The sequence below is a fragment of the Eucalyptus grandis genome, chromosome 9 (assembly GCF_016545825.1).
Source record: "Eucalyptus grandis isolate ANBG69807.140 chromosome 9, ASM1654582v1, whole genome shotgun sequence".
Classification (NCBI taxonomy): domain Eukaryota; kingdom Viridiplantae; phylum Streptophyta; class Magnoliopsida; order Myrtales; family Myrtaceae; genus Eucalyptus; species Eucalyptus grandis.
The window spans coordinates 20,739,412-20,811,500 of NC_052620.1; the positions used below are offsets into that span (position 1 = coordinate 20,739,412).

The window sequence follows — 72,089 nt, forward strand, 5'->3', positions numbered from 1 at the left end:
CACAACCGGGCTAATGTGGATCATTTTTAATATTATTTAATATTTTCTCAATTTTTTATCTTTTTTTTTTCTTCTCTTTTTCTTCTTCACTTTTTCTTTTACTATGGCTGGCGAGGGCCATGGTGGGGGTCGTGATCTTGGGCTAGGAAGGATTGGAACTACAGGGTGAGGCAGGGGTAGATATAGGAGCCGTAACGGGTGAGGAGCTTGTGGAGAAGGATGGCGAACATGGAGCTAAGTGGGGGCAATTGTGGAGGAGGTGGGCGAGCTTAAGGGAGAGGGAGTTGGGATCGGTCTGCTTGGCGAGGTTGAATAGGGACTCGGCTTGGGATCGGAGCTCATTGTAGGAGGACATGGGGTGGGAGATTAGGGTTTCGAAGTTGGACGGGTTGGGGCCAAGGACCACTGCGAGTTGTGCTTGCTGGAGCTAGGTGGATTGGGGATCCAGGGCGAGGGTGAATTAGGGTTTCCCTTGGTTGTGATGGCGGATGATGAAGGATGAAGAAAAAGGAGGAGGAGAAGGAGGGTTTTGAAGCAGGTTGATCCCAACTCACTCTGCCTCAAGCTCGCCCACCTCTTACACAGCCACCCCCACTTTGAGCTCCGGACCATGTCTGCCATCCTCTTCGCAAGCTCCTCACCTCCGACGACTCCTACATCTACCCCTGCCTCACCCCCCACAGACCTAGTTTTCCCTTGCCTACGGCTGATGACGGCATCCTAACCCTCATCCGTGACTAGCAAGGGCTCAGTGACCAAAAAAACGAAAAAATACAAAAAATATTAAAACATTAATAAAATTGTTAACGTCAGTGATTTTTAACTAAAATTGGGCAAATAAACTCAATTGACAGAATATGAAAAAGTTAATAACTCAATTGGTAAAATTAAAAGGTTTATAATTAAATTGATAAAAATATAATAAGTTTAAAACTTTTTGGACAAATTTTCCCATTTTACATTGGACAAAGTGATGATTGACATTTCAATGCTTTTCGTATGATAAGTGTGTTGCATTAGATTGCCATTTTCAAGAAATTTTATAGCTGGATAACCTGCTGTAAGTTGGAAATTTCTTATTTGGTTCACTTTTTGATTAATGTTGATAGAGTTGACATTGGAATATTTATGCAATGCACAATGTTATATTGTAAAAGATACTTGTATTCATGTTATTATCTATATCCCAAAAAGATTGCTCGAACTATGTAGAGAAGAAACTCAACCTTCCTCGCACGATTTTAAGTCCAACAAGCTCCCATGCCATGGAAAACATGAACATGAAAGCCTAAGAGGAATGGATTTTTGCAACCTTCTTATGCTCAAGTCAGTGTGAATTTTGGACGAAATTGGTAGAATAATAGCTCATGAGCGGAAAAGGTCTCATACCTCAAATGATCACTTCCGATATACTTATACTTCCTTTAGTAGCCTAAGGTTCCTTAATTTTTGTAACAAGGGGATTGCCGGATGATCCTTCCTAAATGTGGGTGAAACTCCATTTAGGGCTTGTTCGGTAACATATCAAACGATACCAGATTTTATTCTAGGGAAAATTCCAAAAATGGACTCAAAGTGCCATTATTTTTTCAAATAAAGACTTGAAATGGACCTTGTTTCAAATAAGGACCTAAAGTAACATCACTTTCTCAAATAAGGATTTGAAGTGTATGTTGTTTCAAATGAGGATCTGAAGTGATTATGTCCATTTCAAATAAGGACCTGACTTTCCGACGATCAATGATATTTTCGTCATTTCTCATTTTCTTTATATATATATATATATATATATATATATATATATATATTTTTTATGGTTCTTCTTCTTCCTCTTTGCCGGTGGCTAGCCAACCACCAAAGATGTCCACAGAGGGTTGGGCGAGGGCCGCCCACACTAGCCATAGGTGAAGGACAGCCTCGCTTGGGTGAGGCGACCCTCACCAGACCGACCGCTAGTAAGGGCCGGTGAGGGTCGTCGCCTGCTTGCAAGGGTGGCCTTGCCCGCGGTTGGCAAGGGCTAGACGACCTTGCTAGTCGCTAGCTAGAGTGGTCGAGCCTTCATCTGGGGCAGGTGAGGCCGACCCTTACCAGATCTAGCAAGGGTGGCCTCGCCTACGGTCTATAAGGTCGCCTAGTCCTTGCCGACCACGAGTGAGCCCACCCTCGCCAAATTTGGCGAGGGTTGGCCTCGCCTAGGGCCAACAAGGGCTGACCTCGTGGATGGCCCTAGGCAAGGGTTGTCTCGCTTGTGGCCAACGTGGGTGGCCCTTGTCGGTGAGGGCAACCCTTTCCTAGCCCTTTATGGGCATTGCCAATGGCCGGCCGACCGGCGAAGAGGAAGAAGAAGAACCAAAAAAAAAAAAAAAAGGAAGAAAATAAGAGAAAATGGCAAATAATGAAAATACCTAGACCGATTGGAAAATTTAATCAACCAACGAGATCAGGTCCTTATTTGAAACAACTAAAGTCACTTCAAGTCCTTATTTGAAACAACCAAGGCCAGTTCAAATCCTTATTTAAAACAAAATCCACTTCGGGTCTTTATTTGAGAAAATAAGAGCACTTTGGGTCCTTTTTTTGAAATTTTCCCTTTATTCTTTTATTCCTTGGAATAATAATAAATAAATAAACAAAAATTTGTTTGGTAACTTTTTTATTCTCAAGAATAAGTTTGGAACATAATCAAAAAGGACAAAAAAATGCTTTTTTGTTGTTAGGAACAATTCTAGAATCAAGGTTTTTTTTTTTCCTTTCCTTTTGCTGGCAATCGGCTAAAGGGAGAAGAAGACAAAAAAAAAAAAAAAATGAATAAATAAAAAAGAAGAAGAAAAAGAGAAAAATGTAATAAAATTATTTAAAAAATTAAAAAATTCGAAGTCACAAAAAAATTTGAGGTCATACCAAACGTATTTATATTCCAAAAATAGATATTTTGAATAGGAAACAAACATTTTCAAATCTCAGAAACTTATATAGGGAACATAATTAGAATAAATTATTTCTGAACATAAATTGTTTATAGGAATAGAATGATTACCAAACACGCTTTTATTATCCATTTTCCATCTCTCTTTGTGAAGAAATTGAGGACGTGATGGTCAAATCCAATCACTGGCATCTAATCTGACTTCTCTCCTATGTTTCCCTTCCAAGTAGGATTGAGCCTTTGATTTATGAACTAGCTTTCCTCATTTCCTCAGCTCGTGGATCATCTTCGACCATCATTGGGTTTTGTGCAAAATTGATGTCTTCGTTTGCACTCTAATAATGAGGGAAACGCTTTGTCATAAATTTATTCTTTATTAGTCTCCATTAAATTTTATTATTGAATTATTGAGTTAAATTACACGCGGCGGTTGAGGAATATATTAGTTTGAGATTTTACCATTCATTTATCAAAAGTATACAGGTTTGTGATTTTTTATTATATTAATCCAATTTAACAAAAATTAATGTTGGACAAATTTATAACAAATATACTAATTTAGAACTTCTCGTGATAAAAAAATAATTTATGATAAATTTATTGGAAGTGTATTAATTTGAAATTTTCCATGATCAAAAAAATTAATTTTTTACCGTCACGAGATATACTAATTTTGAGTTTTCAAGATATTAACTCTATTTTTAACCTGATGAGTTCATTCGTGTTTTTTCATATCGACGGAATGTGAATCTCTTATATTAATTTGGAGTTTTCAAGATATTAACTCTATTTTTAACCTAATGAGTTCCTTCGTATTTTTTCATATCGATGGAATGTGAATCTCTTACACTTATTCGACACAGGTCTCTTCTCATTATCACATTTTTTATTCATTCCTCCTCTTTCCGCCATTTGGTTCAGTCTTCCTCCTCGAGTTCTCCCACGAAGCATCCCTTCGTCCCGTTTTCTTCGAGCTCAATCTCGTCCCCTTCCTCGAAATTCCTTCCCGACCTCTTCCTCGTTTGGTAGGATTCCTTCTTTTTCTCCCTTTTAACTTTTGGAATCATCACTCGACCTCCTGCTTTTCCTGGGGGCATGATCACTTCATGTACCTTCTAAGGATCAATCTTCATACGAGTAGTAAAACTTCTTTTCACACCGCCGCCCCTTGTTTTTATTCGCATATTCGCCCTTCTTTCTGCATCTTCGGGTCTTTTATGGATTTTATTTTTCCATCTGAATACCTTAATGCGATATTCTCTTATCCGAAAAGACTTAAAACCTTTCGTCAACCTTTGTCGAAGACCCTAATTACTCCGATTGAGCAATCGAGGTCATTGATAGTAGCCACGATTCTATCTGGAAAGCTTATATCAAAGTTACCACTTTCTTAATCGAGAAGATCTCAATCCCAAGGAAATTGGTTTTGTTGTCAACCAATTGTTGCCTTTGAGTCAAGTCGACGTACTTTTAAAATTTTTCCAATCAAATCGTCCAACTTAAACTTCATGAAACAGTCATTTTTATTTCAAAGATTTTCCTGGGGAAATCGAACAAATGCCATTATTAATATCGAAATCGAACTTAAAAAAGTTTGTCCTTATTGCGATAGGCGTGGGTTCCTTGGAGGAACGCCCAGAGAGATTAGCGAAGTTAATTCCGTGAGTGATTTCTCGACTTCGATCACGTCCTAAAGAAATTAAACTAAAAAAAATAACTCAACCCTTTGTAGAGAAAAAGAAATATCCTAAAATTTAATGGACCCCACTCCGATTAGCGGTGCACACCACGCATAGGACGATTGCACATGCTTCTTCTTCTTCTTCTTCTTCCATGTTTTGTGCCTAGTGTTCAGGTTTCTACTTTGCTTCCTTGGATCCTGAGGCACGAGACAATAAGAATTAAAGTAAATCAGCAGGTCAACTTAGAGAATTGTAAACCATGGAAATTTTAGTCATGGCAATTCTTTGTTCTTCCTCCTTGGGGTTCAACTTCTTTTGTCGATATTACGGGTGGTGTAGTACTGCATAGAGAGCGATTTTGCAAAAAAAAATTCATGAAATTTTATGAATTATAGCATCTACTTCTTGAAATTACACGAAACACTAGACGGTCGGGGAAGAGCGACGGTCCCTACCAGCCCCTCTTCATTGCATTATTGGCCTAGGACGAGTCTGTCGTTGAGAGGGAGATACCCCAGTACACGTGTACGGCGAATTAGCGAAAGAAACTATCTTAAAAAATTCAAATAATTAGGTGGCGGGTCAATTGAAGTGCTTTAATCGTGCTTAATGGACCGCATTCCTGAAATAATCCTTCAATAATTAGCTCATAAAAAAGAGCTCTGATATCTTCATTTCATCTTCCTACGATATGGTCAGACCGTGCCCGGTTCATCTCCATTGCAATCTGTTGACTTATTCTCCCCTTGAGGCCGCGGATATCTTCTCCTAACAAAGGGTTGAAGTGGCGTAGGAACAACTAAACGCATGATTGCCAAATGATTAGCCTTTTTCCACGTTTCGGTGCAGGCATCGAATCGCGTTGACCTTGTTCACCCACCACAGAAGAATTGGAAAGAAAGGAAAAATGATGATAGCATGATTAAAGCCCCAAAAAATTTACAATACGAAATTTCTTTTGACGAGGGATTACAATTCGTGTAGGATGAAAGGTTTCGTTATTCCCAAACTCCACAAGTGGAAAAGGCAAAAAGAAAAAAATGAAGGAAGGAAAGAAAAAGAAGAGGATAGAAAAAAAAAACCCCCAAAATGCCTAAGTTTTCTTACAATCGAATGAGGATAAATAGCCAGCTTTGCCTTCGCATCTGCTCTCTCTTGAGTGGACTGCACCAAACAAATGACTGTTGTCTGTGGCTATGCTTCATGAATGATGATGGCAATGAAAGACTATGATGACGAACTTACTTTTTTTTTTTTTTTTTTTTTGTTCTTTTGCCCTTTTTTGACAAAATTCAGGACGATGATGTAGTCTTATGAAGCTGTCCGATTGTGGCCGCAGAACCGGAAGCTGTTGGCGTCCACCCTCTCCAGCACGAAATGGCCGATCATGTCCGTTGACTCGACCCTGTTCCCTCTGCACAAGAACTCGTCCCCGCAGATCTTCTCCACGTTCCTGTAGTAGTCGTGCAGGATCACGTGGGTCTTCGGGTTCCCGCCCTTCTTGCTCCGGGCGAGCACCCCCGCCGTGAATATCGCCGACATCCTCCCGGGTGCGTCTGGCCCGTCCCCGCGTGGCCCATCGACCAGGATCACGTCCCAGCTGACCTCATACACGTGGTTTGGGAGATCATTGATCCCGAGCCGGCACTCCGAGAAGAGAAGGTTCTGCACGGGCCGGCACTCGCCCCGGACCTGCTCCTTGGCCGACGCGATCAGCTCCATCATCTCGCTCATCTTCGTCGTGTACTGCACATCGTACGCATCGATCTCTGGGTGCCGCTCCTCGACATAGGCCGCATAGTACCGGTTCTCGTCAACGAATACGGTGCGACCACCGTGGTTCAGGGCCTTCCACAGGAGGGTCTCGTGGGTGAGCCCAAAGACAAGGAGGTTGCATGGGGTGGCACACTTCCGGAGCACATCCGATATGAGCTTGATGTCCTTGTGGGACATGTGGTAGGAGTCGTTTGATCTTGAGGCGTAGTGGATGAGGGCATTGATGACCGTGGTCGGCAAGGGCTCGTTGGTGGCGGCGGTGGTGGAGGAGCTGGCTGGGTTGTTAACCGAGGCGACCCGCGAGGCCGCACCAGCGACGATGGATTCCCGGGAGTAGATTAGTGTTCCAAGGAAGGCGAGCGTGAAGAAGGAGACGAGGGCGAGGAGCCATAGCCGGTTCGAGCTGCCTTGCTTCTGGATGTAAGGATGGAGGAGGATGAGCTTCGTGTTGTTGCTGTTGCTCTTCATTCTTACAGACAGACAGAGAGAAAGATGCGACAAGGTTGGTCGAGCTAGTTGATCCCTCTCGAGGACTTAGGATGGAGGAGAATCTTGAATCCTGGAGAGGTAAAGGCTCGAGAAAGCTGGGGTTTGATTTAAAGAATAAGGTGGAAAGCTAGGAACCAGAGAAAGTGTGGAAGCAATGTGGAAATGAAAAAACATTTGTGAAGGTGACACCACAATCACCTTCCATATTATATTATTCATGAATGATCATGCGCCATTTAATATGATTTCTTTTGATACGATTTAAATTTCCCCGGAATAATCAAGATTAGCTTGGCAAGGGGCGGATTTTACTTTATTTATTATTTTTTTGTATTTATGTTTGGAACAGGGGGGAATCAATGATCTTGCCCTAGAAAAATTGAGAAAGTGAAAAAGAAAATTTTGGCAGGTGGGGCCAAAAGGGTGGGTTGGGAGAAGACCACAAAGGGGTGGTTGGACCGGAGCTGGTGGTGGCATATGTGTTCGAGCGACCCAATAACTAATTACAGGCCACGGGTCGCTTTTCCTTGTTCATTTGAGCTTCATTACACGCGAAAACCAAATGGAACACATTTTTATATGCTCGAAAAAATTTATAAATAAAAAAATAAAGGAAACGGACGAGAAGGTTTCCCATCTTTTTTTTTTTTTTTCAGTTTTATTTTGGGTGGTTGCATTCGGAGAGGGACGAGCCACCTACAGCTGATTCCAATTGGCAGCACCCGGATTGACTAGTGTCAATCATTACAGCGATAACTTAGCATCATTGCATGGACTTGGTTTTCCGGAAAGAACAAATTGGTGAGGTCTGCTTTTGGGAGCCGAAGGAGTCCGACCAAGTCTCCAGATCAAGACCTGCGAAATAATTTATTTCGTTTGTCGTCGGCCGTGGTAATAATTGGCGATGTGTCGGCTTGATTTTTGCTCTCTTTTTCTTTTTCTTTTTCTTTTCCCCCCACCGTTGAAGGCGAGACCTTTTCCTATGACACCTTTTTACACAGTTCGTGTGAAATCTGATGGCGCAGATTCATTCATTGGAGATTAAATCAGCAGAATTGTAACAGTGTCGAGGTGACTTTTGATTACTTAAATTCTTTTTAGATCCGGAAGCATCTTGCGTAAGTTCTTGCATTGACACCCTTAAAGTTTAAGTAACCCTTTTCAAGCTTCATACACTTATCCTTAGAGGACCAATTGCTTGTTTTAGCGTCTTTTAGGTAGGGCATATAGCTCAAGCCCCTCCAAAAAATTATTTATTGGGTTTCTTTTAAAATCATTTTAGTACTTTTTGTTTTCTATTTTACTTATTTTTAACTCAATTCATTAGTTATTTTTTTTTCCTTTTATATGCAAGCTGATAAAATAGTTAATTACTTTTTGTGATGAGGATTAGAGAGAGAACAATTGTAATAATTGGCACCAAGAAGAAGTCGAAGCATGTAATGAATTACTTTCTTGTTTTTGAGCTAATTATTACTATCAAAACTATCTCTTGAGGTCTTAAAAGGATTAAAATTAGCAAAACTGCTTAGTTGATCTCACCTACTAGATTATGTGAGCCCCATGAGGCCTACATGATCCAACTGGTCGATATAGTTCAACCTCAAATGCATTGGGCACATATGTGTGCTTCTCATTAGATTGTCTTATTTGTGCAAGATTTATGATCATGTGAAAAGTAAATGTAAAGTCCCAAATTACATAATAGTTTTATCCATTATTAGGAAGATTGAGGATTGACACAGGGTGTTTTTAAGGAAACATAAGGAATGGACATCCAATCCCTCAATGGCCATAGGATAAAAGGATAAGTAAATCTTGCCTGGATCACAAAAGCAAGTTTGTGGGCGTTACGACATTTTGTAAAAAAAATTATAAGAAGTTGTGACATGTTACAATTGAAGGACCCTAGAAATGCCCATTGAAAAATAAAAGACATTTGAGTGTGTGATCTAGAGTTCAGTCGGTCTATAGATTTTGGAGAAGGAAAGAGAAGGCTTATAAAGAGATGAAATCACTTGGACTAGAGCATCACTTAGGAATGCTCTGAACCCCCTCGGAAGTGAGTGAATCAAAGAGAAGAAAACAATTTTTTTCTTTTTTTTTTGGTGTCAAATTTTGTCATTACTCGAACGAGAAAAGGTCTTGGAACTAATGACCACAAGACAGAGCGAAACATGGAAGGTAAGAAGGACGAATACGACACAACCTCATTCACCATAGACTATTCGGACTAGGGTTGCACCGACGGGGGATGAAAGAGAAGTAGAGAAGTTAATCCTCGTTACTAGTCAAAGCACGCACCAAACGTGAGAAAACGTCCCCTCCTTCTCGAAACCACCAACCTCGGGTTCGCTTAGTCAGCAAGAAGCAGACACGTGCTTGGGCTTGCAGAGGATGACGTCGTATTTCTGAATTATTATAGGGTGGTTCCACAATTAGGTGACTTGTCCTTCTCATTAATGTGGACCCTTCGAAGGAGAAGGTTTTAACTGTGCAATCAACAGGAATTTCTTTTATTGCTAACTTTGTTCTTTGAAAGTGAAAGTCTCGGGATTACTACCTGCCCCTAGCGGCAAGAGTCAAGTATTCTTATCCAGCAGTTATCCAAAGACTTTTTCTACCGACAGCAACATCAATGCGTCACAATTCATCCTAAGTGTATTAAGGTTTTATGACAATAATTTCAAGGCTCTATTCAATGGACAACCTATGAAATTTTCTCAATTTATTTAATTCAGAATAATAATCACAATGCATAGTAACTTAATATCAACTCGAGCTTGTGCTCCAACCCTGATTTCTTAGAAATTTGATCGCACTAATGCCGAAACTTAGAGGACTAAAACATTGTGAGTACTACCACACAAACAAAACTGAATGTGCTTAAGATTGTGCTTTCAGTTTGCAAAGTTTTAATACTTTTCTTATATTTAAGGGACAAAGGCATTGAAAATCCTCAAACTATTAAGAAGCATTCAATCAATTATTTTTATAAACATTACTTCTCCAAACAATCTACTTTTCAGGGCTTCATTAGCATACTCTACCAACACGTTACCGATGTGGAATATAGAAGAAAAATAAGGAAAAAAAAATGTCCACATCAACCTAGCACACTTCCATGAAGTAATCTCTACTGGAATTCTACTAGCACCAGAATCCAAGAACAAAATCAGAAAGTACAACTATGAAATACTAATGAACGCGTAAGCTTAAGTATAAAAGAGTTGTATAATATTTTACAAGATTATAAGTTTAAGTCATGAGCAAATTTTTAACTAGTTTATATCTTGGACATTTGTTACTTTACATATAAAAACTTCCCGGCTTCTAATATATTGGTGGGCTGCATCAAAGATCGGATAATTATTATTCAATCCAAGCATCTTATAATAAGCGCGCGACCTTACAACAATTCCCAAGGGAGCTAATTGTCAGGGGCATCCCCAACCTTTTGCTAATGAAAGAACAACAATATATTCCAATCATGAGCTAGAATTTAAACCTATGAGGTACGTACAACGATCAGGGCACAAAATCCGACGCATCATGAAGCAGAGTTGATTTAACCACTTTACAGGGAGAAAGAAAACCGAGAAATTATAATCAGCCCATCTCTTCCTTCTCCATCTGTAATCGGACTAAAATTGAAACCAAACATCACAATGCGAATTTAACAAATTGAGCCTTCAGAATCCCCGAAACCAGAAGAAAATTGACGCCTCGTTCAAGCGAGGGCAGACCGCACGGCTCCGATCTATACGACTGGAAATTGAGCAGATCGCCACCGTAGGTTTGCGTGAGGGCTGCCGCCCTTGTGAGGAGTGGCGAGGCCAACGAAGGTCGTTGCATCGCCTGCCTCGCTTGATAGGTCACTGAGAATCCCCTTCTCTCATTGTTCGTGTTTGATAGCTGTGGTGGCAGCGGCGGCGGCTGCCATGCCAGGTTCGTTGAGCAAACGACGGATGCTAGCTCCTTGTCGGTGTTGCCGCCTCAGTTGCAGTACTCTACCCCTCTATGATTTCTATTTTTTTTTTCCCAGATTGTTATTTTAAAGAACTATTTTTAACTTTTTGTCACATAAGATGACATGTCAACATTTAGCAATAACTTAAGGGCCATGTTACACAATCTGTTTATTTTTTTAATCTCAGGACTAACTTCAATAATATAGTATATGATTTAATGATACAACTGCAAGAAAACATCAAAGGATCTTTTTGAACATTCCGCAATAACTCAGACTTGGTGCCTTTATTTATGTATTTGATACTCTGGTAGCGAATGTTGAATGAGTTTTCACCTCGAACGTCCATAGTACAAATCGGCACATTCACATTTATGATCTCTTAAATTCCACATTGGCATACTTATCTTTATGCAACAAAACTTCAACGAATTCGAGACACAGAGAAAAAAAGAAAGGCGATGACTATAAGATTTGAGAGAATCTTGAAGGATGACCAACTCTTTAACGAACATTTGGAGGAAGGAGTTCAGCTACTCACAACTTCCGGCACTTTCCTGGGGAATATTTCCCTAAACAAGCCAAAGAAAGTGATTCCAAAAATAGTTTGCTAAACGGATAGTCGTACTTCAAAATCTACATTGACATGAAACGAGTTTAAAATGATTTTCCGGTCAAGTAGCCACGATTCTGCATAAACAAGCGTACAGGAGCTTTAACTTTCTTGAGAAGCGATAATGCACTCAACACAGTGTTGGGTTCGGCTTCAGGCTTTTTACCATCCTATTGGTTTTCGTATAGGTAAGAGTTTTGACCTTTGTTGAAGAGATCTGCTCCCGAAATTTGTTAATCTTGCGAAAGTTAGCGTGGCGCAGGAAGTAAGGGAGAATTACCAAAAAAGTCCTAAACCTATTGCAATTGTGCCAATTCAGTCCTAAACTTTTTTTTTGGCCAATTTAGTCCTAAACCTTTTATAATTGTGCCAATTCAGTCCTTCCGGCCAAAATTGGCCGGCCGGAGCTGACGTGGACGCCGGTCGGAGACAGCTGGCCGGCGAACAATTTTTTAATAATTTTTAAAAAAAAATTTCGAATTTTTTAATTTTTTTCGATTTTTTTTTTTTTTTTTTTTTACCTCCTTCTTCTTCCTCGGCGGCGCCGGCCAGCGGAGGCGAGGGCGGCAAGGCTGACCTCGCCGGCCACCGGCGAGGCTCGCCCCCGCCGACCACCGGCGAAGGCGAGCCTCGCCCGGCCATGGCGAGGCGAGCCTCGCCGGATCGGGTTACGGCCTCGCTAGTGGCCGGCGAGGCCGCCGTCGCCACCGGCGAGGCTCGCCTCGCCATGGCTGGGCGAGGCCGAGCCTCGCCTTGGCCGGGCGACGGCGGCCTCGCCGTCGCCGGGCGAGGTTCACCCTCGCTTGCCCCGGGCGAAGGCGAGCCTCGCCCGGCGACGGCGAGGCCGCCGTCGCCCAGATCCGGCGAGGCTCGACCTCGCCATGGGTGGGCGACGGCGGCCTCGCCGTCGGCCGGGCGAGGCTTGCCCCGCCCGCCACCGGCGAAGGCGAGCCTCGCCCGGCGACGGCGAGGCCGCCATCGCCAGATCGGGCGAGGCTCGCCTCGCCCGCCACTGGCGAAGGCGAGGCTCGACCTCGCCATGGCTGGGCGAGGCCGAGCCTCGCCTTGGCGGGCGACGGTGGCCTCGCCTTCGCCGGTGGCCGGCGGGGCGAGCCTCGCCAATGGCGAGGTCGGCCTCGCGAGGTCGCCTCGCCCGGCCAGAGGAAGAAGAAGGAGGTAAAAAATAAATAAAAAATTCGAAAAAAATTTAAAAAATTATTAAAAAATTGTTTACCGGCCAGCTGTCTCCGGCCGGCGTCCACGCCAGCTCCGGCCGGCCAATTTTGGCCAGAAGGACTGAATTGGCACAATTATAAAAGGTTTAGGACTAAATTGGCAAAAAAAAAAGTTTAGGACTGAATTAACACAATTGCAATAGGTTTAGGACTTTTTTGGTAATTCTCCCCAGGAAGTAACATTGATAGCTAGGAAAAATAGAGAGGACGTGAGAGTTGGAATAAATAATTATAATGTACTCAAGTGCTCAGTGATAGATAAGGGGTGTAGTGTCACGAGAAGCTTGCCATGTGAGTTTTTAATTGGTCCGCCACCGAAGTCTTTGAAGTATGAAGATACCGAAGTCGATAGACTCGGTAATGTCTAGATGACCCTCAATCCAAAAGTCTCCCAAATAAGTAATATGATGGGGTATATAGAGTGAGAGGATTAATTTGGTTTGCAAAAAAGATTGTGCCATGTGGCAAACCTAGTGTAGGGAATGGATAGTTGTTTCACCAATAGATCGAAGAAATATTTTTCAAGTATAATGGATCAATTAGTCAGTCATCAAAGAGTGTGTAAGGTCCTTTCTTAATTTTTGGGCTGAAAATGTAAATGTGAAGAAATTTAAAAGCATATTTGGTAACGTTTCTATTTATCTATTTTTCTGTGAACATAAATCCATCTGTATATATCAATTAATTTTTCTATTTCCAGTCAGAGAATATATTTGAAACAAAAATAAAAAGTAAAAAAAATCTACTTTTTGTTCTTGAGACCCAGAAATAAAAAGAGAAACAAGGTCATTTTATAGAAAAAAGTTTGATGTAACATAATGCTCATCTTCACACAATTGACTCAAGATCCATGTGAAACCCACATCCAGGCCAGGTATCCCAACTCGATATGAGTCCCCTTTTTCCAAATAAAAATATAAAAAATTCAGAAATTTAGAAAAAAAATTTACAAATTAGATTTTGAGTAGTTTTACTATATTTCAGTGTTAATTTTGATTTAAAAGTAGTTTAGCATATAAAAAAGTAAAAATATTTTGATGAATATTGGATTCAAAATTGAATAAACTCTTAGGACTTCACTATATAGATTTTTTATTGTCATTTTCTTTTAGAGATAATATTAGGTTGCGAAAGCTTGGCGACTCCGCTAAAGAAAGACGTCTTCTTCCTTTAATATTCTATTAGAGACATCTTTTAAGATCATATACAATTTTATTTTAATAGAAAATTAGATGGTTCTAAACAAGTGTCTCATGTTCATAGCAATTGAATAAGCCTCTGTTCCATGAATTTCCAATGTCATTTGCTTGAAAGTTTAATGAGTTTATGCAAACTAGCGCACCAACTTTAGGATTGCCTCCACTCGGTTGTTCCATCCTTGCCCAATTCATTAGGCAACGTTTGCTCTTCTTCTTACAGCTTAAAAAGCTCAAAAGGTTTATACACATGTTTATTGCAATGCCTAAAAATTTACTGTCAATCTCCTAATATCATGAGTTATAAACTAGTGGGACTCTTTATTGTCATTTCCAGCCATCTGTCTTTGATTAACTATTACGTTGGATTTTCTAAAGCCATTTTAGAATATTTCGATATTTAAATCCTCACCAAAGTCCAATTTTATCCAAACACAAATTGTTACATCTTCACTAATATTTTTATAATTTAGTAAAATGAAATTGGGAATAGAAATTTTTAGTCATACCAAATGCATTTTTATTCTTTTTTTCTATTCCAAGTAGAAATTTTGTGCAGTTACCAAATACATTTTTTTTGCTTAGAAACTCCTTCAGAAAATTGAAAAAACTATTTTTGAACAGAAATATTGCTATACATACCCTAAATGTCTTAAAACTATTGTCAACCATTTAAAAGTACTAGAAATGTAAAGATAAACTGAAAGTAAAGATGAAGAGCATGTCTTCTTGGATCGATTGGCAGTCCATTACGAAAAGTATATTTGGGGTACTTATAACCACAATCGACAATTACAAAAGTACTTAAATATGAGAATAACTTTGTAATCCTATCTACGGTTACAAGAAGTTGCAATATATCCACTACCTTGACGATTATATCTACTCCACTACATCGATAGTTACATGTTCATGTCGATCTTCCATCTTTGCTCCCAATTGACAGGTTTGCAAACTCACACTTAGCCAAAGGTAGCTAGTTATCGATGACATCATCAATCAACTCTAATCTTGGCAAGGACTCTTATCGATAAATTTCACCGTACATCATTTATTTCCTTTGCTATCGATAAGATCAACTTGACCGCTACTTGACTAATTTTCATTCTTTCGATTGAGACGATAACTCATTAATTTTGAGCTGATTATTTTTTTGTGTCAATATATGTCCCCTTGTAAAGGAACGAATAATTCATCAATTATTTGATTCTTTTAAATTAAATTATTGAGATTCATCAATCATTTGACAAATTTGATTTTTCCTTACCAAATTGCCTCCTCTAATGTTTTCCTAATAATTATACAACTAATTGTATTATGGTGCCACTTGGAAATATTTTGGGAAAATTCCAAGTAAGGGCCTAAAATGCCAAAATTTTCTCAAAAAAGAGCCCAAAGTTGACATTATTTCAAATAATAACCTAAAGTGCTCAACTTTATTTCAAATGAGAGCTTAAGCTCGTTGGCCAGCGAGCAAGTGATATTTTCGGTGATCGAAATAAAGGCATTTTTGTCCAATTTTTTTTAAAATAAAAATAAAAGCTAAACTCTAAAATTAAAAATCCCAGAACTCCATTCCTTTCTTCTCTTCTCCACGTTTTTTGCTTCTCCTCCAACCCATGTTCATCAACAAAACTAAAAGAAAGGAAAAACAAGGAAGTGTTGCCAGAGCAAGCATCGATGGGCATTAGTGGTGAGCAACCAAGTGGCAATGTGAATCGAGTGGCGTTGACAACGATGATAGTTGAAGGCTGACGGACATTGAAAGAAAGTAAAAGGAGAAAACTCCCCTTCCTAGGGTTCACCCAAAGCCTTTGCCCTCCTAATGCAAAATCATTTTGATTATGCATTTCATTATGCTTCCATAATTTGGCCAAAGTCAGTTTTATGAAGTGGAGCTATGAATCGAAACCCTATTTTCCTTAATACTCTAATTTATTTTGTTTATGTGAAGGTTTGTTTCCTAAGTTGCTTCATTCGTCCAAGACAAAGCGATTACATTGATTGAAGTAATATGTCGATAAGTCGTGGGCATGTGGTGAAATCCAACATTGATGGCAGCAACGATGGCAGTAAATTTCTTTTTCTAATGACAAGCTGCTATTGCATATGTTTTGTCGTTAATGTTTTCATTTTGCTTTTTGCGTTCATAGTCCATGCTTCTCTAATAGTTGTTCATGGTTCAAATATTACATTGTAATGGCAGCTTATGTTTGTCTATATAAAGATTTAAGTTGGTGTGATTTTATTGAATTTATATAAGCTTCATAAACATATTGATGTTTTTTTGCTTCCATCTGCACTAGATGATGGATGTGAAGAAGTGAATTGTGCCTAGTAGGTCCTGAGGGTGTTGAAAATGATGGATTTACCACTATTGATATTGATGAGTTATGCAGTAGAAATGTATAATGTATGGAAGGTAGTTCGATGCAGAGTGATACAAGGATTAGAGACATTAGCTTGCATGTAAAAACACTAGCTAATAATGTAGATTTCTTGAATATAGATAGTCAATTTGAGTATACAAATCCTGAGTTCAATGTTGAAGTGGACATAGAGAATCCTATCTTCAAGTTGGGGATGTGTTTTAGCAATACTAAGGAGCTTAAAGAAGTAGTTAGGAATTATGCCATAAAAAATGGGAGACAAATGGGGTTCATTGAGAATACGCCAAATAGGTTAAGGGCAATGTCTTCTAATGTTTGTGATTTGCTCATATATGTTTTCAAAGTGCATAGGGAGCATACTTTACAAGTCAAAACCTTCAACCCCATACATACATATAATAGCGCTCTACATGTTCCTTAAGTAAGCTCTAAATGGTCGGCAAACAAGTATTGTGATCGGTTGAGAAATAATATAACATGGCCAAGTACTTCAACAGAGAAAATAATGGAGTTTGAAAATGTTTTGAAACTGTCTAAGACAATGATCTATAGAGCTAAGGTTACAACACTGAGTATGATCATAGGGAATGAGGAAAAGCAATTTTGGATGCTTAGACGTTATTGTCAAGCATTTTTTTTATTCCAACCTGGGATCCACTTGTGTAATCAAGAGTGAGCAATGTCAAGATCAATTCAAGTTTAAAGGAATCTACATATGTTTAGATGCATTGAGGGGTTTTCTAGAAGGATGTAGGCACTTCGTGGGTTTTGATGTTTGTCATTTATTAGTAGGCTACAAGGGTATACTTTTAGCAGCTATGGGCTTAGAAGGAAACAATCAAATATATCCATTTGCATAGGCAGTTGTGGGACAAGAAACATACGAGACATAACACTGGTTTATTAGTATGATTACAGAAGATTTAAGAATTATAGACTTTACAAATTCAAAGTATTGGACTTTCTTGTGTGATAAGCAAAAGGAATGGTGCAAGCACTAGAAATTTGATGCCTAAAGCAGAACATAGATTTTGCTTGAGACATCTTTATGAGAATTTCAAGCTACATCACAAAAGACTAGAACTTAAACTTTTGCTTTGGAAGACTACCATGGCAACAAGGGTATGTGATCTCAACTTTGCAATGGAAGAGTTTAAGATAGTTAATGAAAAAGCTTATGACTAGTTGTCCCCAAAGCCTCCAGTACAATGGAGTGAGTCTCTAAACAAGTTCAAAATGCGATGTTTCCTTGAACAACTAGCATAAAAAGCTTTAACAAGAGCATCATTGATGCCAAAGAGAAGCCTATCATTACCTTGCTTGAAGTTATAAGAGTGTAACTCATGGAAATGATTCATAAGCAAGGAGATGGGTTGGCTAACTACAATGGTATGATTTATCCTAAGATCCAGGAGATATTGGATCTTCAAAAAAAAAAAAATCAGCATTATGGATTGCATGAAATGGGGAAGATGAGTTTGAATTAAGTGGGCCATATGGAGACAAAACAGTAGTTAATAGAAGAGATAGAACTTGTAATTGTAGAAGATGGGACATTAATGGAATCTCTTGTTATCATGTTATGGCAACTCTTGTATACCTGAGGAAACAACCTAAAAAATGGATTCACACATGTTTCAGTATAGAAACATTCAAGTAGCCTCATAGCCATGTTGTGCATGCTGTAGATTCCAAGGACACATGGCTTGTTAAAGAGCATTTACTCCCACCAAATGTGCCTAAGGAAGTTGGGTAGAAGGAAGAAACAAAAAACAAAAGCAATGAATGAAATAGTTGACAATAATATAAAGACAAGGGAGAAGAAAGTTGTGCAAGAGTCTATGGGAACCAAAGTGAAGCGACAAATGATACAATCACTTGTGGGACATGTGGTGGTCTAGGCCATAACAAGTGTTATTGAAAGAATTCATTGGTAGCATCAACAACAATAACAGCAATATCATCAACTGCAACAGCTTTTACATCTACCTCATGCTTATAAGATGTGGTAGAAAGTACTCATTCAAGCCCAACATCACAACATGAGATAGTTGAACTACTTGCATCAATCTTTGGCAACAACTTAAGCTCAATATCATTTGTGGAAAGAGATAAGATGCAAGTATCCATCTATACTTAATTTTGTCATAGAACTTTTCTTACTTGTACTTGACTTTGATTTGACTATGATTTATTTTATGATTCAATCATAGGTAAAGAGGAGGATGTGAGGACCTCAACATGAAAGTGGTTGAATACGAGCAACTTTTCAAGATATGCAAGAGTAACAAGACTAACAACACAAACTTTTTTTTGTTTTACTATTGTTGATATAGATGGTTCTATTTTGGCAGAGACAAGCAAATTTTTGAGATATGCAAGAGTAACAAGACCAACAACACAAACTTTTTTTATTTTGCTGATGTTGATATAGATGGGTCTATTTTGGAAGAGACAAGCAACTTTTTGAGATATGCAAGAGTAAAAAGACTAACAACACAAATTCTTTCTATTTTACTGTTAGTTGATATAGATAGGTCTCTTTTGTAAGCATATTAAAATTAAGGTATGTATAGGCCTACTGTGTTGAGAAGATTTCTTGTGTTGGGAGGTTCTCTATTCTAGCATACAATATAGATCAATTCAAGTTAATATAATATTGTTTAGCTTGTTGAGAATGCTCTCTCAGCCAAATGCTCAACATTTTGCATAATGCTTGCTTTTTGTTGTCGACAATAGATCCACAATCATTGTCATCAAGCTTAGCATAATAAGCATTATCAAGTAACCATCATCAATGATCATCAACAACACATCTATAAACACTTCAATTTGTTGTAATATTTGCATTATAAAAAAGAGAACATATAAGTTTTCAACTTCAATATGTGTGCATCGTACAACACTTAATCGAAAGCTCTATTGATCATAGCCCATTCTAACACAGCCATTCTAAAGCTCCAAAAGACACCTACAAATGACAACTAATCACAGCCCTCTCACATCTTGTTAAGGGTAATACACTATCAAAACACCTAATAAAATCTTCTCTCTTTTTGCCATAGCCATCAAGGGACATGCAACACAATTACTGATTAACAACTAGCCATTGGGTCTGTACTATAAGAGATAGTGAGGCAAACTCATTCTAGCATTCCCTTGACGAACTTTATTACACCTTAATTCTATGGCTAATGCTAGGGAACTTTGAGCCTATTGTCACAACCTTAACTCCATCTTCAGGGTCTTGAACCATAGGAGTTATTTTTGTGATGTCCTAGGCTCATCGCCATCCCGATTCTTTTTACCTTATTATCATGCATATGTGGAAACATCAATAAACAACTCCCTAAACAAACAACAGCTACGGGCGCGAATGATAACTATTATGGTCAAAAATTGATTTTTCTATTTATATTTCTAGATAAGTTTCTAAGAATAATGATATAAAATTTATACTCTAAAAATAAAAATTCATTTGATAATGACACAAAATTTCTTCATTTTAGCGGCGATGGATGATGGCGGTGGCGACGGCCGGCGACTGGTGGCGGTGGCGGGCGGTGGCCGGCAACCGACGGACAGTGGTTGGCGGCGAGGGATGGAGGACCAGTTGACAAACAATAAGAATAATTTTTATTTCTTATTTCTATTCCAGAAATAGAGAAGTAGAAAATTTTCTTTTGATTTCTATTCCAAACCTATTTCTGGAACAAAAATCTATTTCAGAAATAGAAAAATTGAATAATTTTATCAAATGGATTTCTATTCCATAAACAAGTATGGAATAGAAAATTTATTTGTAGAATAGAAACAGGTGGTTATCATGCACCTCCTAAAAGACTGGGACATACATCACATAGAGCGCACTAGTTTATATTGTAATAGTATTTTTACAAGCCTTTTTTCTATGGGCTTTCTTTCTCTTTTTCATCACACTACAAGTTTCTATATAGGGCAGGGAAATTCCTATCTCCTCTAGCATGACTGTAGCTCCCAAAAAAGGACTTGAGACTTCCATGCCTACAAGACTAAAAGATGAGGGAGTGAGTCATAGGAACTCAATAAATAAAACTCCTAGTTCTCTACTAGAAAACATCTCATCATCAAAGCCTAACAAGTACAACACTCACAAACAGTGTCAATAACATATCAATAACGAATTTCTTGCCATGCTTTGACTTAACCCATGATGTCGATGTAAGATACCTTCGACTTAACAATGAACACATCAACATATCATACTTATGCATAACCAGTATTCATGCAAATTCATTTACCGTCATCCTGGCTTGACTAAGCCCTCTTGGCTCGACCAAGACTTCCAGCTTCTTGCTAGGTTTCCTAGCTCAACTAAGGTATTTCAGCTCAACCGAGACTTCTTGGGGCTAACTTTCTGAAGGCTTCCGGGTTCATAACCTAGGCATCTTGACTCAATCAGAGCATCACGGCTCAACTGAGGCATCATGTTCAATGAACGAGGCATCACCCCCAATGTTGTGTGGTGACAAATGCTTTTTCCTCTTTATATGCATGCATGTATGCATCATACAAGTTGGTTCTTATCTTTTCTCTTAACTGACACATACATGGCCCGAAGGCATGCTCATTCATTATGTGTCATGAATTCTTGTACTTCACTAATAAATATGTCAAGAACAATCCTTGGTCTGTAACTTGAATCAATCACTTGGCGCCAATCCCCGTACCGGACAAGGCTTGGAAACGGCATGCCTCAATGCCGATCCAAGACCTTGAGGCTTGGGTACGCCTCGCTTTAATGAAAATCCTAAGCTTGACGGACCTTGATTCCAACTCATGAATACACTTGTGCCACGAATGTGACCCTCGGCTCGTGGTTTGATTCAATGCCAAGCACAAAGTCCCCGCACCAATTTGAACTGTAGAATCGGCATGCTATGGTGCCTTACCAAGATCTCGTGGATTTGGGTGATCACTGTATTGATCAAGATATAGAATCAACAAGCTTCAATGTCCATTTAGGACCTCACGGTCATGGGCGATCCCCACACCAAGCGAGACTTGGACCCGGCATCCTATTTATACCAAGTCAAAGCCTTATGGCTTGGGCAATTTTGTCTTGCAATGAACTCAACCCAGACAAACCTCGGTTTCATTCCAAATGTAAACGACTCAAGTACACGGCCATGTACAATTGCAAACAAAATCAAACAAAAGATATATCATATCATCCAAGGCTTAACGGGTGAGCACTTAGCTAGTCTCAACAATAGGATCTAGCTTCTTAGAGGAAAAAAAAGAAACCTTCTTTACCTTGGCAAACCTCAATAATTAGCTTGGATAGCTTGATGAATTGGTGGTGCGAGGGTAGGCATAATGGCAAGACAACTTAGAATGATGGAAATGAATGGGAGCCCCTCCTATTTATAGGCACCAAACTCATTATTACTCATCCAAGCGACCCAATCACATTTCTTAAAGTGGCATGGCTACGACCTTGAGGTGGCAAGCCTGGGTCGTAAGGTGGCACACCTAATTTTATGACGTGGAGATTGATAACTCTATAAAAATAGAGTTATTTTACCTATTTTAAGCAACAATTAATGCATTATTTATGAGAAAATATTTGGATTTCCTTTTGATTTTTTGAATTTTCCTTGTTTATGTAGAATAATGAGATATGGAGAAGATAAGGAAAAGAATGGTAACTATTAGGAATTCAAATAAAAGCAGCAGTGGAAGATGAATATCAAATCAGGAAATTATTGATTTTGTTCCTAATGTTATCTGCAAGTGTTGGGAGATAGATATTTTGGATATATCATATAAATAGGAGAACATGGAAAGCGAGAGAGAAGCTAGGTTTTGGGGTTAGATCGTTTTTTCATTCTTCTGAGAGTTTTTCAAGTATTTTGAAGAGAAGACAAAAGTGATGACAAAATTCTTGTTCTTTGATTCAAGATGCTGGGTTTGATTTATATTTTTATTTTTTCTTCATCCAGACCGACTTCTTATTGTCATATGACCTTTTGAGATTGGTTTGATTTGTGCCCAAGACACGATCATTCCGAGTCAAATCATGGTCGTCCACGATTGGTGCATGACTAAGCGGAATCACTCGAGACTAGAACATGATCATTTGGATGGATTTATGATCATCGATTGATCCATGGTGGGTGTGACCATCCCTCGATCAACCCTGACGGTCAAGTAGTCATCCATTGACTGAACTGCTCGGGTCCATGATCGTGGTCATGGAATTGGTCCATGATCGCTCCTTGATCAATCCATGATGATTACATGGTCAAATCTTGGAACAATCCATGACCTATCCTTGCCATTGGCACACCAGATTCATAGCCATTTCTCGTTGGTCGAAAATCGGGATGTTACACCTATGCTATAAGCAAAATTTTGCTTGCACTGATTACAGCTCCACCTTTAGTAGCTTTTAGATACAAAAGCTACATACCATTTTCACTAAGTTACTATTCAAGGCACAGTCTCAATGCAGAAAGTCCTAATTGTTACTATGCACGAACATGACAAGCTACTGGAGCTAGTTGTAACCATTTGATAGCTTCCTAAGATTTGAAGGTTCAACTACTAGCATCAAAGTAATCATAAGAAGATGGATAACAAACTTCGACAATTGAACCACAAGAGGAAGTCATAATTTTAAAGTGATAAAAGGGAAAAAAAGAAGAAGAGTAGATCACGAGCAGAATGTACCACACAAAATCCATTATAAAGTCTACCAACATACACTAAGAACTGAGCAGGAGGTGATTGTTCTTTAGAAATCCTCAATAACTCATGAACTAGCAAACATACATATGGAGAAGCATAAACTTGAACTGTGTAAGAGACAAGTGCAAATTGGAGAGCATTTGCACCACATTCAGCAATACCATCGAGGAAGTCTTTGACCTATCCTGCTTTTTGCAACCGCCAATTCATTAAGGGCCAAATTACCCTTCTCCAATCTCTTATGAAGACCTTAAAGGTTCATGCCATTAATTACTTCAAGTAGATCAATGACATTTCTTAAAGACTCTTAACATCTTTTGTCTATGTACATCACGAATCACGCAATGCAGATTAACTTGCAAAGACAAATCATGAATCGTGCCACATTTATAGCAAAAAAGAATTCTATAACACAGACAAAGACTCTTCATTTTCCATAACCATTTAGACGCAGACAACCAGCATTCAACAATTTAGTTACAAAAGTAGAGTCACATTGACATTTGAATCCATCTACGCAACATATAAATATGAAGAAAATTTTTATAAGTATATATGACAATAAAGAAACAAATTCATCACTATGAATACTATATATTGATATCACTTGCAATCCTTATGTAGTTCAAGTTATGCCAAATCATTTCAAGGAAGTTAATCTAGAAATTTGCCTTACAAATGTAGTTAACTCATCAATAGAATACCCATTTTGAAAGACTTGAATTTTTTGTAAGATAAGGATCCAAAGCTATTGATCCTCCATTGAGCAAGTCACACACCATCTCCACCTTCGAATCAGCCATGGTTGGGTTGGTTGTTAGGGATTTCTTTTGGATTATAGAGCCATGGTCCGATCACATCGCCAGTGCCACCGAGCCTCCGCCGAATCATGGAAGACACGAATGAAATAATTTTTGAATTAGGGCGAAGGCTTTGCGTGACCCTAAGAGGTGGAATATTTTAGTTTCTTTCAATATACCTCACCTTTGAAGGTCGTCACCGTTGTCGCCGCTACCTGGTCGCACACTCCTAGCGTCGTCACCATTGCCATCGTTGTCACTGCCACCGCTGCCCGGTTGCACGCTTCAAGCATTGTCACCGTCCAATCACACACTACCAGCACTACCGTCGCTTGATCACATGTTGCCACCTAGTCACATGCCGCCAACTCCCTATTGATTGATGAACGGGGGTTGGAAAATATAAGAAGAGAATGGGGGTTTTGGGATTTTTAATGTTAGAAATGGGCCATTTTTCATTTAATTTTTTTTGGATGAAAATGCCCTTATTCTAATCATCGAAAATATCACATGCTCTTCAATCGGTGAGCTCAGGCCCTCATTTTAAACAAAGTTGAGTACTTTAGGCTCTCATTTGAAATAAAGTTCACTTTGGTTCTTTTTATGAGAAAATGATGGTACTGCGAGCCCTTCTTTGAATTTTTCTCAAATATTTTTGGTTTACTCAGTCTTCTTCATTTGAAATTACTTGGCCTTCAACTAATTTAGTTAGGCAACCTTTGAAAAGTAAATTGAAAATTTCATCTGATTTATTAATATGAAACAAGTAAACTTGAGTAATTTTTATCCTTAACCATTATTGTTTCTTTTATTTTGGTACGCTTTAAGGATCAACGAGGCTTAATCTCCATTTTTGCCACAACTATTTTAATATTTTCATCTTAGTCAAATTCATCCTCTAACTCATACTTTCCTTCTAAGCCATGTTTTGTGTAAAGTTTTCATGTGGTCATCTATCTCTATCTTTAAGTAGTTGTCCATACTTAGACGCTTTTGTTGCCAACCAAAATAAATCTCCAAAGTCTTCACCTTCGAATCTTTCTCGTAGGTTAAAACCCATTGAGCCAAATCCACGATTTTTTTTTTTTTTTTTTTTTTTGAGAATGAAGTGAGGCATCTAAAGTGTGGCCAAGTCAACAAATGAAACCTCAAGTATCATTATATAACACTAATAAAGAAGTTGTCTCTTCGTCTCTGTCCAATTATAGACCAAATTAGGTGGTAATTTAGTATACCAAATGAAAGCAGTTTTCCACAAACACAAAAAAAAAAAAAAAAAAAAAAAAAAAAAAAAAAAAAAAAAAAATCTAAGTCTCAAATCTTATTTATCCATGCTTCACCACATTGAGCTATAAATCGAATAAATTGCTCGATAGTCGGATTGTTCATCTTCGCTAGTAAAAAAAAGAAGAAGCTAAAGTTGAAAATTTTAAAACCTAGGAAAAGGCTAATATCAACACGTGCATAGTAAGGTTTCCTATGAACATGCTTAATAAGGTTTCCCAATTAAACCCAATACTATCGAACCTCTTCAGCAAAGTGGGTTGCATGGAATGGAAGGTTAAATTGGCCATCTTAAACCTTAAGCAGAGATACCTATGTTACTAAATACTATATGTTGAAGTTAATAGGGAAGTTAGCCTTAACAGGGACATTTGCAATTTGAGGTTCTACAACAAATACTAACCTCCCATTTTATGGAAGAAGAACACTAAAAGTGCCAAAAGTTTTTCGAATCACTTAAGCACCACTTAAAAAAAAAAAAAAACCAATTACTTAAGTGTCAACTCCAATTTGGGTCGTCAAAAACCCGACGTAACTATATTTTATTATTTTTTAGTCCTATATGACTTGCCAACATGTCCAATCAGCATATAACCTCTAAACAACGTCTTTTAAAATTTGTAAATAGTGATCATTTGAATGCCAAATTTTATTTGAAATAATCACTTCAATGCAAATTGTTAAAAAGCAATCACTTTAGTGCAAAAAACACGCCACGTGGATTAGATTATTTAAATTATATATGAAGTCATATAAATTTTTTAATTATAAAAACCACATATTGTTGTAATTTCTCATGTTAGCACTTAAGTGATTGGTTTTCTCTGATTTTGCACTTAGCCCTAAAGTGAGCATTGTGTACCACTTTTAGCATTTCTAATATTCTTTTATTAACATTTCCACTTCTAGCATTTGGCCAATCTATCAACTAGTCTAGCCTGCCAAATTATTACTATTGACTTGATTATTTTGGCTAACATCTCCATTCTACAAGATTCTTACAGGGGGTTAATTAGCCTAATTGACATTACTATATGAAAAAAGATTAGGAAGATACTGTGGTGGCTTAGAGTTCTCCTACAATGAATAGTTGGAAGATCATGACCTTGACAAGGCAACATTCATAAGGGTTTTGTAAGAATAACAGTCTTTAGGCTACTATAAGAATAATAATTTGTTGTGAATCACAAATTCTTGAATGAGTAAACCCCATAACAATTTATAATTTTTGTTATTTTATTTTTTAATGGTCCAGAGTACACTATTACTCTCATAATAGATTAAAAACTGTCACACAATCATTTCTTCATTCATAACATTAACGATTGTTAGCTTGATCATAGTGGATGTGTGAGTCACAATGTAATTAGCCATCTCACTCTGCTATTCCTAGAGTAACCTCCTCATAGTTGCCATCACACTAGGATTTGGTGCTATCTTTCTTAATTGCTCTTGAGTAAGATGCTTGTGAAGATCAATTCCCTCATGTCAACCTTCTTTTGCCGCTCTATTAGCAATTGAAGATTCGGAATGTGCAACAATTTCATTTCCAATATGTGATACTAGATTGTTGTTTCCAATAGCATTGTCTATCTCTTGTTGGTTTTTGGTCCTCACCATCAAAGCTTCCTCATATCAACAAAATATGTCTCATCAAGCGTATTCAAAAAGATATTTCACCAAAAAATTGATTAAATATCTTTCAAGTATAATGGATCGATTAGTAAATTAACAAAGGGTTTGTATGGTCGTTTGTTGATTCTTGGACAAGAGATGTAAATGATTAGAAATCGAATAGTACTAAAACTAATAATATTGCTAGCATGTAAAAGTATCGGTAAGATAAAGATGAATTGAAAGTAAAGATGAACAACATGTCTTGTTGAATAGTTTGGCAGTCCTTTACAAAAAAACACACTTAGGACATGTATAACCCATAGTCTATAGTTACACAAACATTACCGAATTTTAATCCATGAATAACTTCCCATTGCTATCTACGGCTACAAAAAGTTACACTATATCCACCATCTTGACAATTATATCAGCTCCACTGCCTTAATGGTTACATGATAGTGGTGATCTTGCATCTTTGCTTCCAATTGAGAGGTTTGCATACTCACACTTAGCTGAAATCTGGAACAACTTGTTGTTGATCACTTCGGCAATCAACTTCTAGTCCTAGAGATGACTCTTGTTGACAACTTTCACTCTTTATTGTTGATGTCCTTTGCTATCAATAAGATCAAGTTCACTTTTGCTTGACAAAATTCCATTATTACCCACTATGCCTATTACTCATCCATTCCAAAAGTTAGTCATTTTTTAGTATCAACAACAAGGGATACGCTTTCGTGCATATAAAGAAGAAAACAAGAGTTACTCGGTATTGTGCTGGGCAATGCTCCTGCATGCTGGGCTTTCCAAACCCTGATATTATATGGAATAGGCTGAAAAGGACCTAGAAAAGGCCCTAGGTCCTTTTCAGGCCCAACTAAGCCCAATACTAAAAATAGCTTCATCATTTCAAAACTTCCTGTCAAGCTATAAACATCGAGCTAGGAGGAGTGCATCCATGTCACCATGCAACATCTCGTGACACGACAAATCATCCCGTGGTATGTCCACATGCAACACAACGTGTCACTACACTACACGTCGCAATACACGTGAGCTATTATGACAGAATCTTACATTACATGTTGCATGTGCCCCATCATTATTATGCTCATACACGGAGTCATTACCTTGACGTAGTAAGATGCAAACTTTTTTTTTATTATTGCCTTTCTTGATAAATAAAAACCCCATACATGTTTCCAAAGATTATATGATAAGGGAATTTAAAGAACTTAAATGCAAATGTGGCACATCCTAACCCCTGGCCAAGTAACCATTAATCTCTGAATTCGGACCCAGTGGCCGTACCAAGACAGTTCCTTTTCCTTCCTTTTCAGACTCGCAGCCGATTTCACTACACGTCGGTGGAGAAACTGGAGCTTCTTTGCCGGGGCTTGTTGGTGCTTTGAGGATGGGAGGTCCTATTACGCTTTCACGAAGTGGAGCTGGCAATTTGTAACCAAGAGCTTGCAGTTTTACCCAGGTTCATGTTGTCCAGTTCATATGTTCTTGAGTTTGTTCGGGTTTGAATTCAAAGCAAAAATTTCTCTTGCCTTTTCCCTCCACCATTGAAAATTTTTCTTGCCTTTTCCCTCCACCATTGAAAATTTTTCCAGAGCTCTCTCATGGCGTCTGAGAATTCCACCAACAAGAACGCTGTTCTCCAGAAATTGAGGCAAAATCAGAGAATGAGGTTTTTCTATCCGCCTTCCTCTCCTTGCGTTTTATCGTGCCTCTGAGTGGTGAGTCAACTTGTTTTCTGGATCTGTTGAATTGATTTGGCAAGCCGTTTCTCATACTTTGACATGTTGGTGGCATTCTTTAAAGTGGCATTGGATTTAACATGTGATTCAGTTTCTTGCAATGCTAAAATCCGACTTCAAGGAATATGACAGTAGAAGATCCAAACGGATACCCAGTTTTCTATTGGCATTTTTTCCTATCTTTGTTTGGTGCGTTGCCGCTGTTGGAGTTGGTAAAACCCTTCTTCAAGCATGTTCCGCATGCTAATTCGATCTTTCTTCATTCTTTACTCTCCAAAAATTCACTTGGGTACATTTTGTCCTCTGAAACAATCAAGTTTCCTAATAACTATATTTGCTAAAACTCTTGGGAGATTTTATTCCCCGATTTCTCGGGTATGCTACCACATTATTTTTCTGAAACTTATAGGTTGCAGATGCAGACAAACATTAGCATGTTTATCGTCCTCACTTCCATGAAAAATCCCTGAAGCAATTAATATCCTCTTCAGTTTTTGTGACGACCCAGACCCGGGGCAGTACGGAGAGATGGACTAAAATCGCCTCGGCAGTACGTGGGCGAGGCTAAGGGCATTTCTCCTGTCCCACATCGCTTAGAGGGGGAGTCATTGGAGCCTTTATAAGGCTTGGGTCCCTTAATATGAAAGACACATTTTAAAATCGTGAGGGAAAAGACCGTGGCTGGGATGGCGATTCGTCCACGCTAGGGCGGATGACCCAAAGCAGACAATATCACACAATGGGGCCCGGATCCTTATAAATGGTATCAGAGCCGAGAGCTGACTCCCGCAGCGTGTGGAACCACAGCGAGGGCACTATGCCTTAAGGGGGGGGGAGAATCTGATGACTCAGACCCGAGGCAGTATGGAGGGGGGGGGGAGAATCTGATGATTCAGACCCGAGGCAGTACGGAGGGACAGACTAATATCGCCTCGGCAGTACGCGGTTTCTCCCCTCCCACATCGCTTAGGGGGGGAGAATGTGATGACCCAAACCCGAGGCAGTATGGAGGGACAGACTAAGATCACCTCGGCAGTACGCGGTTTCTCCTGTCCCACATCGCTTATGGGGTCCTGGGAGCCTTTATAAGGCTTGGGTCCCTTAATATGTGTGACGCGTTTTAAAACTGTAAAGGAAAAAACCGTAGCTGGGATGGTAATGCGTCCGCGCCAGGGCAGGGACCCAAAGCGGACAATATCACACAGTGGGGCCCAAGTCCTTACAGTTTCACTATGAAGGCCTCGGTTGTTCTTGTTCCTTCCTTTCGGTTTAATTCTGATTATTCGTTGTTTTACTCATGGGAGTTTTCATGCCCACTGGGTTTGTTGTATCACGTACACCGAGTGCTCGGCAAATTGCACTTATTTTTGTTTGTACATGTTTGTAACAGGAGCAACTTTGGAATCAACTATGCTGTAACACTGAAATTGCGAAAGGGATGTTCACCCAATAGAAAAAGAAAGATACATGTGAAACATTCTTTGAACCCACCGGAAAGCGCGTAGGTTCTGGAGTGAGAATGCAAGCCTTTCTTTTGTCACATTGCTCTTTTTACCAGATAAGCTCTATTATTGGGTTTCTGAAAAAGAATAACTAAAATTAATTTGGACATCTCATAGCACCTCTGTTGTCTTTTCTTTTTGTAGCGTTTCTCATTTGCACTCACCTGTGCATATTGCCGATGACGATAATGTGCATCATAATAAGTTCCAACTATTAGAGGCTTCATTCTGTTCAAACGTGACTTCTTTGTCGTTGGATCTATAAGAGGGCCTGAAAAGCAGTCTTGGTTGGATGGACGCATGATCACGAGGCATATTGACGCTCCGTGCTCATCACAATTGTGCAAAATTAGTGTTTTGTAGAAGTGAACTTCTGGTCCGGCAATTTGTTTCTTTCTTGCTGATATGCTAAAGGGGGAAAACATTGTAGCATAACAGAGGTATGAAACCGTTTGATGCCCGTTGCCACTTGCAAGACTCAAGGATCTTGCGTATGGCACCGAAATTAATTGAGTCAGCCCTTCAGTCTGGTGAAGTAGGTGAACGGGGATTATCCTTGTGCCATTCCGAACTTCGGACTCCACCCGTAGTTTGTTGCAGATAGAAGCCCTAATTGATTCAAGACATGAAGAGAATTTTATGAGGCAACTCCTTCCGCTGTGGTTGGAGAGATTGGTTTGGACAAAGGGTCTCTTGGAAGGAAGATAGATTTCAATGATCAGGTCAAAGTGTTCCAGAACCAGCTCGAACTCACGAAAGAGTTGAAAAAGCCGGCATCTATCTACTGTGTCCGTGCATTTGGTGATCTTCTTCAGATATTAAAACAGACGGGGCCTTTTCCTCCCGATGTCATTCTCCACTCCTATTTAGGTTCAGCTGAAATGGTTCCTCAGTTTGTCGAAACAGGAGCTCATTTTTCAATTTCAGGATTTCTCATGTCAATGAATTAGTAGAAAGCAAAGAAGACGTTGAAAACAATTCCTGTTGATAGAATTTTATTGGTAGCAGATTCTCTGGATGCGTTGCCAATGAACCTCACATTTGTTATCGATTAGGGTGCCCGTTCTAGTGTGAGTCCCACTGATGAAGGAAGCTCCTAGTCTACATCTCCGACTGAATCTCTGAATCATCCGGAAAACATTCATGCAGTGCTTAATTATGTTGTGTCTTTGCTAGACATGCCTCCAGAAGATCCTGTGGAGTTCAGCTGTACAAATGCAGTCTGTTTGTTCTCTTATGAAGGTTCAAAGATACTCTTGGACAAGTTATAGTTAAGTGCTGAGTTGATGGTGAGCTAGACGCGATAATTGTTCTTGAGTGACTTCAGTTAGTTGGTAGATTTGTATCTAAATATAGATTATCCACGATAGTTTATGTGTTTTATGCGTGATATGCAGGTGTTTTGTTTGATAATGATTATGATTAACACCATGTTCTTTTAGCTTCTCTGTGCGTTAAATTTTGCTGCCGTTTCTGATTGACTCGGTGATGTAGTGTGTAGTTTGTCGAGCAGTTCAAGTTAGCATATGCGGAAGTTTCTCTCTGAGTATTTGATTAAAAAAAAATGTCAATTTTGGAAGGATTGGTGTGTGAAAAGATGGATTTTATACAAGAGCTCGTCACGAAATCTGAGAAGCTCTTAAAATTAGTTTAGCATTAAATTAAATTGGTATCAGGACACCGAAATTTAATCGCTTTCTGGTTATGTTGTCTATTGGCCAAGTTATAAAGTTAGCTTCTGAATGGTTACCAACCTTTAGTTTCTGTTTCCCGTTCTGGTTTGACAAACTTGTAAGTGAAACAATTGAATGATCTTTATTATCATGGGCCTTGCCCCGGATCTGTGAGCAGCAGTGCCATCAGAAGAAGTGGCGGCTAATCTCTACTGGAGAATGTTGTAAACAGTATACTGAGCAGTTGAATTTCTCAATGGACAGTTTTCGTAATTGTCAAGGCACAGGGATTTCTTACAGTGAAAATATGTTGCGAATGTGCAGAGTCGAAATTTTTTTGTTCTGGATGTACTGAAGATGTTGGTGATGAATTCCTTCAAGTCTGCTTGGATTAGCTTGTATACTTCATCCATATCTGAAGAAGGAGAGCCAAGTGTGGCAGCAATTTAATGGTAGATAAGTGACATCATATGCTGTTGTCGAAAAGCAAAGACCTTTCTTTAGATGCGGTCTTGCGGATGCCTCGAGAGTCGCTCGTGCTGGCGGGGCAGGGCACTAGGCCGACTTACATTTTGTTCATGGTTCTATATAGAGATGATGCTCTTAGTCTTCTAGCAGACGGCATTAATCGTAGGAACATTTGCTCTGCCCTCCAACTAGGCGAAGAAATATGAAGGAACACTAGAAGTGCTTGGAGTGCACTGTAGTCCCCATAGAGGGCATGTTTTATCTGTGCTTGGGACCGTACTGGGAGCACTTTTCCCGTTTGGCCTCCACGCACCTAGGCATAGGATTTGTCCCCGAATGCCGCCATATGAATAAAGTCAATTAAGCTCAGCTTAAGTGGCCTCTTGGTTCATGCACCAGGAACAAATTAGTCTCAGGTTTTCACTGCAAGTCGCTGGTCAAGAGAGGTTAGGTACCAGTCGAGAAGGCTGATGGCGACCGTTAAGAAGAAGGGTGAAACGAAGAGAAAGGCCGAGCGGAGAAAGAGGACGGCTCTCTATCAGAGTAGATTAGCTTGGCTGCAGGGCAGGGCATGGAATCTTCTCGTAATCATTACAAGCTCCTGTGTACCCACCCTGGTGTCTCCAAATTCTGAACTCCATTCTTACCGCTGCAACTCCAGAGGAATATACCGTTAAGTTCCCAGTTCCTCATGGAACCAAGATTCGAGAACCGAGGACTGGGAATTGGACTGAGAATCAAACTAAGAACCTAGTACAGATTGTCTAAGCGATGAAAAGTTGGAGCTGGGTAAAGTGATGTTTATATATTTTTATAATATAATTCATTTATATTTCTAATAAGCTAATACTTTATTTAATCTCTTCTTCTTCTTCTTCTTCTTCTTAAGATATGGATTATTTTAAAGAGGAGATTATCATCACTAAATAGATTTTACAAGTTGAAGTGGATTGAATATATGTTGCGAGGCTTTGTAATAATTATTTTAGTTTAATTAATACTGACTTTAATTTGAAAAATTATTAAGTCACTAATTATGTTTGTTGTTTCTTTTGATTTTTGGCGGTTAGAATTTGGAAAAAAATTTCACGGATGATTAAAAAATGAAGTTCTACAAATTATTATGTATTTTAAACTTTGTATTATTTATTTTATTTTACGTGTTCATCTTTTATGAATTGTTATTATTGACAAAAGAAAAACTTCTATTTTTGTTGTTACATTCACTTTCATTTTGTTTAACTAAAATAAAAGAAAAAAAGAAGAAATTGTCGGTTCTCAAGTAAAACTAAAAACCGACCATAAGAACCGACTATGAAACTTGTGATATAATAGGTTCAAATGTATATAATATAGGTTTCAAATTCCACAAAATGAAAAACTAATTCTGATTGATAAGTTTGAAATCGCTCCCTTAATCTAGAGCCAATTTGGTCTTAAATTTTTTTTAATTTTGTAAATGTAGTCTCAATACGATTATTAATGGCTCTAAAGGGTCCTCTTCTTCCGCCACAGCCTTACGCCGCCCTCTCTGGGAAAACAGTCCTTTTTATTTAACACCTTGCTCCTCATTTCAGAGTGGACGAGACTTGGAGAAGGGGTAACTTTGACTTTTGCCCTCATGGTACTTTGTCCTGATCTAACATCATCTCAGCTGCCCAACATTGGTCTGACGAAAAATCATGACTTTCTAGAGTACGCTGGGGTTGGCTCATAAACGTCACTTGCCGGCATTTCTCGTTCTTAACTAATTTTGACTTTTCGATACGTTTTGTTTTATTTTAACCAAGTGAATGGTCGGCGAAGTTTACGAATTCACAGTGTCCTTTTTGTAGTCCAGAATACGACAGCAAGCACAGCCCAAAAGATGCCGTGGACATAAAACGCTTTGACAATGACACCGATCGATCCCCACATTTTCCACTGCCATTCATGACTTAACTTCCTCGTCAGTCCTCACATGAACCGACCCAGTGCTTTGTCAATTCGTCCCAATCTGTATGTACGACTGTTCAAAAGTTCTTATCGTCTCGACATGTGCAAGCTCTCAAAACATCAGTTGGCCACAATAAAAAAGGAGCTGAACTCTCTCAATCATTTTTTTTGCGCCCCATATGGAGTATCTCCCTTTTGGCAACTTAAAAGAGAAAAGTCAGTTTTTTTTTTGCCTCCAATCCTGGATGCTTACTCATCCGGTGAGATACTCGATATATCTTGTTAACACATGCCCCAAGACTATTGGTAGCATGCCTCAAGCCTATCGGTTTCCTAAATTAAAATCTCCGATTCTAAAGGAATGAGATTTTTTTTTTCAAGTTACTTTCTAAAGCAGAACGAGAATGCATTTTTGGAAACGTTAACATTTCCATGGAGTTTATGGGTTGTCGTATGCTCCTTCCTTTGTTATGTACTCAGATTATGATATTAGTATTATTAATACACACTTTGAGACCACTAGTTATCTTAAAGTCTTTTAAAAGGTTCGAAATTTGTATTGATGTACTTTGGAAATCGGGAAGATGACATTTTTCAAGAAAGAACCTACTTTGGAGATGAATGTCCATGTTTCCCTAATAAAATCAATGAGGGCTAATAGGTGCTCTGTGGGCACTCTTTTATGTTTTGCTACAGGGTCTTGATAACAAGTGGCACTTTATATTTCATAAGTAAAATATCTAAATCCCCAATCCAAGTCTGTCGCCACCCTCCTCGACCACCGACCACTGCCCTTGCCACGTTGGACTAACTCGCCGACACCAATGATACCACTTGTTGCCATCTCACGTTGCCTCGGTCCCATCTTTTTTTCCCCAAGTCGAGTCCCTTGCTTGTTGCACGCCCCATGCTCAAGCGCCTATGGCCGTGAACCCATGTCGTATCGTAGAGTTTGGCCCAGATCTGGTGGGCATGTCCATGAGCCACCAGATTCGGTGGTTGTGGCCGCGATATCAAAGCTTAAGCGGCCACGGTGGTAAACTTGAGATCTGGGGACCATAGTCGCGAGCTTGAAGCCAAGCGGCCATGAGAGAGAGAGAGAGAGAGAGAGAGATGTGGTTCGTGTGTGTGTGTTGAGAGGAGATAAGGATAATTTGATCGAGTGAAGGTGCAAAACTCAAGGAGTTGACTTCACCATGGTCTTCCTAGACCTATCAACATGGGTCATAAACCCACTTATTAACCCATGAGGTGAATTGTTATATTGGTCAATCGTATTGAGTAAATGGATTTAAAAAGTGGGTTGTAAATAAGTTTACAACTACTTAGACCTAACTTACTTCTCTCATTTTTTACTCGATCTTGCGATTGATCTCGCTCTTCATTCTCATTTTAGTTTGGATATGATTTTTCCTATATGGGGTTAAATATTGAAGTGTTTTAGTAATATGAGTTGAATTAGGTATGGATAAATAGATTGCATTAAGAATAAATTAGTCATAAACGAATTCATGGGTCAATTTGGATCGGACTATATATGATCCGAACCAAACCCAACCCATCCCATTTGATAGGTCTAGGCCTTCCTTCCCCTACCCAACCCACTCTTAACCTTTCTCATTGGGAGATACTACTAGTGTTTCTTTTACACAGACTATTGCTGAAGGTATGTCCATTGTATCTAGATAAAAATTCAGTATGATTGTAATCTTGTGTACAAGTAAAATAATGAAAATGCTATTCCTTTGCTTCTACTTGCTAACTTGGAAATTGGAACCTTCACCCAATGACCATAAGGTACGTTGGACTCAATGCGATAATTATTTCATGCATACATAGAGGTAAAGAAGACTAGCTTATCATTAAACTAATCAATACTTAATCCTCGGGTTGCTTAACAAACGTGAAGGGAAATCCAGTGATTGGTTGTCCATTACCTTGAAGGCCTTTAGTTTTCACAACTATCGACGACTTCGGGAGTCAATATCATTTATAATAAAAATTCTATATCATTCTCTACTATTTTATTCCTGTTTGGCAATTTTATTTTGATAAATTAAAAAAAAAAATCAATCCATGTTCATGCCTGCACTAACAAAGTTTGCAACTTGGTGTATTTAACCACTAGAATCATACCTTAGTGGGAATATGCGCGTCTCACCAAGATTTCAATATGGAATTGCTACACTATACCTGTCCTAGATTCCCCTTATCAATGCCAAATTGCATATTATAATTGGTAATAGTTTTTTTTAATGACCATGCTATGATTTATGTCTCTAGAGTTTAGTTAATGCATGCATCAACTGGCAAAATTTCATCATAGATAGACATGTTAAAAATCCATGCCCATGGCCTTAAAAGTAGGCATAGGACTTACGAGGCTGCCCAAAAAGAGGTAGCCCTCCTTTCATCAGTTGTGAGTTTTCTAACTATAGTCACTTATTAAGTTTACTAGTTGTACTTTCTTTCTCCACTTTTGTAGAATCAGTTAGTTGGAACATCTAAAAGGGTCAGAAACAGGCCCTAACTAGATATGACAAGCCAATTTTTTTTGAAAAACTCGAATAGCAGTCAAATAACGTGTTTAAGAATACATACTTGGAAGCATCGAAATATAAAACAGAGCATAACTTTTTGTCACTATAATGAGTTCAATATGATTTTTTATACACATAAAAAAAAAGCACGACATTTTAAATGGAAATAACAAAATTTTAAATAGATGGAAAATTTTGCTAAATTAAGGGTGCAAACATTATTTCAAAAAGTAGAGGTCAGTAAGTGATAATAAATTATGAGCTGCTTTAATATTGATTATCCTCATTCGGAGCAGGGCTGGGTGTGTGATGGCAACTCTTGTCCCTTGATTCAGATGCTCGACAAGGGTTACATCGGTTGTTCAAATCAACCTTAACTTTATGCCAACATGTTTTTCTTATTTATATGAAACTACCATATGCATAAGAAAATTTTATAACTTAGGGACTCGATGGAAGGGAAAAAAAAAATCTAAAAAACCATGATGACTGCTATAAAGTAAAATTCAGAGATGCATGATATCTTTATTGATAATATTTTTTATCGCCAGAAAGCAATAAAGATAAAGTTCATGCAAGACAAGAAAAGCTGAAGGGAAAGTGGACAGATTTTGGGAAGATTCTCACATGACACCTTCGGGAGTTTCAAGGTTAAAAGGCTTGAGAAATAGAAAACAATTTGACTCATCAACAGAAAGAGCATGCCATGGTCGCGCTTTAATCATTCCACAATTTTCTTTGCTACTTTCTTTTTATGTACTACTGGCTTCATCTTATGTTATTACAACCAGTTTTCAATCTACGACCAAAAAAAAAAAAAAACCGTTTGCATTCTTTATTCAAATAAACATATATAGCTGTTCTATCGATGGTTGAAAATAGAAATTCAAAAATGGTTATGGCGTGATCATTTTTCATTCTTTATACAACATATATGGCCATTTTTCCATAATTAGAATTAAATATCTGTTCCATTTTCCACAAAGAAAAATGAAAGAAGCTTTCTAAGTTTTCTCACATACGATGCAAGGATGAAGTTGATTAGGGAAAATGGCATTACTAGTCACATGTCATAACTTTTAATTCGTTTAATTGTTCTAAAATGCTCATAAATGTTCAAAGTAATTTTTTTTCATTTGATTTGATAATGAATAAAGTCACCACAAGTCCCTAAACTTTACAAAATGTGCAATCTAGTTCATAAAATTTTAATTTATTTAATCTAGTCCCTCGGCTTTTGTTGACTATTATATTATAGGGGCAATAGTGAAAATTCATCACATGCACTTTCTTGGTGGAAAGTGCGTGGTTAGTAGTATCTAACTTCTATCTTTTCGTCTCCTTTTCTTTGGCCAATTTTACCTTTTTGTTCTCCTTCAACCTAACTGTTTTACAATTAAAGTAATAAGTACATGAGGCAAAACGGGAAATATTTTTTTAAAAAGAAGTGACAAAATTTGGATTTCAACTTAATATATAGAAGATATTACATAACTTACTATGAAAATACAGTAATAAGCTATTCCATTATATGTTCTACCCAACTATAGCTAAATAATTTCTATGATAAGTTGGGCTAATAAGTTTACATCAATCAACTCGGCTAATAAAAAGCAAGAATTTTATTAAGTCCACTATCGGCATAGAAAATGAATTGCTGACACATAAAATAATTTACATTACGGAACTAGCTCCGAAAACTCATGTCACACTTTCTATGATGGAAGTATCTTTTTGCATTATCGGTGGATCTAATAGTAATGTGAAAAAGAAAAAGCTCACGTAGTTATATTCATTTGAATAAAAAATGAATTTCGAACCACCCTAATAATTTCTTAGTCTCGGCCTTTTCCCTTTCTTTTCATCCACGACGTTTTCTCTAATTTTGTTTTTTCCTCTTTTCATTAGGAAAAGTGTCATTTTCTCCACTAGTTTCCCTCCCTTCGATTCACGCTATCCACAGTTGGTAAAAAAATTAAAGAAAGAAAAGAAAGAGGGAATGTTGTCCCAGGACACGAAAGAGGAACAACGCAAAATCTTGTTGGATCCTATGTTTTTGCCCCATTTATTAGGCCGCCCCCGAAGGCATGTTCTTTTCCCTCTCCGCATTTAGGGAGCGCCCCAGCGGGGCGCGAAATCCCGAATCCGCCCCTCGCGTTTTGACCGCCGGGCAGGCGTCGCGCCCGGGGTAATAAAGTCCAACCGCGCCCCACGCATCGTTGTAGCGTGGTGGGAAAGTCAATTCCTAACGGTATCCCATTCACCGACTACCGACCTAACCCTTGGCAATTGCCGACCTCCCTTTTTCCAAATCATGAACAGATCATTTTCTTCAATCTGCTTATTACTATATTGGGATAGGTATTAAGCCAATAAAATAATAATTACACCTAATAGCAATGACAAGCCGTGCACATTATATTTCTCCCTTTTTAAATATGCACGGCAAATTGATTTGATAGGATTCGATTCCATTTTCCTTTATGATACAAGTCTAGAAAATACCGGGTTTGATTAAGTTTGAGTCTCAAGTACTTTACTGCCTTTTTTTTTTTTTTTTTTTTTACGAGGGAAAACATTGATCTTGGAATGCATAATTAGCTCACTAAGCCTTCGAAGAGAACTCTTAAAGAAAAAAGACTTTTTTCCAATAAGGGCTGTGGGGAAAGAGACGTATCTTATATCGAGAGTATTTATTGAGTATTTTACAAATCGGGGTTTTGAAATTAAAAAAATACCCATTATATGGTTCTTAAATACTCATTGGGGAGCGACCGTCGAAGGTATAATTAAAAGAGGAGCGGAATTAATTAACCTAACCCACCATTAATTAAAGCTCCTATATACCTGGCTACAGCATTCCAAGTGACATTTTTCTTTTATCGGCATTCGAATTTTTGCCCACTTCACTTGCCCACGCACCGCCACCACCCCCACCACCACCACCACCACCATCATCCACCACCATCGCCATCACTTTTTTTTTTTTTTAGCCTTCTCCCCTTTAAATTCCATTAAATTATTTTCCTCCTATTCTTCGAATTAATTAATAAATATATAAATATAATCCCTAAAGGCATTGTTTTTCTCACTTTGCCAAACAGAGCCCCAACAAGAGACCCTAGATGCAAACCCTGGAATTCTCTTCCCCTACCTCCATCATCGTCGTCATCATCACACCCCAGTAGCCACCATAATTGAGGAAGTAAGCACCAACCCTCTTCTTCTTCTTCTTCTTCATAGATTTGTCGGTGAATTTGGATTTCTCCGCTCTCTCTTTCTCTCTTCTTCCTCTTCCGTGGAATTCAACGATGGAGTTCGCAAAAGGTGACGCCTTTCCTCTCCCTTCTCTTCCCTGAAACCTTTTTTGCCCAGATTAGATGAACCCTCAATCGGCCCAAGACCCTTTCTGATTCGAACTCCGTCACTTCCTCTGGAGGATAGAGAGAAAGATTTGTTGTGCCTCCCCTTTTTTTCTTGGTGGGTTTAGATGATGGTGGAGGAGGAAGCGGTTTCGGGGGTCGCCGGCCAAGAGAGCCCGGCGGCGGCGAAGAAGAGGGGGTTGAACGGCAGGGAGAGGCCGTACAAGGGGATAAGAATGAGGAAATGGGGCAAGTGGGTGGCCGAGATTCGGGAGCCCAACAAGAGGTCGAGGATTTGGCTGGGGTCTTACTCGACGCCGGTCGCGGCGGCGAGGGCCTACGACACGGCGGTGTTCTACCTCCGCGGACCCTCGGCTCGGCTCAACTTCCCGGAGTTCCTGGGGGCGGCGGCGGCGGAGGGCGGCGGCGGCGGCGGCAGCTGCGGCGACATGACGGCCGCTTTCATAAGGAAGAAGGCGACCGAGGTCGGCGCGAGCGTGGACGCGGCGCTCAACAGCGGCGGCCACGGATCGGTGCTCAAGAACGGCGGGTCGGGTTTAGGTCACGAGTACAAGGGCTGTGGTGGGTTCTTGCAGAGGGTGGTGGATTTGAACAAGGTGCCGGAGCCCGAGGACTCGGATGGTGAATTCGAGAAAGCTTAGGGGGGGAAATTGGGAAAAAAAGAAGAAGAAGAAAAAGGTGGTCCTGATTTCTCCCTGTTTCTCTCTTTCCCTCTGGCGGTGTTTGAAGGAGGGTGGTGGTCTTGGTGGTGGTGGTGGTGGTGGCTGAAGATATGATGAGGCCTAAGTGGGGTTAGTCTTTTACTGTCTCTTTTTGTTTAGTTTTTGATTTGTTCCTTTTTTTTCACTCTTTCCCCTTTCGAATTTTTGGATTTGGATCAAGAAATTTTGATGCTGTACAAAAAGGGCCAATAGCTAATTAAATTGAATTATTAACAAAAAAGAGACCTTTCCCCGCCTTGCTCCATAGAAATCTTGCCTTTTCCTCTGGCTCAATCTGTCCGAACCAAGAGAACCGAGAAACGAGCAAGAAAGGGTGACGCTGCTTGTCTTGTTTGTGGAGAGAGCTCTCTTTTGAATTTTGTTAGATGGAAATGGATAATGTCATTTCAATTTTTCCAGAAAGAGAGAGAGAGAGAGAGAGAGGCCGAGGAGGAAGAGGAGGGAACAGGGATGGCCTACAAGGCCAGCAGTTGGTGCAAATGGCCAAGTGAACCAACTAAAGTTATAACTACTAAAGTGATAAGATCTTGATTAGGTATTTTTTTCCCTGGCTCACTGTTCCTGATCCTGAGCTGTGGGCACCCAGTGGCCACAGACAGAAACAGAGAGATAGAGGGAGAGGGGCAGGGCTCTGTGTCTTGTGTCTCGTACTACAGTGAGTGAGTGCTTGATGATGAGTGATCATGATGGAGGCCGCAAGTTGGGGTGATAATCCTCAGTTCCCTTTGGTGTCCCCTGAGATTCCCCCCTACCTCCTTGTCAAATCCATCGCGCCCTTTGTCTCGCGACATGGCACCGGCACGTAATCTGTCCGCACTTCAGCACCAGGCCGAACGAGTCCCCCTAGGGCAATACGAGAGATCCAATGGGGGGAAAGGTGGGGAGGGAGCTTTGACTCTAGTAATTGTCTTTCGCAGCTCCCCATGTCGAGGATCGGCAATTCCTATGCACATTTCATGTAGCGGGACAAAATATCGGTCCCGAATTAACTGGAAACCAAAGAGAAAAACGATGTTAGGTGAGAGATCACCTGTCTGTCACAGTGAACCCCCCCTTTCATTTTTTTAAGATCATCGGTAAGTGTGAGGAGAAGGGAAAGACATTCTTAAACAAATGATTTTAGCAAATATCAAGGGCGAAATGTCCAAAGAGACTTGTGTTTTAGCTATGTTTGTTTCCTTTTGGGACAATGAATCGAATCGGTACCCTCGGCGGACTCTTCCAAGCCCTCCTCTGCAGTCCGCACAGTTCTCATCATCGATTGTTTCTTGTCCTATTTATGTGTTGTTTTTTGTCCCTGGATCGTGACAGATGATGCTGCTCACGCTTTTTATCTTATTAGTGAGAAGATAAGTAGTTTTCGACTTGAGCTATGTATTGGTCTCTTGTACAATTGAGATTGCTAACCAATGGGGCCGCAGTCAATATGCTGCTAGAGGGTTTGCTTCTTCCTTTCATGAGGTTACATGTAAAATTCGATTCGAACAGTGTTGGGCAAGACAACATTTTCAAGGATATGTCAATTGCGCGCACTAGGCAGGCTATTAACATGCCATAAGATTAGATTCGATAGAAGTGACCACACCTATAATACTAGCCATGATAGCTTGTTCGGAGCACGCTCTACCTAATCTAAATCGAGGAATCTATTTGAAGGTCTTGACAGTCTAATCGAGAATTCTAACCGAGTTCATTCTGACAATGTTATCTCTTGAAGAATTGTAAAGAAATCGGACTCAATCCTTATGTTACTAGAGGGTTTGCTTCTTCTTTTCATGAAGTTACATTTAGAATTCAATGCTAACATTGTCGTGCAAGAAAACATTTTCAAGGTGGAGAAGTCGAATGGATGAGTTGAGATGTTGGTCATGCGCACTGGATAGGCATTAACATGCCATAAGTTTAGATTTGATTGGAGCGACCGCACCTATAATGCTAGCCCCGATAGCTCATTCGGAGTGCACTCTACTCTACCTAATCTAAATCGAGGAATCTATTCGAAAGTCTCAACTATCCTGTCGAGTTTATATCCACAGTATTATCTCTTGAAGAATCGTACGGTAAAATCAGACTTAGTCTCGAATCTCGTGCTTCGATGTGTGGCCGACAGTACTTTGCGTAAGTTTAGTGTCATTTTAATCCATTTTTTTTCCTTTTTCAATCCCACAGTGTGGCCCTTTCGAAAAAGATAGATCAATTTTCGGACAAGGATTTGACTCACCATCGAGTTTAACAAATGAATGTTGTCATGTCTAAGGTTGGTGCTTTTTACATCAAGGAACAAACCCGCTCTCTTTTTGCATGTGATTACACAGTGATCTTTTACACGTAGTGTGTGGAAAATGTGCGGGCCACGACATAATTAATTCAGATGTTAAGATCTAATTTCTTAATTCAAGAGGAATCTAAAGAAACCAAAAAGAAACAAATAAAAGGGAGAGAGATTTTTCTGATGCGAGATTTGTCGGCACTTTCTCAGGCCAATAATATGGTGGGAAAAATAGTAGAAAAGAAAGAAAAAGAAAAAGAAAAATCCACCACCGGCAATGAAAGAAAGTCAGTAGACAGACACCGAATAAATTCAGTGCCAGGGTACGAATTTCACTTCAGGGACCATCGTGGAAGTTCCCCCATTTAAGATTTCGCAGTTGCAGTAGACTGCCGACGAATTGGTTATAGCTCCCCCCTGGAAAACAGAAAAAAAAAAAAAAAATCTAGTTTCGTACGTTGCTTTTTGTTTAAGAGTCGATAAGAAAAATTTGACATTGGTAGCTCCGCCGCATTTTTTAAAAATTATTTTTTGTTGTAAAAAAGAAAATAATAAATTAATATTTAGGGACGTAATTACCCTCAACTATATTTTGCCTCATAAAAATCCAAATTGACACTCCTGATCTAGATCTACCATCAATCGACATTTCATTTGATATCTCGTAAGAAATTGTTTACATATCAATATATGTGATAGATGGTTGTAAACGAATTTACTATAGATAATAACGGATTGAAAATTAGTTCTAGTTACATGCGTTGTTGCAGGGTTGTCGGTTCGAGATTTTTTGTGAAATGACGTGTCAAGGCGAATAGGTGGGATTCCATTTTAGTAGTCCGAGGCGTTTACTTTGTGGATGGCCATGAGAGGTCGCGTGTGGTAGTGATGGATGGTAAGAGATGAAAAGAGAAGGATAAATAGGAAGTGGCAGTGGGATTAGTTCAACCACCCGTGCGACGAAGATAGATAACGACAGTGGTTTTCTCTTTCCCTCCTCCTCCTTGAAGATGAAGGATGGCCTTTGGATGCCCAAGAGATCAAAAAGCTCCTTAGAACTTAGAGATCGGCTTGAGGAATTGAGATGAATGTGGAACGAAATAGTAGCCTTTCTAAGATGGGCTTTTACCCATTTGAGCTTTTTTTTTTCTTGGGCCCTGAGGTCCATTGCTTTTCAAGTTTGAGGCTACTTTTTATTGGGTTTATTATTGTTTTGGGCCTAGCTAAATCAAATCAAAGGCATGGGAGCGCAGATATCCGCGTCTTTTGGGTGGATTGATCGCGTGGATGCGGGCGAACAGTTGTGCTCACACGCGCTGGAGTGGCCTTCCAGGTTGATGTAATTGGGAGATGCTACGATTCCATACATATATTCATATCCATTGTCATCTTGTAAGAAGAAAGCGCGAATGTGAGTTTAATGCACCACATGACATTGATGGGTGGAGAAGCAAGCTAATCATGGGAGAGAATTTTCAAAATTCAAACACCCTGCAAATTAATGAATACCCCATGTAGCACTATGATTGGTTGATTACACCACTTCACATACCGGCCATGTAAACGATGAATTGAGAACTTTCTTTTGCAAGACATTCCGCCTCAATCTCCATTCTTCTGTAATACTAATTATCTCAATCTTCATTCCTTACTCTTGAGATCATGCATGATTGTATTCATTGTACTTGCAACTTTATTGAGTGAGTTTTAGTGCTCAAACTTGTGCAATATATCAAATATGCATACTTGGATGAGGCGATTCAATAGAAGAATATTTGGTTCGTCATGCCTCGAAGAAGCGATATTCATAGTTGTCACAACGGATGGTAGAGACTAAGGTCATTATAAGAGAATCGACATTTTGCAGGAGAAATGATGCAGGGACATTGAGTTCTATTGATAAACTCTCAAACTCAACCTAGACTTCATCAATTGATCCGGAACAATCCTTAGTATTGCAAGCACAAACCGACTTTAAATATAGTGTAATTCGCTGGATCCAAGGTTCAAGATGTCGATTTTACAAGTTAGTTGTTGATTCAATGGATTAGTTGTCGATTTTGAGACACTCAATCGACTACCTAGCAATTAGAGGTTGTTTCATTGAAGCAAAAGTTGTTGCCAAAGACCTCATGAAGCGACCTTAGTACCTTGCAACAACTTTGCGCTTGGTCCGGTCAATGGACCTTTCTCACTCTCTCTTTTATTTTCTTATGTTGGCCATCTTTGATACTTCTTCGCCGACAGCGGCTAACTAAGATTGTGTATTGTAAGGTAATCTTGACTGAAGCCACGGTCGCCTCAGTGATTTCAGAAGCCCCCGTCGATACAACAAGCCCGTCATCTGCACCGCCTCCCTTGACGAGCTCGAGGTTGGCTGTCTATGATGGTCCAGATATCGACGGTCCTAGAGCTTCATGGCCTTTGACTCAAGCTCGGCATTGGAGGAGCTCCACATGTGGCTACAGAACTCTTTCGTGACAGAGATTGAGTTGAGTTCCACACTTGAAGAGAGGTCATGTTTTTGGTATACAATGAAAGTCGAGTCTTGTTGCAATTTCGAGCTAGTTAAAATGAAATCAAAAGAGCTATATTCAATTGTCGGAAAATGATATGGTATAGTCATATTTTACTTTATAGATTATAAATGCCTTGTTTAATAATTAAAGAATGATAAGATTTAAGTTGATAAATTAAAGTACTTTCACCAAATATCTTCTGGCACGCATTTTATGCGTGTATAATTCATTTTACTTCAAAAGAATGAGTACCTTTTTGTAAGTAAATTAAATGTGCAAGTGACAGAAATTGTGTTGAAAATGACATTCTAAGTAGGAATGATCGATTCTCGATTCCAAAAAAATTGGAATTGGGGACTGGACCGATTGGTCCTAGGATTGGGATCGGACCGCACCACGAGTCCAGTCCGGTCAAATGGAATCGATCAATTATTTTTTTCCACTACTTCTTTTTTTCTATTACTTTTTTTTCCCACTACTTAGAATTAGACCGAGATAGTGTTTACTTTACATTTTACTAGTTTTTTTTTTAAGAAATAATAACATAAAAATGTATATTTAATTGGTCAAATCCGATTCTCTCTTGAACTTGGGAACCGGACCGCTTGGACACCGATTCCATTTTTAGGAATTGGGAATCGGATCGACACTCTCGGGAATCGGACCCAACTAGTCGGTTCGGTCCAATTTGGGCGGTCTCTGGTTCGGGCAGTTCGTTTTGCACACTCCTACTTCTAAGTATATAGTATATGAAGTAGAATTGGTTAGTTTACTAACAAAGAAAAACAGAAAAAAATAAAATAAAATCACCAACATGTGTCAATGCCTCTCTTGTTTTACACTGGAACATGGGCCACAACAAGACAGGCCCAACCTAAAAACCCATATCACCAACACGGGTCAATACCTCTCTTGTTGCAGTTTAGAGTTTCTACTTGGGGTTGCATTCTGTACTAGACTCGGACGACCCGAACCAGCCTCAGTTTTTTTTGTTCGGGTTTTGGTCCAGGTCAAAAGAAGTCATGTAATGACGTGCCACAAGGAGAACCCTCGGGTTTACTCAAGGGGAGGTTCAGTCTGCTGCCTCGTTCGTCATGCTATCTGCTGATATTGCAAAAGTCAGTGTTTTTAAAGATTTTCCCCACAAGAATTCAGGCATATCTTTGTTCACTGGGGTTTTGGCATGCTTAAAAAGGAACCTGCTGATGTTTTTCAGCTGCTGTTTTGTTGTATGTTTTGTTAGTGGGATTCATAAACATTTATGATAGATCCCATAGAAGCGTCTAATCCCATTCATATGCAAGAGCTTCTTTTGCATATGCTGAGGGCTCACCCTATAAGTTGTTCATTTAAATTGTCTTTGGAAGTTCCATAATCAATTTGATATGTAACGCACTAATATAATTGGGAAAAAAAATTAGGTTCTCTCAAGGAACAACAACACTTTTTGGTGCATTAAAGTGTTACATTTATTAGTAATTTTGACTGTTTCTTAATAGACTTTTACTTTCAATTTTTGCTTAATTTAACCTTTGCGGAAAATACACTTTGACTATTCTCATAGCCCAATAAACTTAAAATCTCATAATGTATTAATATTGACACATAGATTTTACATTTTTTTTTTTCAAAATTTCAATAACAATGTGGATTTGTACTTTTCATAGCACAAACAAACAGGTCCTTCATAATTTGGAGAATTAATACTATGAAAAACTCCAAACTAGTACACTACATTTGAAATGAATAATAAGCTCGAAAAATTATTTATGCACATCAAAAATCAAATAATATAAGGCTTAATACTACCAAAAACCCTAACCTAATACATTCTTGCTATATATACCTCAAAGTAATTTTCATGTTATAAAAAATTCTCGATTGGTATACTAGTGTCACATTTATCCCAAACTAATTTTTATATCATAAAAAATCCCATATCACCAATATCTCATATTGAGAAATATACTAATTCTACGCTCTGGGCTCCCTTAAATTTCAAAGATATGCTATGATCCCTAATTTTTTTGTGACATGAAAATTAACTTTGGGCAAATGTGGTGGAGGTATACCAATTTGAGATTTTATGTGACATAAAAATTATTTAGGGATAAATGTGGCATATGTATGATAATAATTTGAGATTTCTTGTATAGTATTAGCCATAAATATAATACGTTGGACAACATGAGTTCAAGGTAAAAAAATCAAATAATTACAAGTGCTTAAAGCCAGTGGATGAAGACACTCGACTACAACAAAATGCACAAATTAAAATCATTAGGATTTTGTTCACTACTTGTATATAGTTTAAATATTAAACCCAACATATAATTAACAGAATTTAAAATGAATTTGAAAAATCATAATCAACAATGCATATAGACAATATAAATAGACGAAATGGTTATATTGTTATCCCACTACTATAATGTTCATTTTTTAGCATAAAATGTCCATTAACAATTTCTGTGTTAGTTGGTGGAAATTTTAGAAATATCGCTCAATTTGTTTGTGCAAAATATTTTGTCAGAATATATTTTCCTCATTTTCTGATGTTTGGGTGGCTTATCAAAATGAGCAGAAGAAAAATCTTTTCATAGCTAGTGGAAAACGTATGCTTAAATTTAGCAAAATGGTTTTAGTTTCTTGCAGGGATGAATTTTATTCAAATGGTTCACCAAACAGTAATTTGGAGATCAATTTTTAAATGCATATGAAAAGGTTGCTTCTAAAAGTTAAAATCTTAAATTGCATGTAAATTTTCAATGTGTAAATTTTTAATTTTTCACAGAAAATTTTAACCTTTTCTCCCTAGATATTAGGACTGTCAAATAGGCAGGTTGTTTTGGGCTTGGGTTGGGTAAGAAATGGTTTAACCCAGAGACCTATTAAACCCATTTTAACTCATTTATATGTGTCATAGATTTAGTAACGCATATCCAATTTGAACTATACTTGACCTGGCTCATTTATTAAAATAATTTCATATTTAATCCAACCGATGAAAATCCGTATCCACTTTGTTAACATACTATAAGCTCTTCATGTATATATCTTATTTGGATAAAATTGATATTTCGACTATAAGATGCTAAAGAATTGATTTTTAACATGGGATAGAATTTTAGCTTTTGTATTGATTCATAATAAAATATAAGAAAAAGTTAGTATTCAGTAGTGAATTTATAAAATCACAGCAACAAATAACGTGAATGAATTGAAATCTTAATGCAGTGGAATGTAAGATATTGAAGAAGATGATTGATGGTGACCATGGAGTGCAGTGACAAGAATTAAGATTACAATATTACGTAAAATAACAATGCAAAATGCAACCAATGAAAGATATACTTCAATGACTAACAAATAAAACTTACAATATTAATAAAAATAAATAATATGATTAAAGTGACATTCATGCGACATATTTATTCAAAATTAATTTTTTGACTGTAAAAACTTTAAATTGGTATACTTGCGATATATTTACTCAAAATTAAGTTTTTGACTGTAAAAAACCTAAATTGGTACATCTACAACAAATTTATCCTCCATTAATTTATATTAAATTTTACTATCAAATTGCTGAGTTAGATGACACGTAATAGTTGACGAGCATACCGGTTTGAGATTTTACCTTCAGTTTGTCAAATGTATACTAGTTTTGTGATTTTTCTTGATATTAATCCAATTTAAAGTAAATTAATATAGGTATAATTGTCACCAAGGTATCAATTTGGGGTTTTTAATAGTCAAAAAATTAATTTATAGTAAATTTATCACATATGTACTAGTTTGATTTTTTTTTTTTTTTGTCAAAAAATTACTTTGGAATAGATTTGTCATAGGGTACAAGTTTGGGATTTTTCATGATATGAACCTTTTTTTTATTCCCTTGTAACAGCTCACTTCCTCTAAGGTAACAAAACTAACATTTGTTGCCATAGCTCAACTTAAGGGAATAATTTTTTCTTTCGCCTTTGCCATACCTACGATGACAAAATCAAATTTCTGTTGCCTTTTGTTCCCTTTAGATAGTCTCTCTTGTTGTGAGTTATGGATATACCAAGGTTTTGTCTTGATGCATGATACATGTATGATTGAATGATTATCTCTGTTTTCATTAGTTCTATGGTATCAAGGGTCTGAAGCCATTTGTCTTGGAAGAAATCTCAACGCTTGGTGTCCGTCTTGGGCATGGCGGTAAGTCAACGCATATCTCAAGGGCGGCCGGCACTATACAATATTGGTCAGATTTTGACTGAATTAACATTTGAACAATGTAATAATCTTTTTGGCCAATTTTCATTAGAAATGACTGACATGATGGTATGCTACACGTAGAGTAACTGATGATAACTGAACTGCCACGTCAGTAATTTTTTGCATTGGAATTTTAGTGAAAAGATTTTGGACTAAATTGGTTAAATAGAAAAGTTTATGATTAAAGTGATGTTTGTACAATTGGTTTAAGACTAATTGAATAATTTTCCCCATATAAGGGCTAATTGGGTAACTTAGTTTTTGAAGTATGAAGTTACAATGAAATCATAGGATGACCCAAATTGCAGATAATATTTAGTGTGGCTAAATCGGGTAGGTGATCTCGATTCAAACTTGTGTTCTAAATCCATAGATGGTCTTAGCTTGTTGAATTTTTACAATGTAATAGGTGGCAAAACTTGAGCAAATCACCCTGAGTTTGCTAAGAATAGTCATCAATCCGGATATGATTCGACTAGTATTAGACATAAACCAAAGTTGAAGAACAAAAACCAATTCAACCATATGAACCTGATCCGATTTGAAGTAGAGAAATCTAAATTGTAAATGAACGTGATTCGATGTGTCCAGACTCCATGCAAACTCGAAATCTAAAATGAATTTACTCATGTGCGAATATGACTCAATATTAAATGTAAACAAATCGAAACTAATCCGACCCCTTAGTTTATGGCCTCCATTGAAACCAAAATCAAAATAGACATGTATCCAAAACCCAAGACTAGTAATGGCATGAGTTGTACCTGAGCCATATTCAAAAAGCAGACGACCCAAGCTCAATCTATATTAGGGCAGTTTGATACCCGCTTGGCTCACGTCTGAAATTGTAAGTTGAAGCGGCCCAAATTTGAATATGATCTAAAGTTGAAGTTAGACCAAATTGAAACTCCAACCAGCCCATCCATTTGCCACCTCTATTTATATATATCAATTCTTTTAACGATGCCAGTATTTATTTGTAATTTGTTGTGTGTCGGCAACAATGCAGGGCGTCCTTTCCACGTGACACTTTGGAAAGTGAACTAGCCTGTTTCAAATAAGGACCATCCTACAAAACTCTGTTGTCCTATCTCACAAAAGCTGGTTAAAAGCCCAAATAGTACAATGGGCTCCAATAATCCGGACCTTCTCTGTCTTTTTTCCCTTGGTAATTGACAAATGGAATACGAAAGTCTTTTTGTTGCCCCTCGGACAAAACGGGCTCAAAGTGATTGATTTGAATGAATAGGTCTGTGCCCTGGAAACACCCGAAAACTCTCTGCACATGGAGGGAGTAGATTCTTGCCCACAGAATGTGTAGAGCAAGCATGCCATTTCCATTTACATTGGAAGCAACAATCAAGTGACTGTATAGTGAGGATCAGATTTTCCATATATCTATATATTTGTTTTGTGGTATGTTAAAAATTTGAAGAACGTTTCTCAAGTAATTATTGTTTGTATCTCTTGAAAAGATTAGTTAAGAGAAAGAAGATTTTCTTTATGAATAATAATTTATACCTACATATATCCGTGAATGAAGAAAAGAAATACTCCATTGTTTGTAAGTGATACAACAATCATTTCAATTTTTCAATTCAGGCGATAGCAGTTTATTGTATCAAGCCACTTAGATCAAGACCACCTAAAGCAACAGAGCACAATATGCAGCATTTTTAGATCATAGAGTTGCTTTTTCGTGGTCATCATTTTTATCTTATGAAACTCGGTGTGCGAGAGGACAAAATGCAAATTCGAGAGACAGAAAAAAAGAAAAAGAAAAGAAAATTGCCAATTACAACAATTTTCAACCAAAAAAACAACAGAAAGCAGAAGATTACGTGCCCTTTTATCATATTAAAAGTTCGTTGTCTTTCTTTTACCTTTTTACAGTCTAGAAGTATGAGCACAAGGGATTCGGCTATCTGGAGAGTTTATGAAACAATTTGTAAATACAATGAGTAGGTTAAGTTCATGACTTTGGTTTGTGCATATGGCCTGACCCATAGCAGTTTAATGTAATTGGCGGGAATTAAATTATTGATATCTAGTCTTCACGTTGGAATCTCCTACTGCCCTAACCAAATATGCCAACCCTAAAAATTTATCCTCCCTTTCTCTTTTTGGGAGAAACAAATGTTACCCCTGATAAATAATTGTCTGAATACCAACATTTTGCCCTCACCAGGATGTTACAGAACAGCATAAGTCATGCAAAACTGCCAAAATACTGAGAGATTGTCTTTCTACAAGCTTCTGAAGATCGTATCCATGTAGTTAATGACTCGTTACTAATACAGAACCCCAAAGCTTATTATGTGGGACTTGCTGGGGTCCCCATTAAGTTCAAAAAAACGCCGAGTCGGGATTTTTCAGAAGTCTGGCAAGCCTCTTTTGGAAACGTGTCTCGCAGACCCAAGACCCTTCTCAGGTCCCCCCCCCAAAAAAAAAAAAGGGCCCAAATCTCTCTCTCTCTCTCTGAACTAAAGAGAAGTGGATTTTGATCAATCAGGGGTCATGTCTGTTTGAAGGGGAAAAAAGGTTGGATGCGCTGTTGTTTTGGGGGGGTCAAAGAAAATGGCGGACAGGTGGACCGTCGATTGCCCAACTCGGTTGCCCTGCGTTGTACTCTCTCTCTCTCTGTGTTTTGGCTAATTGGCAATTGTGTACTTTCGTAGTGGAAAGTGCAACTGCAATCAGTTCCTTCACGTGCGACTGCTTCTTCTTCTTCTTCTTCTTTTTCTTCTTCTCCTTCATGGTGGCAATTGCACTTGAACCCATTGACATGATGAAGGGTTGGTTAATTCTTTGCTTGGACTGGTGGTAGCGATGATGATGATGGGGGTGGTTGAGACTTGAAAGAGTTCTAATTGATGTGTTGAACCCAAGTAGTATGGAAGAAAAATTGTGTTGGAACCATTTGAGATTTCGCACAATTGCACACGAGAGATTGATTCCTATTGTGGAATTATGAACATGTTTCTTGGGAGAAAATATTGAGTAGTTCACAAATTATGTAAACAAGGTCCATATGGACTGTTGATCATTTGAATAGGTGCACATTGTGTTCCCATTTACTCTCTTAAACGAGCAAAGAGGGTAGACTGAGACCTATGAAGGAAAGACTAGTGTCTACTAGAAATTCTTGAACTCGTTATACATAATAGAGATGAGTCCCACAACTTTTTCATTAATCAATTAAGCCACACGCCTTAACCAAAAAAAAAAAAAAAAAAAAAATTAAGCTACACGCGAATCTTAATGGGAGATTTCACGAGAATTTGTACTTATTTAAATAGTTTCAAGAACTTTTTGTACTTCAATAGTTGATAAAAGGTTTCCGGACTCATCATGCCTTCTAAAGAGGTTTTTGGATTCTTAGGATTCGTTTGCTTAAAGAAAAATTGTTTTCAAAAAATTATTTTTCGACTTTTGATATTTGCATGACGAAAAATTAATCGATTTACGAAAACTTTTTTCATAATTTGAAAACAATAATATTGGATAGGGAGAAAATGATTTCTGCTTTTAGCAAAAAATAAATCATTTTCCTTAAACCATCCAATTGAAGGGTATTAACTATTTTCCTTAATAATGATTTTCATGAAAATATCTTCTTCTTTTTTTAATTATTGAGTTCTCGATGAAACAAAAATATATTTAGTGTACTTTTCCAAACTTATTGGATTGTCTACTTGTTGGGAAATAAATGTCAGGAGAATGTCAAATGATTGGCTCAATTTCTTAGTTATTCAAGTTTCTTAACTGTATATTCGGTTATCAAGAGTAGCTATTCTATTCTCAGCCTATTTCTGATGCAACAGTCACTCCTTCCTATATATTATTAAGAAATACATCAACAATAACTAATAGTTCAAGATCGGCAATAACTATTCTTTCTTTCTTTCTCAGTTTTCTTTTTCATGCAGTTAGGCATAGTTTCAATTTTTATATTTCAAAATTGACCTTGCCTTTTTAGTAGTTATTAAAATTTTGTAAAATCAGAAACTATCCAAAAATTATTTATCTTTATTATATCCATAACTATTTGTCATAACTATATCGGTATATTGTTATGTAAGTATTGTGTAACTATAAAACAATATGTTGCTATACTCATTATGATTTATCTTTGGTAGTTAAACAGTAAATATAATACTATTCATAATAGCTCATTAATATAATTAAATACTAATTGTAATATAATTAATTAAAAAATAGATAAATTATTTGTAATTAGATAATGAAATGATAAATGATATATTAGTCTCTAATTTCATAATATAATTAAACAATATGAGATAGCATATACAATGAAATGACAAAATATACATGATGTAGTATGACATGATGAATTAGATGCAAAACATGGCACTGTAATTACATGACATGAGAAATCAAGTACAAAACATGATAGCCAAATTGGTTTGATATGTTAAAAAACAACATGACACGGGAGTATTAAAAAACAACATGACACGGGAGTATTCACATGCGGCATGACATAACTAATTAATTTAAAACATGATCAAAAAATGACATGGCATGGCAATAATCATATGCAATATGACATGACAAACTAGTTGCAAAACATTATAGAAAATATTTACATGTAGCATGATATGAAAAAATTATATGACAGTAAAATGTTATGACAATAATTGCATGTAACATGATATGATAAATTTACGAAATGACATGATGTGACAATATTCATATTATGATATGACATGACATGGCATGACATTACCTACACACAGCATGACATAATAAGTTGTGCTGTGTGGGGAGTCATATTCATTAAGCTTGCGGCCTCACTTGGAAACAGTAACGTTTTTGTAGACATATCTTTTCCTTTCAACTAAGTCAAAATAAATTCAAAATTCAATGCCGAATCATCAAATTAGTAACAGCATGCGCGGGGCCTCTGCTCATGGGTTTGAATCATGGCTATTAGCTATTGGATTTCGACTTCCAGCCGTATTGCCGCATTGCCGCAGCCTATCGTACACCCGAGTTTAATCCCTGCGGCACATGTCTTGCAGGTTCGCTTATAGATAAAGGGGTGTCCTTTAATGCAGCACCGCAATATATTCACGGCTTTGTATTCCTTCCAAATTGCGTAGTTCATTCAGCTTATATAGCACGAAGTTCACAACAACTAGAATCAAAACGGCCTAATTTCAGATTTACAATTCAAAACGATTAAATTATGCATAATATCTAGTAGACTTCGATAGCATGACAACGTATTGTAAGACTAAAGATTTCATTTTGACATTACGACGACCTAGAAACATGTGTTTTTAATTTTCTAAATGGACGGCATAACGGCGTATTTTAGATCGTGAGATTTCATTTTCTAAGAACATGCTTTTTCGAATATTTAAATGGGTAGTATAATCATGTATTCTAGACTGCAACATTTCATTTCTTGGTCGTGAAGACCTAAGAACATGCATTAGTCGATTAATCATATGGGTAAGATATTGAAGTATTCTTTAAAACATAAGATCTTAAATGTATATTACTACGTTCCGGTGCATGTGCCAAGGACCCCATTACCTAGAACCGGGTTCTTAGCATTTGGGCATGAGTCCATCAAGGTTGAGCCTGAGACTCCTGTGCTTGTACTTAGGACCTCAGTGCCCGACTTGGGTCCATCTAGGCCTTGCATGAGATCCCAGTTGCCATGCCAGGGTCCGACAAGGCAGGGCCAAAGACATTGGTGATGGTGTGTGTGCCCTGAATGCCAGGCGCAATAACATAAGGGTTGGGCTTGAGTTCTTAACACTTGTGTTTGAGTCCATCAAGGCTGGGCCTTAGCGCTCGAGGTAGTGCCTGGACCACAATGCCTATGTCCATTGAGGTTGGGGTCATGCTTGGGATGCCTTTGCCCAGGTCCATTAGGGCCCAGCCTACGTGTTGGGGTCCCGGGCATGGGCTCAACCTCAATGGACACGGGTTTGTGCACTTAAGACTTAGGCTTGGTCCTCAAGGTTGAGCCCATGCTCAGGACCCCAACACCTTGGCTAGGTCTCAATGGACTTGGATGCAGGAGCCTAGGATCCGAGTACTGGCACTTGGGCCTTGGGTGTGGCTTCAATGTACCTAGGCCTGGGCACACATGATTCTTAATCTAGTTTGATAATTCCGCAAGCATTACAATAATCCAAACTAATAGGTTCTCCATATTAGTAATTCTTGTGTTCGTATCTTCATTCTCCATTCTTCTGGCTGTCTTTTAACTACCTTGATTTTGCGAAATAAAATCAAATGAGATGAAGTTAGTATACGGGAGAGAAGTGGAAAGAATACAACCCTTCAAATTCTTTTTTTAAAATAGTGAAATAGAGATAAAAGACTTTTATAAAAGCCCAACATAGAGATAAAAGACTTTTATAAAAGCCCAACATCTTATCCATAATCCCTTATAAAAATTTTTATAAGAAATTTTAAGTTTGAAGGGCTCACAAATGGTGATTATCAAAATGCCCATTACATGTTCCTTCATAACTTCATAAAAAGACATGAAAGGGAAACTTCACTAATTACGTCAAAATTTGTGAAGATAAATCCCTATACATTCTCTAGAAATTGAATAGAAATCCTTATACATAATTTAAAAAGGGTTTTTTTTTGTGGTAAAAGGTAAGAATTCATTTTTTCATTTTAAAAAGGGTTAATACCACAAAAAATCATAAACTGGTGAACCTGTAACAAATTTACTCAAAACTAATAATTTAACCATAAAAAGCTCCAAAATAATATAATTATGACAAATTTACAATCTGTTAGTTTCCGTTAAATTTTACTATCAAATTACTGAGTTGAATTACATATAGCAGTTGACGTGTGACATCTTGAAATTTCAATTCTGTTTTTAATTAGATAAATCGGGCATTTTATCGATGCGTCTATAGTGCTATTCTCCGAGCTGATTACTCATGAGTTAACTAGACTATATGGGGAAGTTATTAAGGGATTTTATTGCAATAGACTTGAGGATTCAACCTGGAATCGACTACTCGACTGTGCTCATCTGTAGAGATCATTACGGTATAGTTAAAAGTTGATTAGAGATCAGAGATAGGTTAGTTTGATAGAGTTGTGTGGTTAAACGTGGGTGATTCTACCAAATTACAAAATTCTCGTTGATCGGTACTAGACTGATTTTTCTGTTGTTTTGGTATCCTGTGTCCGTGTTTGAAGTCTTGAGATTTTCACGACCACCAAGAGTCACTAATGTGTCAAAGAGGTTCATTGTGGCTCGAAGAAAATCGACCACGGGTCATTTGCACTAATTTTTTTTAAAAACTACTTGGTGGGCTAGGTCATGCTAAAATCGCGCTAGATTAAAATTAACCGCGAATTTGAATCCTATTTCAAAAATTGAAAGTTCTATCATGTCACAAGTCATTTTAAGAACGTTGACTTATCTTCTGAAGATTTTTTTGCAAACCAAGATTTTTGGTGAAAATTTGACATATGGCCATTTTCGACCGGAAAATTCAGGGGACCATCTTTTATCTTTTTTTGGGATGCAAGTTGGTTCTATTGGCGAGGAAAAATGCCAATTTGATCAAGGACACGTCGGTGGATTTTATGAGACTGAAATTGAGTCCGATCAAAGAAGAATCGATCCAATTTAAGGGAAAAATGTTGCAAATTCGTATGCCTCTTGGTCCATGACTTTTTGGACCACTTCAATAGCTTGTTATGGAAGTCTTGAAGGTTGCAAGAGACTGTGGGAGCTAGCCAGCCATGGTGGGCCTTGGTCTAGGGGGCAAGAAGATAGAAGTGAAGCAAGTGGCCCTTTTAAAGCGGGATAAGTACACTAATGGTGCCAAAAGTTGTGTACGGCGCTCACTTTGGTGCCAAAAGTTTCTGTCGGATCACTTAAGTGCCAAATCGGAGGAAAAACGCTCACTTTGGTGCCACCGGCGAAAGATTCCGGCCTCCGGCGAAAGATTCCGGCCAAAATGATTTTTTTTTTTTAAAAAAAAAATTGATAAGCCTTTAAATGACGTCGTTTTCGGTCCTCCTTAAGAAAACGACGTCGTTTTGCCGTCCTACGTGGATGGCTTCATGGAAACGACGCCGTTTAGCTCACATGGGGAAGAAATTAGGGTTTTGGCGAGGTCGAAGCCGTGGCCGTCGTCGGGGTTGAAGCTGCGGCCGCCGAGTGGCCATCATCGAGGTCGGGGTCGAGGTCGGGGTCGAAGCTACGGCCGTCAGTGGCCATCGTCGGGGTCGGGGTCGGGGTTTGAGCCGCGGCCATCGAGTGGCCATTGTCGCAGTCGGGGTCGAGGTCGAGGTCGGAGCTACGGCCGCCGAGTGGCCATCGTCGGGGTCGAGGTCGGGGTCGAGGTCGGAGCCGTTGCTGTTGAGTGGCCATCGTCGTGGTTGGGGTCGAGGTCGGGGTCGAAGCCGTGGCCGCCGAGCGCAAGGGACCGTCGAGGACGGCGACAGCGGAAGATTAGGGTTTTGAATTGGGGGAGACACCAAACGGCGTCGTTTTGGTGTTTGGATGCTAACTCAGCTCTCCGACGAGCCACATCGGCGTCAAAAATTAATAAAAAAGGCCACGTCGGATTTCCGGCCAATTTCGTCGGAGTTGGCACCAAAGTGAGCGTTTTTCAAATTTTTTGGCATTTAAGTGATCCGACGGAAACTTTTGGCACCAAAGTGAGCGTCGTACACAACTTTTGGCACCATTAGTGTACTTATCCCCTTTTAAAGCCAAAGTTGTCCCTCTTCTCCTTCCTTCCGTTGACTCCCCCCTCAATTCCCAGCAAGCTTGAAACCTCAAGAAACCGTAGAAACCGGGGAGATCAGCCAGCGCTGTGCGAGAAAACCGCACGCTTGTTGTATTGCCAGCATGCCGCCGTTGTGCGCCTGAGCCCGTCGCTGCCTCTCCCGTTCGCGTGCCTAAACCCACGTGTTGCCGCCGTCCTAGCTGTGACGTCTACCTCTGTTCGCCAGTCTCGCAGGTTCCTGGCTGTCGTGGTGGTCATCGGAGCTTGTCTCGTCGCTGTTCAGCAACTGCCTCCACCCGTCTGGCCTTGTCTCAACGTTTGCAGCCAACCGAGCAGCCGATTTTGCTTCCTCGACCAGCAAATAGAAGTAGAGGTTCTAGCAAGATTTGGAACTTTGAGGCACACTTTGGAGCCCTTTCGGACCTCGCTTGGTGCACCCGCTTTGGAGTTTGTCGATCATCTCAGCTTCACCGTCGCTGTGGTCCCGTCGGATCGCTAATCCAATGAGTTTACTCACTAATCTCCACTTAGAGAGTTAATTATGCTTAATGGTTGATTAGTTTAGGTTAAGTATGGTTTATGTGCTTAGTTAGAACGGATTAGTAATTTAATCATTCGATATTGCATGTTAGGTGGTTAGAGTAGCGCAATTAGCAAGTAGATAAGTTGTAATATTTATTTAAATATGTTTGGAATTTTTCCGGGCCCGTTTTGATATTTAATTAGGCTTTTCCGGCCTAAGTTGCATTTATTGGTATTTATTAATTAATTTTAGTAATTATATAATTAATTATTATTTTTTGAAAATTAGACCGGGATAGCTGGTGACCGGAATTTTGTGCTAATCACAATAGTATGATTAGTTTATTTAATTGAGTGCTAGTTTGTGCAATTTGAGTGTGAATTGTAATTTGGGTATTTATCCCAAAATTTAATAATTTCAATATTTACTGTGGCATCCGGAAATTTAGACGACCCTCAAATATGCAGTGGTCGTGAGTAATCGACGGGAGTATCGTCGGTACCACATTCAGCCTAGTTTCATTGTCACTTGACGTCCCGAAACAATTACTTTCGGAGAAAAAGAAAATTTTCTTTGAATGGCCATATGAACAACCCACCAACGGCCACGTTATTTTTATATATCTTGGACCGATTAGCCATGCAACAAGAGAGGTCTTTGAACTTTGATCGATTGAAAATTTCTTAGTGAGCTGAAGGAAGAAAATTCGGCTATGCATGGAGAGGAAAGACCATGCACGTCCAATGCCGCCTCGAGTCCTTCCCCATTCGGTCGACACTAGGGTCAACTAAGAAGGAAATTGTTGACCGAGGGGCACTCAGCAAAAGCCACATAGCTTCCTCGCTTGGTTGCCAGCGAAGGAGAAGCCATGAAGAAATCATGTTGGCTCGGCAAGGAGAGGAATTGGCATGCAAGAAGCCACGACTCCTCCAGCTGTCCCTTGTGCGTGCGGTCACTGAAAAACCTACATGCAAAGATTGATTAATTAGTTAATCAAAGAACAAAAGGGTTCGGAACAGAGGGGAAGAGAGAGAAAGAACCGAGCAACAACTTGAGCAGAGAGAGAGTGCGAGTGATCGAGAGAGCTGTATGTGAGAGAGTGAACGGCGTGAGGGAGGAAGGTGACTGCCCCTCTGCCGTGCTTGTGTGCTGCCACCATTGACACCGCTTGTCTTCGCCACCGTTGAGCCGCACCACTGCACCGAACTCCTCGCTGTTAGCATTGTAGAACTTGAGGCAAGTTGAAGTCTACTAATCTATGTTGTAGTGTTGTTGCTGTCTTAGAAAGTGCATTGATAGGCTGGATTGTTGGATTTTGATGTTGAATGATGATTTATTGAGCGACCGAGATTGTTTTAAGGCTAAAGGGTTGAGGATATGTTTGGATTTTTCATATCTGGTTTCGATTTCTTTGGACTTCATCCAAAATAGATTTTATGACTATGAAATCTTGAAGAATTCGACCATTGATTTGATTTGAAAAAGAAAAACCTCCCGTTCCATATTTGAAGTTTTATTTACCATGGCATTGGCCTCAATTGTTTTAAGAAAATGTACGGTGCTTTCATATTTGAAATTTTGTATCAATTCTTTTAAAACCATTAGAGATCAGGTTGACATTTCGGACTTGCTATACAAGTTTTAAACTCATTTATCATTTTGAACAAAACCTGGCCGTAGTCCAATTTGGAAAACCTCCCGACTCGTACTGAAATTTTTACTTACCGAGGTGCCATTCATCAATGATTCAAAAAGGAAAAAGAGAATATTTTTGGTGCCCTCGAAATTACAAATCTTTGCACGAACCAATCTTTGAAAATCTTGAAGCCGGGGGTGTAGCTTCGAATTACCAATGTGCTGAATTCAATCTATTTGTGTTTGATAACTCTTTTGGAATTTGGCCGTGAGGCACAAGTGCAACCCGAGATTTTACACATGGATTCTTGAAATGCTTTGAAGGTGAGACGTGGAAATGGATTTATGAACTGATATTATGTTGCTGAAATTTTGTGAATGGATTTCTTTGACATAGAAATGGCATATGATTTCAAAGCCTACTGTTGTTGCATCGAAAGTGTTTTGGTATTGAAATAATTTAAGATGTTAATGTTGCCGTTGGACTCTCGGGTCAACGATGCCTCGGGAGTTGGGAGACCTAAAGGTTCGAATGAGTCGATGCCCTTTGGATGCCTGGGGTTCGTAGTGCCCCAGAGGTTTTCCCTGGGAGCATCGGGATGCCCGGTGGTATGTCGATACGTAATTTTGGAGGGTAGGAGTAACCATTTTCATGGCACACCCCGGAGATTCCTCGTAATGCCAGGTGGGATGCGAGATGCCTAGAGGTGTAACGCAACACACTTTGGATACCTAGTTGTATTATGAATACATGCCCGAAGGCTTTCACGACGCCAGGTTGGGTGCGAAATCCCAGAAGGACGCAAACATTGGTCCTCTGGGAGACGAAACATTTTGAATGTTAAAACTGATGGTTCTACTAAGTGTGTGTGTGGTCTGGTTATGGGACTAAATTGTATGGCATGGATTGGGACGTGTCATAACAATTTGGCCCTATAATTGAGACTTGTGTGACTGAAATGATACATTCCGGTGTTGAAACTGCATTGCCATTGCATTAAAGGGCTTTATGGATTTGATGCATATTCATTTCTTTGATCACGTGTTTTGTCTATCTTGCATGAAACTATATAGTAATGGTTCTGCATGATATAGTTTAGTGGATCTTTTACAGCTGAGTGGTTGTACTCACCCATTTTGGGGACTAACATTTCAGACTAGATAAGATGTCTCTGCTGCCCGCACCTCTCGGCACATTTTATGGTTCCTGATCGACTTACAGTGGGAGCGGTTGGAACATCAGGACCCTGTGGTGCGAGGACTGACGTTTGTACGAGTGAGCATCATTATGATGTTTGATGTCGGTCTTCCCATTAGCCCTGTGCTCCAGGAGTTTGTAGCCGTGTTCGTCCGCCGAGATGGGCGCATGCTGGGGTCGTTGCCACCGCCACCAGTGAATGGACCGGGTGGCTAGGTGTGACCGTGGGACGGGAACAACAAAGGAAGGAAATTTTTGGACGTCGGCACTAACTGATGGACTCTAGGTTTATAGTTGTTAGAAATGTCGGTATCTTTTGAGTATGGCCGTGTATAGAAAGTTACGGCATTTTGATGTACCGACAATCCATTGTCCATCTTGCTTACGTAAATAAAAGTGTCCGACCTTTGCATATCAATATAAAAGAGTTTAATTGGTGTGCATCGTTTTCTGAATATAGGGAAGGGAGTTGTTGGATACGTTTCCGCCATGTTTTGCGCAGGGACCAATGGAAAAGATATAAATCCCCAGAACTTATGGACTTACTAAAATGTTATGGTATCAAAGTAATAGACTTTCAGGGAAAGAGAAAGGATGTGATCTGTGGCGACCTTAACAGATCAAGGGCTATCGAGGGGTGCCACGTTTAATTAGAAAATTACCGGGCGTCGATTTACAGCGCCAAAAATGTTTTCATTGACTATATAATTAGTGAGATTTTATAAAATAAAGATATTATATTTTGACTGAGGCCGATCATACACCCACACATGATTATTTTCATTTGGTATATTTTATCATAATGAAATTGGGCCAAGTTCGTTATGTAATTGAGGGATTGGTGTGCAAGGCACAAAGTTCTTGGTCGGGATGGGTTTATCGTAGTTCAGCTTGTGTGAGCATTGGGTTTTCAGTTTGTGAGAGCAGTATGCTATATCAGCCTATAAGTGTTTGATATGTCAGCTTGTGAGAGCAGTATACTATATCAGCTTGTGTGAGCAATGATTGTTTATCAGCTTGTGAGAGTAATGATCCATATATCAGCTTGTGGGAGCTGCTATCTATCTATATCAGCTTGTGCGAGCTACTATCTATCATTTTTAGCTTGTGTGAGCATAGTCTGTGTTGATAGTACTGGATAGATAGTATTGAATTGATAGATAGTATCGATTGGATGGATTGATGAATAATATCGTGGGGGTTGAATTGATTGGTTGAGAGTGTGAACTGTACTGACTTGTAGGAAGGAACAGAAGCAAAGGTAAGTCCTCTGACTTGTGCTTGTACTTAGGTAGCTCTTGGGGCGTATTTTCTTCCTAATCGAGACTTAGGGGGTGAACTTGCTAAGATGCCGTCTCACCCCATTGTGGGATAATATTTTCAGATCCTTAAATGGCAGCTCCTCCCAAGTATTTTGGCCAACCGAAGAAGGTCACCGAGTAGAGGTGTTATATTCCGCTTCATGGGAACCCGAGGGGATGGGTCTATGAACTTGTGAGGTCTGTGGTATGGGTTGATGAGGGTCTACCCTATAAGGTTCCCCATCAATACAAATCATGGTATCGTTGTGAGCGAAATGGACAGAATGAATGTCCCATACCGGAGTCTGAGGTCCCGATGTTGGTGCTAGAGGTTGCTTTTGGGAAAGGCACGACCGACCCACCAAGGGGTTCGGTGGTAGACCTAGATCTTTCGGATCCAAGGACCCCGAAGTATTCAGTTGAAGCCTCCAATGAGTAGAGGATCTATAGCCTCTCCCTCCCCTCTTTTTGCAGACCCTGCTGTATATGGTTGGCTAATATTGTATATGACATAGCTTGATATGTATATACATGTGTGAGTTGGTTTTTGAAAATTGTGGCCCTACTTTTATATCCCATCCTGTTATTGTCTGGGGATTAATTATTCGCTTCCGCATGCGCATTAAATTGAATGGGTTGGCGACACGTCCAGGGACGTTATTAGTTAATTGACCATGAAGGGATGAGCACACGCTTGGAGGATCGGGGCATGACATCCCCGTTTAGTGGAATTAGAGCAAGGTTATTGGTTGGAGTGATAAGGTGCAAGGGTCTTTGGGATAGTTAGTAGGAATGGCCTTTATTTCATGCTGGTGCATGTCTGTGATTATTGTTTGGTAGAATTGTTTGTGGTGATCACTCAACTTTTAATTCTATATGGAATTGGAAGGCAGGTTTCTTTAAAGACCCTGCTAGATGAGTGATCAGGAGCAAATGACTCCTAGGAAGAGGACTATAGTGCGTATTACTTAGGGTAGGACATTGACGAGGGTCAATACTTGAGGAGGCCATGGTAGAGCGCTAGCATAGGCTAGCGCTAGTGGAATAGCGCCGCCGCCATTGGTTCTGGGGTAGTAACCCCTGAGGATCCAAGGTTTGTTGGGATCATGTAAGCGCTCGAGATGCTAGGAAACAGGATGGATCAGCAAGCTTAGATTTAAGCTGCCAGTGCCGCCGCTTCAGCCACTCCTACCACAGCTGCCGCTAACGTTGCCGCGGATGCTGTTGCTGTTGCTATCGCACTTGTCACCGCACCTGCTGAGATTCCACTAGGGAACGTGATCGCTAGGAGACCGATGCATAAGCTGGTGACATAGTTTCTAAAACTGAACTCGCCAAGGTTCACTGGGGCAGGAGACCTCGAAACTACAACTTAATGGATCCAAGGCTTGGAGAAGGCCTTTGCACTACTAATGTGCATCGAGACGGAGAAGGTAGTCTTTGCAACCTACTAGCTGTAGGGAATTGCGAGTACTTGGTGGAGAGCCACCCAAAGAATAGTGTTCCCAGAAGGTATAGTCCCGGAGTGGAATACTTTTGTTGAAGTCTTCAACAACAAGTACTTCTCTGATAGTGCCAGAGAATTGAATATGACGAAATTCCAGCGCCTTCGCCAAGGTTCGATGATTGTAGATCCAATTGAAGCGAAGTTCGCTGAACTATGGCGGGAATCGGGTAAATCGAGCCAAAAAGGTTTAGAGATGGGCTCAGATCGGAAGTGTGAAGCCTGTTGGAACCATTCAATTCGGAGGACTACAATGACCTTTACGAACGAGCCCAGCTAATAGAGAGAGATCAGAACGAGCAAGCTGCCTCATATGGATCGAGGTTCATTTCAAACAGAGACAGAAACTGGTATGGGAAGAGGCCCATGATTGGAGGAAGATTTCAGGTTCCGCCCAAGAGGAAGGGTGGAGTTAGTAAGCCAGCGCCATATTAGAATGACGTGTGTTGCTTCTGCGGAAGACAACATGGTTCAGCCCCATGCCATTTATGGGTGGGCGCATGTTTTGAGTGTGGCCAATAGGGTCACATGACCAGGGATTGTCCTAGAAGACCAAGGGTACAATCGCAGTTACCGCCACCACCATCGATGGGTCAGATAAGAGGATTTGCACCATAGAATGCATCGCAAGGTGGACAGAACAGATCCCTAGCTCAAGGGACAGTATACGCCATCACAAGATGTCAGGCTGAGGATGCGCCTGATGTGATTATAGGTATGGTTTCGCTAAACGACCATGCTGCTTATGCTTTATTTGACCTTAAAGCGAGTCATTCTTTTATTACCGAGCAATATGTTAAGTTGATAGGATTAAGTACTTTGTTGCTAGAGTTAGTGGTTAGCATATCTACACCGTTAAAGGATAATGTGTTGTCTGCATTGGTTTGTGCTGGTTGTAAGTTAGTGATTGGTGAGCAAGAGGGGAGGATAGACCTACTAGTCCTAGCCATATATGACTTTGATTTGATAATTGGCATTGACTGGCTCACTAAGTAATGAGCTAAGATGGACTGTTATCGTAAAGTGATTCAGTTTAACTCGTTAGAGGGTGAAAGTTCCAAGTTTGTTGGAAATCGTGGAGGACCCCCGATTACATTGATCTCATCGCTAGAGGCAACCTGTTTGTTAGACGGGGATTGTCATGGTTACCTGGCGATTGTCATGGATACGACAGTTGAGGAGCTAAAGATCGAAGATATCTCAATGGTGTAAGAATTTCCAAATGTATTTATGAAGGAATTGCCAGGCTTATCGCTAGAGAGAGAGAGATAGAATTTGTGACTGAATTAGCACTCGAGACAGAGCCAATCTCTAAGGCTCATTACTAGATGGTGTTATTTGAGTTGAAGGAACTGAATGTGCAGATGCAGGATTTGTTGGATAGTGGTGAGATCATAAACTTCCTTTTTCAAAATAGAAATTCATTTTGGAGGCTTTTTTTGTTCATCAAATATTTCTTTCAAGAAATCCTGTAGTTCTTCATAAGTCATTTCAGAATTACTTACCCCATTTTGTTCTTGATCCAAATCAACTATCGGGCAAAGATTTGCTTCTTCTTCATCGCTTGATTCACATTGGTGTCACTTCATGTTACAACCTTCAATGCTTTCTTTTTCTTTTCATATTTTCCGGTCTTTTCTTGAGAGATGGGCATTTTGGCTTTATGTGACCCCGGTTTCCTATATTTATAGCAAGCAATATTTTTTCCTCTAGATTCTTCTTTGTTTTTGTAGGGCTGTATGTCATATGGGGACTTTGTTTGCCTTTTCCCTTTATAGTTTCCTCCTTTTCTCATGAAGCTTTTGATCTTTTAGTGAGTAGTGCCATATCTTCATCACTGTCTTCTCCTCCTAAAGATATTTGTTCACCTACATTATCCTAGTCAACTTTAAATGCAATAGGTTTCTTACTTTTTGAGTTACCTTCATCATTCATGTATTGAATTTCATAGGACATAAATATTCCTATTAGCTCATCCATTGTGATTGGTTGAATCCTCATTGTTTCTCATAGAGATGTTTTCATTGTGCTCCATTATTTACAATACTCTTAAAAGCTTGTTCACTTTTTCATCATCATTGAACACTTTTCCTTGATGTGCAAGACCATTCACTATCTCAGTAAATCGAGTGAACATCTGTGTCATTGTTTAATCTGATTCAATTTTGAACGGCTCGAAATTTCCAAGTAGGATGTTCATCTTTTTTTTTTTTTCACCCTATCTGTTCCTTTAAATGTTAGTGGGAGATCCCAAATTTCCTTGACTATAACACAAGAAGAAACTCTATTAAATTTAGATGGCGACAAAGCACAATATAACAAGTGTTTAGCTTTGGCATTGAGAGCAACTTTTCTTCACGATTCTTCAGTGTTATTAATAGTAGCTATTGCAACGTGAGCTTTCTATTGAGTAGGAGTAGGTGCTAGACTGGTACATCCACACCACTTTCAATTACACTCCACATTTCAAGATCTGTGGCTTCAATGTATGATTGCATTATTTACTTCGAGTATCCATAGTTGCTTCCATCGAAGGAAGGTGGCTTGTTAAGAGCTTGAACATCGTCGGTAAAGAAGTTGCCAAAGTTAGTCATAAGAGAAGATCTTTATACTTAGAAGTGATCAAACTAGTACGAACACCTAGAGAGGGTGAATAGGTGTTTAAAAGAAATTTTGACAAATAAATGTGAAATAAAATAAATTGTGAGCAAAGTCTGAATAAGGATCAAAGTTTGATAAACAAGCTACCATACTTCTGGTTGATATTTAGAATCTATTATGCGATGGAACTGATTTATGAAATAACCTGTAAGTGTGCAATAGACTTAAATAAGGAGAGTTAAGTAAAGATAATGTTGTATACGGAATTTATAGTGGTTTAGGTTAGATCAAGTCTACGTTCACTCTCCTACATTGATAGCCTACTGGCTGGATTCCACTATATGATCAATAAGAAATTAAAACCTTGAGTACAAACACTTAGTAATAGATCATACCATCTCACTAAGTCACTCTTTTGGTATTTCTCTCACGATCACAAACGTTTAAGCTCATGAAAAATAATTGTATGATTGAAGTTCGCTCAGACTTTGAAATTTTAGATTATATGCTTCATCTCTTTTTTGCTCCTCTATCATTGGTCTCCTTAAATACTTTTCTACTTCTAAACTAGCTGTTGGACAATATCTAAAGGATTGTCTTCCAATCTACAAGTTGAATAGATGTGTATCAAGAAGATTAAGCAGCTGTTGAGTGATAAAAATAGAATCCCCAGTTGATTCTGATCGTCCATACAAATAGAATCTTTGTTTTCCTAAGTAGAGCTTCTCCATTTAAAAAGTTCTTGTCTTCAGGATCCGATTGTTAATAAATTAGATTAAGTCGATCAAATTTATCTTGATGTAGAATCCAAACCAGATCACTAGCTGTTATACTTTTTAGGCTTGTGTCATATTCTGTCGAGTTGTCTCATTCTAAATTTGCTTCATTATGAACTTGTCACATATGGATGTAAAGTCTTGTGTTCCATTTGTATGTAAAGTCTGAGTATCCTCCATTTAAAGTAGACTTTACAATTTGAACGTAAGTCTGAATATATCCTATTTCTAAATATATTTAGCTTTAAGGTTTAAATACAGTCTGAATAAGTTCAGCTTCAGCATAGAGTCTATCTTTTCATTCTTTGAAGTGTAATCCTTGATAATATCCTTTACATGTCTATCATCTGCATAGTCTTTTACTCAATCATTAAACACATTAGTAGCCTTTGATATGTTTTGTCATCTTCAAAACAACATAAGGGATTTCCCTAACAAGAAGGCATACACTTCAAATAACAAGTAACAAGCTTTGATACCAATTGTCGGGGGGCTAACAATATAAATTAGAGGGGCTGATTGGTTGTTATAGAAAACTTGACAATCTTTCATGGAAATTAGTTGATGCTAAGTAAAGATTAGGTTAAGGTGATATTTCAAAGCTCATGATCGTAATATGTGCTTGTGAGAATAAGGAGAGTGAAATAGTAGAACACAACAATATATAATGGTTTGGCATTATCCCTAAGTTTGCATCCACTCTTTAGATTAACAACAACAAGTCAGGCTAAATTCCACTAGTAATATACTCATAAAGTTACAATAGGCAAGCACTGATCATATTACAAGATAGATCATACTATCAGGACTTAGTCGCTACTCTTACTCTACACTTAGTCTAGAGCATAACTACTCAGACGACATGAATATAATACTAAGATCTTGAGGTATGTAGCTCTCTCTCTCTCTCTCTCTCTCTCTCTCTCTCTCACATTTGGCATCTACGATCTTCTCTTTTATAATCATCTTCAATTTATCCGTTGGAAGTGGATTGGAGAAGTAGAGAGCTTAGAGTTACTGTTAAGTTACTGTTTAGAGATAAAATTGCCCATACAGTTCTTTTTTTCTGAACATTTGTAGGCTACCCAAAAATAGCACATCTACTGTCCCTTCACTACAGTTTCAAATAGACCTATCAGACTACCTAATTACTCGATTATTGGTTCCACATGAATTATGCTATAATGCAAAAATCCTTAGCCAGCAATTATATGAACTGAATCATTGAACATTATCAACATGTACATTGTTGCCATAGCACTAGTGACTTGATATTAATAGCATCGACATGGACAACGTCATTAGTGATCCTTTAGGTCGATTGGTACTGTTTATGGAAAATCTGTATCAGGATATAATGTAATCTTTTGTCCACTGGATCATACCATTGTTCTTGCTTGGTCTTTCTAACAAAAATCTGTATGTACCACAGTAAACATTATACTAAGGAAAGTTTGAACATCATCAAAATCACTTGGAGATGTTTCTCCAACACTTTGGACCAAAGAGGAAAACGACATTGACTGCTGCTCTCTAGCTAGTCGCACCAACGACAAGACTTGCGATTGGCAAGACGGTAGCCTGAAGATGATTGACAAATAGGTGGATCATCGAAAGGAAGGTCGGCAATCGTTGGATTGGGTGGCTGAAATTATCAGTTGGATCGTCGATGTGCAACATAGTCATTGAATTGAAGAGGAATTGGTTGCTGATCAAATCAGAGCTCTTTGCCAATGGATCGGCGTTGCTAAAGTTGCAAGTAGCTTGAGGGATGTCCAGTTGTCATCGAAGACGAGGTGGCTCATTGGTGAACGGCCAAGAAAGGCTTCCCCCCCCAACGTGAGAGAGAGAGAGAGAGAGAGAGAGAGAGAGAGTTCTTGCAAGAATGAGCCCCCTTTCAAATTTTGGAGAGAAGAGCTTATATATCTCCCTCAAGTTTAAATCCTTTCAATGACTAGGATTTGATCTCTTAAGAATGAAGTAAATCCCTAATGGCTAAGCAACTTTGTGATTGGCTAAAAATTTATCACATGGACTATTAAGGTGTATCATTTAATGGCCAAGATGATGAGTCTAATGGATGACCAAGATTGGGTCTCTTGAATTGATAACTTGACAAGGGCATTTTGGTAATTTCATCCTAAAGGGGCATTTTTGTAATTTTGATGCAAGATGAAGGGCTAGTCATTGGCTAGGCAATGGTTGGTCGAGAATGGATGCCAACCATTGGAAATGGGTCGAAATTGGTTGCTGGTCAACGACGATTAAAATTGGGTCGAACTAGTTGGATCCTAGTCTTAATTTTGTTCAGATTTTTTGATTTTGTCCAATTAAGATAAAATTAAAATTGTCCTATGTGAATTGATTCAAATTGAACGCAATTGAATTATCCCAGGTGTTGACACCTAATTTTTAGTCGATGGATTATTAAAAGTAAAAACTCGAGATTAGTGTTTCTGATTGTGATTAGGTGTAAGCGATTTCAGGTTTCTTACAGGTTCCACTTGGAACTTTGAACCTGCCTTCAAGTACGGTTTCCTCATTTTTTAGAACCTGGAACCTATCCGTCAAAATCTAGAACCTAAACCTACCCTATCATAGGTTCCAAGTTTTAATAGGTTTTTTTTTTTTTTGTACGATCACATTCCACCTTCTATTGCATTCAAATCATGCTATACTTGGGCTTCTTTGTGCTTTATTGGGTAGATACACTAGTTTTCAACACTAGCATAAGTATGGACTATCACAAATATCACTTTAATGCCATCTAAGCCTCTAGACACAAAACCCATGAGTAAGTGTAAGCAAAGTAAGGATGGCAACAATATGATATGCAATTATTGGAAAACCTGAAGCCAAAATCAATACTTCTAGTCATTCTAAAATTCAAATATGAGATTGTTGACATCAAACAAAAAAAATCGAGAGAACCAAAAAGGATTAAAAAGTGCTAAAAGTATGAAGTTTGGAAATCAAAATTACAAATATTTAATATTACTCATCATCATCGTTGTCGTCTTCTCCAGCAATTTAGCTAAGGGCATTTAGGTGCCCCATCAATGTATGTTTCCTTTCCTCATAGGTTAGCTTCTTCAAGTTAAATCCATTCACATATCGAAAGGGAAGTGTCACAGGGCTAGTTAGAAAAAATAAAATAAAATATCCATTCAAATATCCAATTGGCACTCATGAACAATTGGCAAAATCATAGATAACATGACCTAAGTTGCTCCTTCAACATTGGACAAAAATAAAAATAAAGAAAACCGAAGTATTAAGACAATCTATATTTATTTGTTGGTAAACTAAAATAAGTATTAAAAAGCCTTACCACATATATTCATTCCGCTTTAACCGGTAAACTCTATTTACCGGCGATAATCTTTTTATTAAGACAATTCATATCTAACAAAAAAAGATGAGAGATTAAATAAATATTCACTTATTAGATATATAAAAGGAATTACAATATATAAAGATATAAACATCCCTTACTTAACTCAATTTTTTTTTTTTACATTCTGAATGCACTCTTCAACATTAATTGGCATACAAACAGCTCTTAACCAATCTTTAAGTGCAGATCAAAGCTTCTATTACTTTGGGAGTTAAAGAATTTTTAAAGTCATCAAGCACATGACTTGATGTATTAAAAGTTGACTCTGAAGCAACATTAGTCGCGAGAATAGACAAAACATCTCAAGCCATCAAAGAGAGGATCTTATATTTTGATTTACTAGTCTTTCGCCACATCAAAAGGTCAAGATCAAGAATATTTTTACTTTTTTCTTGAAGATACTGATCAAGCTGGGATTTGTTGTCATGGCACCATTGTTGGTTTAAGTGTATAAACATTTTTCGCCAAGCTTGGGCGTCATACTTCTTTGTACCTTCACTACCACCTGCATTGACGTTGAGACCACTACTATTTGCACTCAAATTGTGGCTACCAAAATTTCGATCACTTAGAGCAAAAGAATATTTCTCATAAAATTCATACAAATGCTCTAATGTGTCTTTTTCACTTTGTAATGCATCT

The 72,089-nt window shown here is 38.7% G+C and overlaps 2 protein-coding genes and 1 pseudogene across 2 annotated transcripts; 2 read left to right on the top strand and 1 right to left on the bottom strand.

Annotated features, from left to right (window-relative positions):
* Positions 1-5,505: 5,505 nt before the first annotated feature.
* On the bottom strand, positions 5,506-7,064 carry LOC104418540 (protein IRX15-LIKE). The gene has a single exon (XM_010029915.3). It carries the CDS (start codon positions 6,850-6,852, stop codon positions 5,920-5,922), a length of 933 nt encoding a protein of 310 aa, XP_010028217.1. The 5' UTR covers positions 6,853-7,064; the 3' UTR covers positions 5,506-5,919.
* Positions 7,065-30,305: 23,241 nt separating this feature from the next.
* On the top strand, positions 30,306-31,374 carry LOC104420420 (annotated as a pseudogene).
* An 8,291-nt stretch (positions 31,375-39,665) lies between these two features.
* On the top strand, positions 39,666-40,941 carry LOC108955181 (ethylene-responsive transcription factor ERF011). The gene has a single exon (XM_018862396.2). The coding sequence runs from the start codon at positions 40,085-40,087 to the stop codon at positions 40,616-40,618; it is 534 nt and encodes a 177-aa protein (XP_018717941.2). The 5' UTR covers positions 39,666-40,084; the 3' UTR covers positions 40,619-40,941.
* Positions 40,942-72,089: the final 31,148 nt, after the last annotated feature.

Excerpts from the sequence above, each read along its gene's own strand:
- LOC104418540 (XM_010029915.3), bottom strand. The coding sequence starts at position 6,852 with ATGAAGAGCAACAGCAACAACACGAAGCTCATCCTCCTCCATCCTTAC.
- LOC108955181 (XM_018862396.2), top strand. The coding sequence starts at position 40,085 with ATGATGGTGGAGGAGGAAGCGGTTTCGGGGGTCGCCGGCCAAGAGAGC.